Source organism: Gorilla gorilla, chromosome 7 (genome assembly GCF_029281585.2).
Source record: "Gorilla gorilla gorilla isolate KB3781 chromosome 7, NHGRI_mGorGor1-v2.1_pri, whole genome shotgun sequence".
Lineage (NCBI taxonomy): Eukaryota > Metazoa > Chordata > Mammalia > Primates > Hominidae > Gorilla > Gorilla gorilla.
The window spans coordinates 10,022,735-10,094,823 of NC_073231.2; the positions used below are offsets into that span (position 1 = coordinate 10,022,735).

Consider the following 72,089-nt stretch of genomic DNA (forward strand, 5'->3'; position numbering starts at 1 on the left):
CTTATTTATGAGGCACGGTTTCAGTCACTCACCAACTATTGAGATGATTTTGGGCTGGGTGTGCAGATAGATTTTTTAATTGCATGTTACTGTTGTAGGTGGCTGAGCATTACCTTTCCTGGACCCAAGATCAGGTAATCATGTTTTAAATGCTACTATATTCCTTCTAGAAAGAATGCTTCTTTATCACCATGGCTATCAGTAGGTCCAGGGCTGGAGGGCTGGGCTCATGCAGCAGCTGGGCCAGGGTGAAGTCTTCTTCCAAACAGATCTCTCTGCAAGGAACTTAGAAATTCCTCTGCCCAGGTCATCAGACCTGTCTTGCTGGCAACCCCTGTTAGATTTGACCTAGATGGGAACAGATTCTGAGTCTATGCTCAATCTGTTCAAATTTGGAGCTTCCTGCTCTGCCAACATCTGACCTTCACCTTTCTTTCCAGTCTCTTAGTGGCCCCAAGTAGGAATTGCTGTTCTCCCCTGATAGGATTGGAATCTAGGCTCAGCCTGCCCCAGATTTTTCCCTTGCATTCTGCTTCTCTCAACTGCCTGTCAGGAATTTGCTCTGTCACGTAGTCTAGATATGTAAGCTGCAGGTCAGCAAAATAGGAAACCCGTACACACCTCTGTGAGTTATTCACAGCCACCCAATCTGAGCCTTCTCAGCACAATATGGCACAGCGGTCCCCAAGCCATGGGGTCATCTACGGCCAGAAAGAAAACAACCCTATTTTGCAGGTTCTTTAAATTATCATAGATGCTGAATAACATTACATCAAGGGGATTTATCTGGGGGAAAATCTGTTGTTATTATTTGTAAGACAAAAAGAGGAACAGTGTTTTGTTTTTTTCCAACTTTGGATTAGCTGTTATGTCCTCTGAAACTAGAGGTCTCTAAGAAGTACTCTGGATTTAATTTTTTCTTCAAGTATTCATTTTCACTTGATTGGCCCATCAATGAACCATTGATTAGGGTCTATTTGTCCACAGGTCCATTTAATTCTGAGGACCGTGAAATAACAAAGAAAGAAACGCCTCCACACACAGCCATATGGCCCTGGGCAGATGTACACTAAGTTGTTGAGTGCCTTCTTGTAACCAATAATGATTTTTTTTTTCCTTTTTGAGTATAATACTTACCAAATGCCCTGTTGTGATGGTAAACACTGAATAAAGCTTTTTTCATGGGTGAACCTGGCTGCAGGGGAACATCCATGTTTTAGGGAATTTTGTACGGAGCTGGGTTTTCGCTGAAAGTAAGTCATGATGTTTTTGTTATACTGTGAAGTAAGGCACACCTGTTAGAGCAAGCTATATATGCTCTAAGCCTCTTTGTTGCTTTTGAGAAATATTTTTGTTTTTCCTTCTAAAATGAAAATCAGCCCAGAAAAGGAAGTCAAGGAGAAACAGGGCTTATTGAAAGAGAAAAGCATTTAATAATAGGAAGGAAAAAATCCTTTATAGGTCTTAGGAGATGCTTCCTTTATAGAAAGAAAAATCTGCTTTTCTGTTTCAAAAAGTTAAACTGTATGGGGTCTTCATTCTACATTGTAGAATTATCAAAAGAAAGCCCATCTGTAGTGAGAAATTGGAACCTGACCCCTTGTAAGGAATTTTCTTTTTTTGTATGGACTACCAAGATGGAAACTTCCAAAGTGAGTTCCTCTGCTCCTGCGGAGGTTGGAATTGACATTTCTTCTCACAATTACTGAGCTGCAGGTGAGATATCAGCCTCTCACTCCATAGGCCGAGAGCGGCAGCATGGTGTGGGCTCAGGCTGGCTTGGCATGGATTTCCTTTCAGGAAATTAAAATCTATCTCCCTTAACAGGGCAACAAAGAGGATGTGGTCACATTTTGCTGCTTCTTAACAGGGCACCACTGACATCCGCCACTCTCCAAAGGATTCTCTCTTAAAGTTTTTCAGATTTGAGAGATTCTCTTTAATGTGTGTCTGAATTTCAAATTTCTAGGGAGGAATTATCTCATAAAAATGAAAAAGCAACATGAGAGAATAGGTAAAGTGCCAGTGTCTAAAAGCGTAGTTTGATATCTGAAAAAAAAATCTCAAATTGTGATGATAAAAGCGGTTAGTCATCTTAATGAAAAAAAAGTGACAGGCGGGTGATTAAATTAATACACATTCATCGTTCACTTTTTCCACTCTTATACCACATCTGTTGTACACAAGTCATGGTGTAGATTTACGGTAGATATAAAAATGAATAAAGGAAACCTCCAGTGTTTTGCCAAATGAGGTAACTGCTAGTGGCATAGAAAAAATGATCTGATATTTGAATATAGTATGTGTGCTTTCTTTTGGTGAAAAGAGTAAAACTATATTTCATTAGACGCTGGAAAATGACATCTTTCATCAAAACTACTAGGAAAACTAGAAGAAACATAATATCAGTGTTCAGGTGAAAAAATAAAAATAATGATAATAACCAATATTTATTATACAAATTCTCTCTCTATATATATATATGTGTAAAGTATTCTACTAAGTGTTTTAGATAACTGTGTCATTCAAGGGCCACACAATTCCTATGAGGTTTCGCTACCAAAGAAGGGATTCCTGTTTCTAGAGGCTTAGAATCACATCATGGGGCAGGAAAGAAAAATTGGCTATATATATTCTTGGACTAGATGGTGATGAGAAGTGCCAAGATAGTTATTGGGATAAGAACTTGGAAGAAGTCCTACCACCCTTTCACAGAGATTATTTCAGTTCAAGTTTTCTCAGAGATCATTGAAAATACATGCTTAGAAAGTCTGAAATGGGGATGCAGGGTATTGATCATCAAATATATTCTCAGGCTGAAGATACACCGGTTCTCGGTTCACTGAATAATAGAAGAGAGAGGAAAGATGAGGAGACAATGCTGAGGCAGACAACCCTGGCTCCCAGAACCACATGGCTCACTCAAAGTCAAGGGCACAGCATTGATGCTGGGTGTGGCGATTCAGAATTGGGTTGGGGAACCTGCAAGATTTCATAGCAGGGATTATTTCATTGTGTGAACAGGAGAGAGAAAAAAAATCTCAAGGAATTTTAGACAGGGTAGAAGGGAAGGTGAAAGGTGGGCAAAAGAAGTATCTCGGAGGATAAAATATAATTTTCTAAATGTTGTAGTAAGTAAGAGGCTGCTGTGTGATTATGTCAGGGAACTTGAGCCTTCAGGGTTATTAGACACAACAAAAAAGATAAAATGCAGGAATAATCTATGAATCTGTGAAGTTATCAGAACATTGCCAACCGGCCCGTTGGTAATAAACACTATAATGAGTGTTTATCCTGAGAAGTGAGGACTCCATGTTCTTGTTTTCTTCTAAACCTCCTGCCTGCTTCTTCCCTTCCATGAAAACCATCCCAGTGTTTCAGTAAAAAGACTGTGAAGACTTCCGAAGTCAAAGTGACTATAGAAGTAATAAAAATATGAAAGAAATATATGGGTGCAAGTTTTAAAGTCTAAAAAAAATACCTTTCGCTGGAAAAACCCTAAGCTGAAATGCTTACACTATGAAGCATAGTTACAAAGTCAGTGGGATCAGGGTGCTATTGCTATAAGGATTTTAAAATTGCTGGGTGTGGTGGCTCACGCCTGTAATCCCAGCACTTTGGGAGGCCGAGGTGGGCGGATCACCTGAGTTCAGGAGTTGGAGACCAGCCTGGCCAACAAAGCAAAACCCTTTCTCTACTAAAAACAATATAAAAATCAGCCAGGCATGGTGGTGGGCGCCTGCAATCCCAGCTACTCAGGAGTCTGAGGCAGGAGAATCACTTGAACCCGGGATGAAGAGACTGCAGTGAGCTGAGACCGTGCCACTGCATTCCAGCCTGGGGGACAGGGCAAGACTCTGTCTCAGAAAAATAAAAATAAAAATAAATCTAAAATGCTCAACTCTATATAATTAGTATTTTGACTGGGATAATTAATTTTATTTTAAATTTATCTCCTTACATAGCTTTTATTTGCTATAGTCTACTTATTTTTCATTTGTTATCAATGTTTTTTATAATAAAATGCTTTTGCTTTAATAGTGTAAATGAAACAATAGGATTGTAATAGAGGACATAGTGTAATAAATCCAACAAGTGAACTGGAGCAGATTTTACAGGGACGCCAAAAAGGAGGAAGCTTCCTTCATAGGAGAGTGTAAAAGAAAAAGAGGAAATGTTCTTGGTAGGATAAATAGGTTATTTCAACCTGTTAGGAGGTCGAAGGTAGAATGGCTTTTTGAAATGAGGATAAAAGTTAAACAACGAATAGCGTAGAATGAAATATGCAGAGCATAGTAGGAGAATAACATGCTCCTAATTTTTAATTGCTTTATAACAGCATTTTGCTAAACAATATTTTTTATCTGTTGACAGTTTTCTTTTCTCTTGAACTTTAAAATTGTTTATTTAATGATTATGGGTATATGTATGCATGTGAGCATGTATGTGTGCATTTTTCTCTTTTTTAGTATTTTCCCGGACCAGGGTAGCTTCTGGCCTTCACAGCCCAAATGCCCTCCCCTTTTCGACTGAAGAAAGAAAAGGACGAATCCCTTCAAATACGATCTCTTTCATGAGCTCTTTGATAGACTCTTTTTCTCCTCCTCTGAGCCAAAATGAATCCAACAGAATTTCCGTGGCTCCCTCTCCTTACCCTGATCCCATGTTAATTGTTGCAACAAATGTTGCAACTCCAGTGTGAGCCAGGTGAGCTTCTGAGGCTTTCTAAGAATTGCCACTGCTCAATTATCTTCCTGCACATCTTCCCTTCACTTAATAGGGTATAGCTTATGCCTAATTGCAGAGACGTTTGACCTTACGTATATCTTTGAATTATGTCTATCTCCTACTTTTGCTAAAAATGGAGTTTGTGTTTTCTTCCTTTTCTCCTGTTATTGTTTGTATAATACACAGGAGGAATATAGTCATGACAATAGTATTTGTAATAGTATCTAATATTCTATGGTGCCTAATATTTCACACAAACCATTCTACATCATATCGTATGCCATTTAATCTTCATAACACCCTAAGAAGTAAGTGTAATAGTAAGATAAGGATACAGAGGTATGCAGAAAGTTAAGCAACTTGGCCATTTGCAATGAACAGGTAAATGGTGCCATAGGTTATGAAACTAGTTAGTCTGGCTCAAGTCTCTATGCTTTAAACTACCATGCCGTATACAGCCATGTTTATGGTGGAAGTGTGTTTTGAATATTTGGAGCATGGTGGTTACATGTGTTTAAAAACATAAGTGGCACCAGGGTGGAGGGAAGGTTAAAGAGGGAAAATGCAGTCAACAACAAGGTCAGGGAGGCTGTGATTCTCAAACTTCTGTGAGCACACGGGCCACCAGTGGATGCTGCTGAATGCAGGTTCTGATTCTGCAGGTCCAGGGAGGGGCCTGGGACTCTGCATTTCTCAGGGCTCTTCAGGTAGTGCTGATATACTCTGAAGAGTCAGGAAGTATGATGTTGGTCAGATGATTGCAGGCAGAGATTAGGAGTGCCTGAGCTAAGGTAGTACTTGAGGCAATGAAAGAAAAGAGACAAAAGTGAGAAAGCATAGCAGTAGATCATGGAAACTGTAGACAGATTGAATGTGGGTGGTGAGGAATGATGGAAAAGAGTTGACCTGGAGTTTTCTAGCCTGGGAAATGCCTTCAACCTCCAATAAATAAATAATGATAAGCTTCGGCAGATGATAACTCGGCGGTGTGGGAGATGTTGAGCCTGAGTTTTCAATCTAGAGTAAGAGGCTCTGTATCCCCACCTGAAACATGGCAGTGGTAAGACCATGCGGAAGAGTAGAGAATGGATATTGGTGAAGACCGAGAGTGGAGCTGGGAGACACGTCTGCATTTAATGTACGGTAACAGACTATTCAGAGGGATGGGAAGAAATGAGAAGAGGATTATTTTGTATTCCAAGGGAACTGGCATAGAGGAAGTAATTAAGGTGCCTCCTGATGTTCTCTTTCACAATTTGGATTGTAGAAGACAGGGATGTCATCGGGGGGTCCCCAGTGTCTGAGGAAAGGAGAGGGGAGGGATGACCCGTCATGGTTCAGAAGGCAGAGACAAGCCTGCAAGTGTGCAAAGAGGGAAAAGACTGCAGGAAATTCCACTTGAAATGGGCCATAAAAGTGCACCTTTTGTAATATTTCAATGTCTCTCTCAATATTTCCTCTAATCACAAGTTTCCAGTGTCAAGAACAAACCTCACTCCTTACTGACCAGTCTCAATATTTGTTTGTTTTCTATAAATTAAAATCCAGTGTGTTGTCTTTATCTGCAAGCCCTTCATTAGTTCTGGTCTCTAAAATCAACATACCATCATAGTTATCAAGACCATGGGGTCAACCAAGAAACTCATAGTAGCATGTCTCATCTAAAGATGAGTGCTGATAACTGGAAGGTCAGGTTTGAAAAACCCTTGTAATCTGTCTGAGAATTGATTTATCTGTAGCAAGCTCCCATAACTTTTGAAGTGGAAACATTGAAACTCTAAAACAAGATCAGTCTAAACCAGGGATTGACACTATTTCAGAATTAGGATGCCAAGATGCTGAGCACATTCTTTTCCTCTCCTGCTGGACGGGGAGCTAACACCACAAACAGTTTCCCCTTTTCCAAAATAAGCTTTCACCGTTCATCAGGATGCCATTGACTGGAACATGTTTCTCCCATAAATGCACATGATTGTGCTTTACTTCTACGTGAAGGCATCATTAATGCCCTAACGGAATATGAACTTTAGTGGAGGATAGGGCACTGGAGTAGGTAAATTTACTTTAGTGGGTAAATTTTGTTAAGTGGAAGGCAACAGAGTCACAAGGCATCTAAAAGTTGGGATTTGAAAAGGCACACGGAGAAAGATGACAAATTCCAGGCTTCCCTTTGCCAAATGTCTTTGTGGGCCACACTTTCTGGTATCTACTTTAAATATAAATATGAGATCTTTGTGCCTGCTCTGTATTTCCACTGAGGACTAAATATGATAGAAGTATATTTTAATGCCATTGTTACCTATGTGCTCTGCATTTACTTCCTCCCTCCTTCCCTCCCTTTCTTTCTCCCTCCCTCCTTTTCTTCTTTTTTTAAATTTCTTTTGCCTAAGAGAATGGAATCGAATGCTGCTAGGCGAATCACTGCATTTAATTATCTTGCTCTTGCTCTTTCTGCTTTGCTCTTAATATCTAATCATATCCTCCTGTTTATTCTCTTCCTCTTTCCTAAGAAAAGCACATGAATAAACTTTTAAGAGTGCATTTAGAGTGCAATCAGTCTATTTTGTGTAAATCAAAAATACACAGAGGCATTCCAACAGTTATGAAAAATATAGCTGAATTGCAAGTATTCCTATGATTAAGTACATTTTCTTTTGTTCTGGTTAGACTTACCAAATTGCTCCTATTAATATAATGTGCTCATGCATTATGTAACAGCTGAGAGCAAAGCATACACTTCGAGAGCCCTACATTTGAAGAAGCTGCATCACTTTCCATACAAGGTGGGGAGGGTCTTGGACCAAATCCCCACACACTACAATGAAAGGCACCTGCGATACCGTGGTGGTGTAAGTAGCCTAGTCTCCTCCCGCAGCTCATAGCAAAATATTTCATGAAAGTTAATTAAATTTTTCAATATATCTTGAAAGAAGAACAGAGTATTGTGATTTTAAAAATAAATCGGTAAATGGCAGTAATAAAAAGTTTGGAAGACCAAACTTAAGAAATCAAGAAAGGGAAAAATACATTAAGAAGAAAGCCATAATGAATCGCAGAATGTTAGAGAGTAAACAGTCCTCAGAGATCATCTGTTGCAAGCCTTCATTTTAGGAATGGGAGAACTGAGCGTCACTGATGTTATGTAAGGTTATAGAACATCATCCTAATTCAGATTCCCACTCTGTGGACGTAACTCTCTGGAAGAATTTTAGACATTAGTGAATATTTCATTCATTTTTAGCCTACGAGCGTACTCGTGGGTGCTTTGAAGCAGTAATTTCCCTACAGTAATCTTGAGTGCAGAGGCTATCAGACTGTGTAGAAATTAAGCTGGGCCGTAGGAATTACTCAAAATGGTCTAGGACCTGGGATACTAAAACTTGTAGCTCTAGAAATGCAATTTTGACCATTTACCCGGAGGTAGTTAGGCTCTGGGGAACAGTGAGATGCTAAGCTGACTTACAAACCATAAATATAAATTTGTTTATGTACTGAAAGTGGGAATTCATGTGTGAATGCACTCATGTGGAATTACATGTGGAATTACAAGCATGGGAATTACATTGGGAACAGTAAAGATAATGATAATTATAAACATCATTATTCCTCATGGTTAGGTCCATGTAGACATCCCACTATTGTCTAAGGCATTTCCATTAATATTATAGCCTGATAAGATATCCATATCTTCTTCAGGGATGTTGAGGTTCAAATAACCAGCTTCTGGAAACGACCCTCTTGGGAATACTGAAGGAATTTAACCAATCCTTGCTGTACACAAAATGATGCAGTAGACTACATTCTGATTTAAGACTCCTGAGACATGGGTTATAGTCTCAGCCGTGCTATTGTGGGCTTATGTAACCCTGGGAAAGTTAAGAGATTATTCTGAGCTTCAACTTTCTCATCTCTAAAATGCAGAAGTTGATCTTGGCAGCTTCCAAAGTTGTTTCCAATGCTCACAGTCTCAGCCTCAAGGGGTTTTCCTTTCCTAGACGCTGTAAGCCTTTCTAGTGTCTCCCCATATTTTATTAATACTTGTCACACTATTACCAGTCATTTAATCATATTTTTATGATATACCGCATTTTAAGTCCACTGTTTTAGCCAAGATTTTATAGAAAGTAGAACCTGAGACACAGATTGAAATGCTGACAGTCTATTTGAAAGACTGAAGGCAAGGGAAGTGGAGGTGAGGGAGAGGGGGGAATGGGGATGGAAAGCCGTCCAGAGAGAACACTTTGCTGCACCAGCCAGGAATGCATGCTCTGCTGTCAATAGAGACAGCAGGGGGCTGAGTAGTCTTGGTTGCATAACATATGGAACATGTTAAGGAAGATGTGTAAGGAGAAACTATGCCTTGGAGCCATCTCCAGAGGGTGTTTATGAGTCTGCCTGGCACTGGTTGAGCTTCCCCACTATGGACGCTGGTCCCCCTGCACTTCTGGATTGTGTAACTTCCTCCCAAGGCAGACACGGAGGGAGCCAGAAATTAGGTTCCCAGGCCTTCCAAGACCAGAAGTGAAGGGTGGCTTTGTGCACGTAGGGCTCGGTGTGAGTCACTGCTTGAGAAACCAGACAGGGCATGGGTGGTCATGGCCATGGTGAAGTCTGGGAGGAGGGTTGGAAGAGAAGGTGAAGACAGGTTCTGAGATGTCATACAGAGTTGGTGTCCCACAGAGTCCACTCACGGTACCTCTCTTTGATGTTCCGTTGTCATCTTTTTGTCTTGCATCCTATGATATGGGTCATCCTTCTTTTCTCCTGTGGGAATGAGTGCACCTTCACTTCTCTCCTGAGTGGGGAAGAAAGTCACAGTCAAGTAATGGGCTCTTCTCTCCCTGAACCTCATGTCTAGTTGTTATCTCCTGTAAGGCTTCAGCTCACAAATTAGTGACCAAGCCTCAGGCCCCACTAATGTGGTTGCCTTGAAGACATAAGGGACATTTATCTTCTCTCCCCTTTATTACCCATGTCAGGCTTCCCTTACCCTCACTTTGGCCTGTCTGGTTCATTGCCTGGTGAGAAGACCCAGACCATGATTGTTGAAGGTCTAAACAGTTGGGTTATCTCTTTTGCTGTCTTTTAATTGCTTTATTTTTCCCAAAAGAGTTACTGCCGGGCCATGGAAGTGCGAAGAGGCTTCCATGCCATCCTTTCCCCTGCCAGCCTCCTCGATGCTGGCCACTCAACCTCTTCATGGTCATTAGGGTCAACATTCCAGCCAGTGGAGCAACTGCCTTTTCACTCACGGATCCTTTGCCATGAGGAGCTAAAGGTGGCCAGGAGGTAGATGTAGCTTCCACTTTAGTGGGATTCACACTGTATTCTGTGGCATGTGTCTTCCCCTCTCCTGGGAACACTAATCAGCAGAATGCTAGATTAGGGCATCAAGAAGAGCCAATACTGAAAATGGGTCGTTAGGTGTGATAAGAAAAAGATGGCTTCCCCTCCACACATTGGCACAGGGAGCCACTTGGATCCAGTGCGAGATCAGTTGGGGCCAAAATTGTTTCCCTTCCTTCACCTGGCTTCTCTGAGCTCCTAGACTCACCTGTGGTAGATGGTGGTGTTTTAGGTCTTCAATTATCAGTATCAGCTCAGACCCTATTTGAAACCAAACCTTGAGAGGTCTGGATCATTCACTTTGCCCGTTGCAGAGATAGCCTGGAGAATACCTGTGTCTCTCTTTAGAGAAGGATCAGAAGAATGTTTATGGGTTTGCACAGTCCTTCCTCAAGGAGCAACTTTGCATGGCAGTGGTTTCTGTGTATTAGCTTTCTGTATAAATTAAGAGAGTCATGTGGCCCCTTAGTCAGCTGTTTGCTCATCTGTCTGATTCCTAGGAAAATCATGGTCTATGATTCACTGCCACAAATAGACACTCAGATTTCCACTCTAGTCTTGCTGCTATTGCCGCAGTTACACTGACTTTGCTTCTGAAGGTAGAGGGTTGTCCTGATCTCTGCTTTTCTGTAACCCTGTGATCTCCAGTGACCATGGGGTCTCACTCTGATGGCCATAGCTCTGCCAGTTCTGGCTGGCAGAGGACAATCAGTAAATTGTTAGGATGATGCTAGAGCTGTCCCTCATGGGTGCATCCTCAGGGATGCACACTATACATCCACTCTAGCTTTCCTGCCTCCAGCCTTCTGGCCCCTCCTTCACCAATATACTATGAAAATTCTGGCAGGTGTACTTCTATTATCGGCCACCATTAAATCACACTTTAGAATGCTCCCTGACATACTTAGGGCCAACTCCAGGGATTCCTGACATCCCATTAAATCCCAAATCATGGGTGAGTCTGCCCTCGTTGAACATCCTCTTCTGCTTAGTCTTCCACTTTGCTCACTTCTGTGTATCTCCCCCCAGTTTATATCCCAATCCATATTAACCACGTATATTTATCCTGTTGCCATGAAAGCAGTTTCTTCCTGAAATAAGGCTGTACTCCCCTGACTCAGGTTTTTGTCCTGGGGCTAAAGAGCTTTGTTGGGGATGAGGTTTGAGGTGAGCAAGAAAGCAATTATGATGCACCTGCTTGAGGTGAGAATCTCGCATGCACATGGTCTCCAAATCATGGGAGCCTTTCTTCTTTGTGCAGTGGGAAGGGCTGTTTCTGCCAGCCAGGAGGGCTCAGTGGCACTTGGGGGTTGAATTGCCAAAATTTCTCCACCTTAAATTTCATGCTTCCCCTCCCACATCCCCCAGTGCTGACTTGGTATGTAAGAGATGCTTAGGAGTGCATTCGCCTCTCTTGTGTCTCAACCACCTTTTCAATCAGGTCCTCATCTTGGTCCTCTGCACACTTTCATCTGGCACTCAGAGGCATGAAACCCTCATTTAAGATGCCACAGAGACCTCCAACTGTAGGTGAAATCTTAGCATCTAATACGAACCCTTTATTTAGGAGACGAGGGTATTATGAGATGTAGCACTTCTGACTGTCCAAAAAGTACACAGAGTTTCTCTTAAGAAATCATTCCTTTACTTATTGTTTAAAGAGTAAATGCACCAGCAATTTTCCCTAAGTAGCAAATAACTAGCAAGTTCTGTGGGAAATTAAAAAAAATAATAATAATAAAAGCAAGAAAATTTTGCTTGTCTTTATAGTCTGTAAAGTGTCTTCTACCTAAGTACCTCACTAAATATTAATTACTAAATAATAATGACATGAAGTATGGAGATTTTAGCAGTAGAGTAAAAGATGATGACCATCTAGACAACACAAACTGAAATCGCAAGGATAAAACCATACCTCATGTGCTGTCTCCAATCACCTTTCCCTGTGGTAATATGCTCAGTACTGAGACGGATGATTTTTAAGAAGACAACATCAGATAATGCTGTTCTCTTTCCACGGAGATATTCATACATTCCATCTAGATAAAAATTTATCTCAGCCAATGGAGTCGACCAATATGAATATTAATGAGAAAGAAAATGATACAAAAACACTACGGTTTTAGAAAATGAAAAAGCAATGTGTTTTCAGAAATTGGTTTTGAGGCCCTAAATTTGTATGTTGAGGATCTATGTGTGTGTGTAAAATAGGATAGGATAAAGATTTAGAGAGAAAGAAAGATAGATGAAAGATGGATAAATAGTTAGATACATAGATAGATAGATAGATGATAGATAGATAGATAGATAGATAGATTAGACATATGGCTACAACATTATTGTCATCAACTCACAAAATATTTGAATTGGAAGTAATCTTCCAATTATCTAGATGTCCTCTAGATAAATCTCTTAATTTTAATGAAGTTGAAGTGAGATTCAGAGAAGTAGCTTGATAATTAGGAACAGATATACAATGACTATTTACTTTTCTACACTTGAAGACAATTGCTTTAATTTTTTCCGAGTGTGAAAAATACTCACTAGTAAATGAATAATAATAAATAAACTAATCAATTGATATGTGAATAAAAAGTCTTAGTTTAATAAAAAGTAGGGGCTAAATATGCACGTGTTTTATAACTTCTTTATTTGGCTCCTTTTGTTCCACTATTTAGCTTGTAGAAACTGTCTACCTAAAAGTTGAAATACTCAATTCCCCCACATGTGTTCTGAGAGACTGAGCTCGTTTGACTGCTGATTCCTTGGTGTTCCAAGGTTTCCTGGAAAAAGATGAACAGGTAATTTAGTTGAAGACCAGGCATCTATTTTGGTTCTTCTTTTCAGATGCCCCATGTTGTATTCCAGCTCAGTGATGGTATCCTGTGGACTGAAAGTGAAAAGTCTGTTATTAAAGCTTACAAACTTTACACTCAAACAGTATAGTTTTATAGCCAAGATCAATGATCACAAAATATAAAGGACACAGCAATGTACTCTGGAGAATTGTATCACTTGAAACTGTAACTGTTTAGGAAAAAAAGTGCCAGGATAGCCACAAAGTGACGGGAAGGAGAATATATTACAGAGTCAGGCTGTCATAACTAGGACAGCTGTCTGTCTCTCTTGGCTCTGAGTCTAGTCCTTCAAGGCTAGAAGGGCCACACAGCAAATTTCTTCTTTTGATGACTAAGATAATGTCTATATTGTATGTTTTTTAAATGTCCCTATTTACATGGATTTTAACTTAGGGTTTTTCTGGGTTTTTGTTTGTTTCTTTGTTTGTTTGGCAAAGCCCCACCTCTCCATTGCAGCCAATCATTCCTTTTAAAACATATTCACACACACATGCATACGCAAGAATTAATAATAAACTAAATTATGCATTTCCTTGTGAAGCTTTGAAAAACAGTTGCCAAAGTGTTCCTGAAGTCAGAGTCATACTGGAAGATTCTATGAGAGAGCCCGTTAGAACCCAGGTCGTTGTTGGGAGAATTGACAGAAAGTGCTCTCAGGAAAAACAAAGACCTTGAAATTTTCAGTGCTATCAACCCTTCATTTGCCCCACACTTTTGATTTCCCCTTTACGAGTACCATCCATGCAGTTGAATACTTTTCAGTTAGCCATTCTGGCTCACCCGTAGCACATGGCAGCCATTCACAGAGGTATCACAGCACTCACAGTCCCTTGTATGCCCTGTATTTGTCCCAATGGAAGGTCCTTCCTCTGCAGCACAGGCTCTCCAGCGCTGGCCTCCTTAGCAGTGTCGCTCCCTGTTGCCTGTTTCCCTTTTCGAGAGGCTGTTCACAGCATGTGCTTTGGGCCATTGTCCATGAAAGAGAGAAACAATCTGAGTCCCAGAGATCTCATCGCAGGAGGAAAAGATCAACTCCGTGGCTGTCTTTGTGGTGCCCAGTAAGAAATGGTGCCTGTAAATGTGCCTGTGCTTTTCTGGGGCAGTTTCCTGAAAAGGTGCAGGTGCAATGGTGGGCAGAAGTCACTCACATTTTAAGTCTTGGTCTGAGGCATTTTGAAGGCTAAGGCCATCATTTTAGGTCAAAAGAGGTTTCACGAAATGCGTAAAAATAGGGAGTGAGGAAAGTGTGACGAGCTGGTTATCTACTCTGGAGTTCTCTTGTCAATGTCAGCAGGAGGAGCCAATGCAGTTACAGGAGGACTCATATAACCGGTCGCCCCGGCTCACAGGTAGGCTCCGTCGTGCCTGCTCTTCAATCGGCCAGAGGGACGTGGCTGCTTGTACACCCAGGAAGTCTAGGTCACTCCCTTGAGTCCTGCCATACATTGAAGGCCTCTGCCATCAAACCAACTGCACTAGATTACAGCGAGTGGGAGAATCTGGAAGGATTTGTCTTAGTCAACGTGGTGTGTTTACTGTGAGCAGGGTACATGCCATTTGTCCACAATGGCCACAGCTCTCAGAGGCATGGCATTGAGACAGCGAGGACTCAGTAGGAGGGAGGGCAGGAGCAGGGTTCATATCATCTGTCCACACATTAGGTTAATGAATAACATAATGAACGATAGAGTGGGGACGTCTTTATTCTCTGACCATGAAGCCTGCCATGTATCAGAGAGCATCATAGCCCCTGGGACCGGCACCGACCACTTCTCTGTTGACTGTGGTTTCTGTTTACAGTGGTCCCACATCCACTTTTCCTGTCAGCCTCAATAACACCATGTCTGTGTATCATTTATTTGTTGCAAGCTTCTTAAAATTATTAAAGGGACGTTACTTATTTAAGCAAACTATATAAATAAAATTGTGAGAAAGAGAAAATGATGGCAGTAGCTATTTTCAAAAAGGAATCTTGGTTAATATTGTATACAATTATATACAATTCCATGAAAATTGTGTCTTCTATATAGGTATATCAAATATGTATTTAAAGTTGTTCTATATATAATTTAAAAGATTTTATCTGGTCTTTACAAGCATCTTAGCATCATTGTTTTCATGCTCACCTTGAAATCCACCACAGAAGGCTCACCTCCAAGGAGGGCACTCTGTTCGTTTCCTCTGACAAGGTTTTCACTGTTCCTCATGGTTATAGTTAGTTCTTATGAGTTCATTATATGATAAGCTGTTTGAAACTGATGAATCAATATCCTAGTGCTCCTAGGAAGTATTTGTCTTCAAATGATGGTATATTTATTCTTTAGTTTAAGAAACAGCTTTGAGATACAAGATTCACACATAATAGACGGATAATTACCAAGGAATTTTTTCAGTAGGTTTGGAGAGTAGTTTATAGCTTTTTCGGTATTCATCATTTCGGAAATAATTTTTTTTTTTTTTTTGAGATGAAGTCTCGCTCTGTTGCCCAAGCTGGAGTGCAGTGGCATGATCTTGGCTCACTGCAACCTCTGCCTCCCAGGTTCAAGAGATTCTCCTTTCTCAGCCTCCCGAATAGCTGGGACTATAGACGTGCACCACCATGCCCGGCTAATTTTTGTACTTTTAGTAGAGATGGGGTTTCACTGTGTTGGCCAGGCTGTTCTCGAACTCCTGACCTCGAGATCTGCCCACCTCAGCCTCCCAAAGTGCTGTGCTGGGATTATAGGCATAAGCCGCCACACCCAGCCAATAACTTCATTTTTGATGATTAGGTTTAGTAATCATTTTAACAATTCAGTACTTCAGTTTGAGGTATATATTTATACATACACACATATAAAGCTATGCTACCTAATATGATTTTGTGTTTCACACTGAGGTACTGAATTTATTTAAAATGTTCTATATGTATATATGATACACATATATATAACATATGTGTATCATGTGTGTATATGTGTGTATATATGGATGTGCATACATGTGTATATATGTATACACATACACGTGTATGTGTATGTATATACATAAGTGTGTATGTATATACATACATGTATGTGTACGTATATACATACATGTATGTGTGTGTATATATGGGTCTGTATGTATATGTACATATATACATATATATGAACTTATTTAAAATGTTTTATATATAGGATACACATATATGAAACATTTTATCATATGTGTACACATATGATAACCCACATTAGGCTACCAGATTCAACGCAGGTAGCCTAATTCCAGGGTCTGCACTTTTAAACAGATCCTGTGCTACTCTGCCTCTTTTGTGCTTTGGGTGCCCCATGGAGAGAGCAAATGAAAGGCCTTTTCACTCTTTTTTGGACCTTGCTAGGACACGCAAAGTTCAATAATCTCAGATTCTGAAAGAACTTTATAAATCTATCCATGGGGATAAAGACTTACTGAAAGATAAGCTTTTATTTAAAAATCATAATTACTGATACTGTGTTTCTTATTAGTATTTTTTTTTTTTTGAGACAGAGTCTTGCTCTGTTTGTCAGGCTGGAGTGCAATGGCACGATCTCCACTGACTGCAACATTTGCCTCCTGGGTTCAAGCAATTCCTTTGCCTCAGCCTCCCGAGTCTCGGACTACAGGTGCCTGCCACCACACCAGGCTAATTTTTTGTATTTTAGTAGGCACGGTGTTTCACCATGTGGGCCAGGATGTTCTCGATCTTCTGACCTCGTGATCCACCCGCCTCAGTCTCCCAAAGTGTTGGGATTACAGGCATGAGCCACCATGCGTAGCCTATTGTGTTTTAAAAGGCACATAGAAGGTACAAGCAAATGAAACTTGTAAGCAGCAATTAAGTTTCATGGAAGTATTTTCCTCTCTAAAGTCATAAAATGAAACAATGTGTGGAGCAAGCAATTCTTTATGTGTTGAGCCAATCCTTTTCTTTGGATTTTGTTTAGAGGACTCATCAGGATCTTGTGGGCAATCACATCACCTAAGCAGCAGGAGACATCCAGTAGTCCAAGGGAGAGAAAGCCCCAGGTTAGCCAGGGATTTGGAAATAATCCTCAGGCACTTCCCTGGGGTTCTGTCTTTCTGGGTTATTTGAAATGTCCTATTGTTTTCTCATCAGCCATGTACAGTATCCAAAATACCCTGATTCATAGATTTCCTGCCTTATATTTGAATGCCAGCTATTTTTCAACACACTTTGAAAGAATATAATCTACTTTAACAAAATTCTGTTTGAAAGGTTTTAGCAGAGCTAAAATCTCTTACCCAATAGCCTCCAATCGTGCATTAGAAAAAAAAGAAAGAAAGTCCATACCACAAAATAGACCCAGGCTCTACTCTAGGCACTTTGTAGATTTTAACTAATTTAATCCTTATACAAGTCTTCTTGGGAGGGCACTATTACCCACATCTCACAGATGAGAAAACTGTAGGACTTAGAGAGTTTTACAAGCTTTGCCCAAGGTTGGCACAGTTGATAAGTGGCAGCCAGGTGCAACCCAGGTAGCCTAATTTCAGGGTCTGCACTTTTAAACAGATCCTGTGCTACTCTGCCTCTTTTGTGCCTTGGGTACCTCACAGAACAAATGGAAGGTCTTTTCTGTAAGAATGAATATTGCAGTATTCTAGGAAATTACAGCACCCCAAATGACAACATCACTAGCAAGCATAGCAAAGCAGGAAGTGACCACAGATAAGTATGGCTGAGATTCTGAAGGCATAAACCAAATGTAAGAGTTGATTCAGCCCTTGGCTATGGGGTTCAATAGCTCTAAATATCATGGTTTGACTCACCTGTTTTTGAGCCTGTGCCCCAAGGTGATGTTTGGCTGTGTCTCCACCCAATATTTCATCTTGAATTGCATTCCTCAGAATTCTGACCGGTCAAAGGAGAGACCAGGTGGAAGTAATTGAATCATGGAGGCGGTTTCCTGGCAAGTTGCTAGTGAGTGAGTTCTCTCGAGATCTGATGATTGTATATGAGGCTCTTCCCCCTTCACTGGGCACTTTCCTTTCCTGTTCCTTGCGAAGAAGGTGTCTTGCTTCCTTTTCTGCCGTGACTGCTTTTCCTGAGGCCTCCCCAGCCATGTTGAACTGTGAGTCCATTAAACCTCTTTCCTTCATAAATTACCTAGTTGCAGGCAGTTCTTCATAGCAGTATCAAAATGGACTGATATACAAGGTTACTTGGTGAGCTTAAAACCAGTGCAAATGATTAAGTCTTGCACCCTGGAAATTTTGATTCTGTAAACTCAGGATAGACTTCGGAATCTGCATTTAAACAAACAAAAAATTCTCTGGGTAAATAAAAGACTCCAGTTTGGAAACCACTGAACTGGCTAATTTAGTCTTTCTCAAATTCTGATCTTCAGAGAGCAGTTCACCTGGAGCTTGTTAGAAATTCAAATCGTCAGTCCCCTCCCTGGATTTACTGAATCAGGAACTCAGTTTGATAGACCCTGCAGGTGAGTTGTGCCAGGTGTGTTGAGCCGGTCCTCTTCTTTGAATTTTGTTTACAGAGGACTCGTCAGGACCTTGTGGGCAATCACATCACCTGAGCAGCAGGAGATATCCAGCAGTCCAAGGGAGAGAAAGCCCCAGGTTAGTCAAGAATTTGGAAATAATCGTCAGGCACTTCCTTGGGGATCTGTCTTTCTGGGTTATTTGAAATGTCCTATTGTTAAAGTTTGAGAACCATTGCCCTAACTTGAAAACAAGTCCTTGGGTCACAGTGCATTAGCCTAGACATCAACTCTCTAAAGAATAATATCAGTGCTCAATGTTCAATGTGACTTTGTATTACAGCTCCTTCTGAAATTCTTTTAAAATCATGCTTCAATATGTTTTCCCTTTGTACAAAAAGGAAACCATGTTGCATCTGACATTCTCCACAGTAACAGTTAAGACAAAGAAGTCTTTGATAGTGTGGAAAACCCAGTAGAGTCGTTTTTTAATCCTCCTTGAATTCAGTCATTTTTAGAAGTTATACTTTTAGTTAAAAAATAAGTTTCCCTATTTATGATTCAAATGAAACAATACTCGAAGAATAAGGCACCATTCCTTTTCTCTGAGCCAAGATAGTACAAAACCTTCACAGGTGCTAATTAATCTCCTTACCGTTTCTGGGAAGTAGAGGTCAAGAATACTGCCCTCTTTGGATGTGAGAGGAAATGGAGGGACATGAACAATTGTCATCTACTTTGTATTCACTTCCCAACAATTCGATACTCGTGTTCTTTCCATTTTTAGTCGACTCTATAGTAACACAAGCATTAATTTGTAATTAACCACTGGACACATCTAAAGTATGTTATTTTGGCTTACAGTTTATAGCAGCCTGTATCTAAGATTTAAACATTATTTTGTGCCATAATAAAATAACTAAAATACTTCCCTGAAAAGAGATTCACCAGTTGACAATAATCTTTAATCACTTGACACATATTTATAGAACATGCTCCAAAGCAAGTAAACCTTCTTTCGATCACCCAGCCAAAAATTCCAAATGCCAATATTCTAACTTTCAGATATATGAAGTTATTTTTCTAAATATCTCACTGTTGTTTTTCACAGTATTAATATAGAATAGTATTTACATGTGCTGCCCAGGGCACAATGGAGATTCAGAACATGGTAATAAATGTACCTGCCACTCTCTGTCCCCAGAAAGATACACAAATAACCAGACAGATCATAAATGATAGACAGGTAGGCATATTGATGATACAGATAGGTAATAGATGTTAGGTAGATAGCCATATAGATGATAGATAATAGGTAGATAGATGATATAGAGATAAATAGATTATAGGCAAGCTAAACATCACTCATTGTTTATCGGGCATACAGAATACTCACAGAAGTATTCTCTGTGTGTGTATGTGTGTGTATGTGTGTGTAAATATTTTATGTCAGTTGCTAATTAGATGTGTATTTTGGGACCGCAATGTTAAGTCAGCTGACACTGAGTTGGTTAAATTATTTTGGGGGTGTTTAAATCACTCTACCAGTAGGCCGAGATTCTCTGTACTCGTCCAACAGTGTCCTAGGATTGTGAAGAGTCCGCAGGGAGCCTTTCATGTGTTTCACTGATTCTGGCTCTTCATCAACAGTGCTATCACCAAGGGCCCTCTTCCCGTTGATTCATGCAACACACGCTTGTTCACCACCCACCATTGACTGGCCACTGTGCGAAATGCTGAGCATTAAAAGATCAAGAAAGATAATGTTCGAGGTGGTGAGAGCACAGACGTCAAATCCATAGACTGCATTTCCTTGCCACAGTTCATCTGTCACTCCTGACTTCATCCATATTATTGATGCAGTTTGGAAGTGAGGAGTCTGGACCCAAGAGCCAGACTTCTCCTGCACTTATGGGTCCTGAGACCCTGGGCTCTTACATAATCTCTCAGTATGTAAAATGAGGATAATACGACTATTTCCCTCAACAGACTGTTTTAACCTATTTCCCATTTAGGAAAAAAAATGTGCAGCTCACTGCCAGTGCTCATTTCTTAAGGCAAATGGGAAAGGGGTTAAGGGTTCTCTGAGTTAATGCATGCTGAGTTCTTAAAGAATATAGGAAGGTTTCATGAATGTAGCTCTTGTTATTACTTTGTGAAGATGTCCATGGCACAGGTGACACTGACTCGCAGAAATGACTGGCTGTGCTGAGCACCTGCTCTGCAGAAGGCTCTGGAAGTACACCTGGCCTGCTTGCTATCTATGTCCCTTTAGAGCATCACGCTGCCTTTGTTTTTCTACAACTGAGATCCTGGACATTTTCTCTTCTGTCTAGGATGAAAGTTATTTTTAGTCTGGTTTTTTTTTTTTTGTTTTGGACAAGTGGGAACACACTCATGCTGATTTAGTAAGAACATCTTGGGCAGCATTGGGGCAGTGGCTTTTCCCCGCCAAGGAGACAAAAGATGATGTATACCCTAATTCCTGTATCATCTGCACTTCTCCCAAAAGACAGAGAGGACTGCCTTAAATTCTATGGAATCTTTAAGTGATTTAAGAAATATGCTCTCTGGGCTGTACTGGAATACAAGAGCTCAGTTTTGCAGACTTAGTGCAGCTGTTCTAATTTATGCATTTGGAAAGAGAATGCCATTGCTCTCTGCAAAGCTGTGAGATTGGTGCAGTCCAGCATCTACTTTCATGCATCGCAGGAAGCTCTATTTCCATTCCTGACAAGCCCATCTCCGGCTCAAACTGTGAGGAAAGAGAAGCAGTTCCTGAGTGAGGCACTGACAGGGAGACAGCTACAACAGGTGGCCAGGAGGGATGGGAAGTAGCTCTTGTTGATGTCTTCAAATTCAGTGCATATGAATTTCAAAATGTAAACATTTTAAGGCAATTTGGGAGAAGGGAATTAAGTTTTATTTTGAAAGTAAGCAAGGAGCAAAGGGTTCTCGGCAAATCTATCCCCCTTCCTCACCCTTCTCCTGGTGAGGACCCCTGCACGCCGCTGCCTGCCTTGCGAGCAAAGTGTCGATCCACAGCAATTTCATGTGCTCTCCACTCACAGCCAGAGACTGTGGAAATGGAGCTGTCAGCCCTGAAAATAGAGATGCTTTGGTAGAAGTTAAATAACAAAGCCGTCGAAAGTGCATTGCTCTCCATAGGTCCCTGGCTGTAATATTATTCATACCATCTTCCTTTTGCACCAGGCTGGAAACTCATTTTTAAAAACAATTGTCAATATATGTAGAGCTGCTGGAGCTAAACCTGCAGGCAAGAGCCAGGATTGAGGCAACTTTACAAAGCTACTGCTTTTTGATTGCTCTCTGTTTAAAGTCCATGAAAATGAAAGACTTACAGACTTCCCCCTTTCCAAGCAAAGCACTTTAGTGGCTCATTATTTTCAATGGTTGGGGTCCATGGAGGATTTTATTCTGCCCTAGCAGGTAGATTTCCTTTATTGTTAGCTCATTCTGTCCCACTTGATGCGGGATGGGTGGATGGAGATTTTCTGCAGCATTCCTGATAGGAGGCTGTCTAGCAACTGCTTCAGAGTCTCTGGCCCAGCATTTGCTGAGGTTCTATTATGCCTGCATCATAGTCCTGGGTTCTTTTCAAATGTCATCTTGTTTTGTGGTCCCCCAGATGCAGATGGCCTGGTGTGTTCACTTAGCCAACCTGGAACTGAGGTTTTGAGCCTAAAGAACTTGCTCAAGGTCATAGAACTGGTGAAACAACCCTCAGTGTGCCCTAAGAGCCTTGGGACACCATGTGCACTAAAGAAAATGTCGTTTTCTTTTTGTCCAAAAAATCGTCATTATAAGACACTGTTTCCTTCAGTCAGCCTTGTATTTCCCTGGCCTTTTTATTTTTATTCTTTGCCATTTTCCTTGGTTTTCATCTTTTTCACTGTACACTCTGAATCAATGGTCTACAACTTTTATGACATTAAAGACCTTTTATCTTATCCTTCACTCGAAGAACTTTCTGTTGAGGAACATTTCCTGTTTTAGCAGATGGATTAATAAGGAGTTATTCATCTCTCCATTTTAAAGATTTAATAATGTATAATGATACACGTGTCTAGCCACACAGTTGAAATAATTGTGGTTAAAAAAAACTGGCATATCCTATGGGATTCAAGTTTCAATACTTCCAAGAGTTTTTGAAATATTGCAAATAAAAAAAACTGACATTAGTAAGTCTGAGATTTCTAAGGGGTTCCAAAGCATCGCCATACAAATTTTTTCCTGTATTTCATTTGCTGTCATTGGCTTCCTTTGTGATGGAGAATAAAATCATTGTCACTGGGGCCAGTCTTGCCTGCCCCTTCTCCCTTGCATTCCCTGACAGCCTCTCCTTTTTCCTGGTCCAGATTTGTCATGATGCCTGCTGCTTCCTTCTTACCATTTATCACATCCCCTCTCCCGCCATTCTCCTCCTCTATATGCACACTGCCCTCCAGCAAGATCAGCTGGTGCACCAGAATAATGTGAAATGGGAGATTAATTATTGAAAGGATACTTACCACAGGCTGTTCTGGGAGCATGTGATTCGCGTTAGCCACAGCACTTTTACTGCTCCTTTCCACTGCTGTAAATCCCCTTTCCCGTAGGCTGCCCACCTAGAAAAGAGCAATGGAAGGCCTGTTCCTTTATCAGTACCTCTTAGAAGCTCCCTCACATCCTGGGAGGCAGAATGAATGGCTGTCCCAGCATGCCTCTCTGCTGGCTGATTGTAACACTTTTCACATCTATCACCCATGAGGACAGAAATTGTTTTGTTTATCTCTTTGTTAGCAGAATCTGTTACAACATTGTTTGTTCAGTAACAGTCACTGAGTTGAATCCTTACTAAGGTATTACTCTTGTCATGCATTTTTTAATTTAAATGGGCAACTCTAAAAGGGAGAAGGACAGGAAGGGCAGAAGAGAGAGAGGGCCGTAGAGGGACAGAGAAAGTTAATTTAACTTAAGAAAGAACACGATGGTTTTAATAGTTTAATGATTAAATTTGTATTGGGGAATAGTTTAGGAAGGACATTCTGTGTGTGCTATATTTGCACAGGACCCAAATTACATTTTTAAAAGCATAAGTGGATGGAAGGTTATGAATTGTTGGCAATAAAAGAGGAAGTCTCTCCTATCATATAGAAGGAGAAAATAACATTGGCCTGTCTCAGAAATCTGAGGCCACTGCAACATCATTGAGGTGTGTTTAGGATCACCAACAGATTAATGCATTACAGGATTTACGCTTTAAGGGATTCAGTACAAACTGTTTTCAAAACAATTCAAATATTAGCTCCATTTCCATATGGGAATGTCAGATAATTCTATTTCAATCTTGGGAAAGTCAGATAATTCTATTTCATTCTCACAATTTGCAAATTAGAATGATGCCACATAGGCAAAGGGTTATGGATTCTTAAAACATCAGCCTTTTAAAATGCACCATTATAACATTAAAGGTGTTTATTTACACAATCTTTTTTTTAATTTCTTAAGTTGAGCAATAACTGTTGAGCACTTCTTGGCATGGCCAGGAATTCAAAAATATAGCAGGCATGAATCCTGCACTTGGGAAAATTTATATGCTAAGAAAAAGTATGTAGGTAAATAACGGTAATCAAGACAGGATGTTTAACATTTTAATTAGACAAGTTCAGAAGAAGTGATGGGAAGGAGAAGGGAGAGAGAATTTCCCTGGAATTGGAAGTGCTTCTGAGTTGCTTTTGAGTGGGTGATGGAGGATGAATATGTTTAAACTGTGAAGTCAGCAGAAGATACTCCAATGGGGTAAAGAATGAAAGCAAGGTACGGAGATGGCAGTACATGGAAGTGGTGCTTACAGTACATGAATCGTGGAGCATGGTAATGTGTGGCACAGGTGATCGTGGGCTGGGGCGTGAGAAGCAGGGGTAATTTTGCAATGGGGAGCAATAAGTTTGAAGTTCTACCGTGAAGATTTATGTGAAAACAAGAACAGAAAGACCACTTGTTAGGAACTGCAAAAGTCTGGTGAGGCATTAGTGTGTCCTAGAGCAATGAAAGACGCTGTAAAAAGACTAGTGGAAATGGGTGGATTACTGAATAAATGACATCACTGAATTTTGATAAAATTAGTGATCATAAAAGTGAGCAGGAAATGCTGGACATACACAAAACTTCCATAAAAGTTTTCTTTTTAAAAACTTATTTCTCATATGTGATGGAAGAATTGACTGGCAAAAAGCCAGTCTGAGTTCATAGGGCAGTAGATCCATTCAGGAGAACTGGGAGTATTCAGTGAAAATGGTGACTTATTATAAGAACTAAGCAAAGGCATAGCTTTTATTGGAAACCTTTGGGAACAGGCATCAGGATTATGCACAAATTTTGGTTTCAAGCAGGGCCGTAGCCTTTGGGTTTTTATTAGATTCTTCATTAAACTGTATTTCCAAGTGTATTTCACATTTTAAACAGCTTTGCATTTCCTGGTTTATTTTCCTCCTTTAGAAAGTTTATTGCCAGCAGAATTTATTTTTTAATTAGCAAATAGAAGGCTCTAGACAAGCTCTACAGAGGTTTTCCAGAAACAGCTTGAGTTTCCCAAATGCATCTTAGGTGAATTGTCATTAGAGTAATCCACTTTTTGTTTTTCTTTGACTACAATTCCAATCAGATTATGTCCGTTTTTGTTTGATGCATTAATAAAATAGTATAAAAGTCTACATATTTTGCTTTTCTGTTGAATGGTAACTGTTTGAGAAAAAACAGACAGAAGAAAGTCAAAGCACTCTGTCCCCCTAGGCAATGGCGAGCTCCGCTTATGACTCTGTTGAAAAGCAGGCACGAGAGGAAGCCGACTGGAAAAAGAAGACACTGAGATAAACATTGCTTCTTTCTTCCTTTTTTTTTTTTTTTTTTTTTTTTTTTTTGAGATGGAGTCTCATGCTGTCACCCAGGCTGGAGTGCAGTGGCGGGATCACTGCTCACTCTCGGCTCACTGCAACGTCCGCCTCCCGGGTTCAAGCGATTCTCCTGCCTCAGCCTCCTGAGTAGCTGGGACCAGAGGTACGCGCCACCATGCCCAGCTAATTTTTATATTTTCGGTAGAGACGGGCTTTCACCATGTTGGCCAGGGTGGTCTCAATCTCTTGACCTCGTGATCTGCCCGCCTTGGCCTCCCAAAGTGCTGGGATTACCAGCATGAGCCACCGTGCCCGGCCGCTGCTTTCTTATGTTCGTTTCTGGGTATTCGTAGTATAGAAATGTATCCAGTCTTGTTTACTTTTCTCAGTTTGACACCTTAGTTACTGAGAAGTATTGAACAAAAGCCTCCTTAAGGATGCAAAGAAAATACAGCATATATATAGTGAGAAAAAATGGTAAAAAAACTATTATGTTTAAATGTCACTACACTTCTTAAAATATTCATGAGAATAGTTTTGTACTTAAATTGAGTGCTGGTGGTTGAAAAGTGGAGTTAAAAAGAGAAGGAGGAGGAGGCCACTGGAGATTTTGAGAGATTTGTATACATCTTTCAAGAACATTAATGTTTCTGCCTGGAGTGGGGGCTCACGCCTGTAATCCCAACACTTCGGGAGGCTGAGGCAGGCTGATCATGAGGTCAGGAGATTGAGACCAGCCTGGTCAACCCTGTCTCTAGAGAAACCCTGTCTCTACTAAAAATACAAAAAATTAGCCAGGGTTGGTGGTGCATGCCTGTAATCCGAACTACTCAGGAGGCTGAAGTGGGAGAATCGTTTGAACCCGGGAGGCAGAGGTGGAGGTTGTAGTGAGCCAAGATTGCTCCACTGCACTCCAGCCTGGGTGACAGGGTGAGACTCCATCTCAAAAAAAAAAAAAAAAAAAAAAAAAATTCTTGGTATTGGTCTTTTATATTAAAAAGTAAAAGTAGTAGAGGTCTATTGTTAAAAAGGATAAGTAATAAATGTTATATAAAGTAAAAATTAAAGGTGTTGTTTCTGATTACTGTCTTGACCAAAAACCCTCCCCAAATTAGAAAGTCAAACATCCATTATGTGTCATTCTAGATCTTTTCATAATATATAAACATCCCACCTCTAACTCTTAAAGCTATATTTATCTTGCTATTACCAATCCTATTATTTCTATCAACACCACTTTATTTTTCTTACCTAATTTTGGTCATACCCTATGTATTGTCATTTTATTCATAAGTTCACATTACCGTGTTTGAAGTACATACTTCTATATATGTATATGCATACCAACCGTATTCTTTTCAGCAATTGCACAGTATACCGTGGTATTGCTGAACCATAATTGAGTCATTCCTTTTTTAATAGAATTTAATAAAAACAGACCAATAATTGAGCCATTTTTTCATTAATAGGAAATTGATTTCCCATTGCTGGTATAGCACATGAGAATTCCTGTACGTTAATATTCAATTCACATGAACGTGCACATTTACTCACAGGTGTGAGTATTACTGAGGGTAGATACTGATGAACAGGAAAGAGAGACAATATTCATGAAGAATGTGGGAGATATAGAAACAGGAACACAGGGACTTTGGGTATCAACACATGCAGATTGTAAACGATCTGAAATTCACTTAATTGAACCAAAATTACAGGCACAAAAGTAAGCAAGATGATTCTTACAAAGTGGAGGAAGACAGTATAAGACTAAAGAAATGGCTTTGTGGTCCTTGGTCAACAGCCCTGCCGTCTCAGAATAGCTTGAATGGAGACTGCAAGGAGGGGGTGTGGACAGAACTTACCACTGAGCAAGATGGGCAACTGATAGAAGTTGTCTTTGGTTTGAAGTAAATTCTCAACTTTAAAGTATTTTATTCCATTTTCCTCAGATTACAAATTATCAATTATATGGGAGATAAATATCTTGAAGGTGCAATGGAAGGTTTTAAAGATTCACAGGCTCCTTTTAAGCTTCTGAATTATTATGTGGACCTCAGCAAGTGAATCAAGGGTATAACTCTTTAGAGTTAATAATACCTAGAATTCATAAAAGTAAACTGTGGGTATCCGTATAGGTACTCATTTTAAATGAATTGGCCAAGTATTTATTAAGTACTTAATAATACATAAAACACTCACTTTTCTACAACGTTTGCCCTCAAACTTAAATCACTGGAAAGACATGAAATATTTGTATGCAACAAGATAACACTGAGTGCTTGAAGATTTCCTGTCATTGGTGGCACAGAAAATAGTAGCGAAGGCAGTTTGAATAAGAAGTGCTGTTAGGATGATCAGATTTGAGGAGACTTCAGATGGACATTGAGAGTTTAATAATTTGTCATCCCAAAAGTGTGGAAAAGATTTTCTAAGACTTGGAAGAAACCACGAGCAAAGACAAATGATTGTCAGATGATTATGCAATTTCTATTTTAGGAAGAACAAGAAAATAATCTGATATAAACTACCTTGTCAATTATTCCATAAGTAATACATCTAAACAGAATAAGAAATCACATTGGTGATTTCTTTTCCTGCCCGAACGCATATAGGCAAACATATAATCTTAATTTAAGATAATTTGACATTTAGAATCCACATTAGTTAGGATGAATTAGAGCAAACTTTGTTACACCTGCCAATTAATATAAATGACGATTAGATTTTAACCCAGTCAACTAAGGAAAATGTTAACACACAAGATAAAATGGTTTAAAACGATGATGCTTCCAACTTTGCTGAGGATTTTGAATAGTATTTCCTAGAATGTGTTTATGCACTCCAATTATACACATAGCAGAGTTCCTTTCACATCATAGATTCTAAAAGTAGTGCTGGTGTCAAATGAAATAAACATTTAGGCCGCTTAGCTATTCAGTTGATTTATAAGTTACCGGCTATAGGCTAGGATTTTTTGTTAACCTAGTATACTGTGTAGATCCTAGAACTGAGCAATGGGGCTTTTTTATTCAACAAGTCAACAAATACCTTTCTAGGAAGGACAGAGAGGGAATAACAACGGCTATAAGGGCACACGCAGAAGAAGGAATGTCTTTAAATAGCAGGATTTAGCTTCTGACTGAAAGCCTTGTAGGTGCAGAAACTCAGTCCCTTTCAATCTTTTTTGAAGTTCTGGATTTGATTGCATTCTATAAATCAGTTGCAAGCAAACAGCTCACAAGCTTTTCAAATCCACAAAAAAGTATAGCAGTAAAGAATGTGAAACGTAGGGTTTCCTTGCCATTTTAAATATTGCATGATAAACTAAATTATGTGTACAACAAGGATTAGTTGGTGAATATTAGACCAAACAAGCTTAGCTGAAATAACATTAAACAGAATGTCTTTAATTCTGATACCTTGGTGAGTCGAAGATGAGATAACACCTCTTTGCTAGATCCTGCTGAAACAGGCTGACAGGCTTTGAGGGTTTGAAGAATGCGTTCTTAACACGGTAATCCCACCTCAACATTAGGGGTTAGGATCTTGAACCTGTGTTCAATGTGGAACATAAATTGAAAGAATACGGGGCTAAGGAAGATTGAGGAATATCACAAGTGAATCTATAAAAACTCTAACATAAAATAACGTATGAAATAAAATAAGGTGATATTTTTTCGTCATATTAGTAAGATCAGGTACTATGAAATTATTTCCAGGGCATCATAAGATGCCAGCCTCTTCTGCAGCATAGAGGTCGGAAGCTCACTAGCTACAAACCCCTCTCACACTTACTGGCTGTGGCAAGATCACTCTAGTTTTGTTGATTTGTGAATAGGATTAATCCTAGGTATTAGTATTTACTCAGGTTTATTGAGAGATACAAATGAAAGACAACATGGAAGCATAGAGAAATCCTCAATGAAAGTTAAAATTATTGCTGTTTTATTTCCATTCTTGTAATACTTCTATTGCTAGACACATTGTAGGATCTATTTTTCTTCCCCACATATCAAAAGAGATGCTTTTAAATTTGTTTTTTTCCTGTGCTGGAATCACCATGCAAACTGAGCAGCTGTTTTCTTTAAATCTTTCTCTCCATCTCAATTTAAGGTGGCAATGGGCCAATGGTTCTCACCTAGGGCACTAATTTGGTTTCGTCTCATGGGTTGCTCACAGCACACTGAGACATCTGAGGCTGAGTTCAGGCACACTGGAAAATAGTTAAATGATTAGAAATTCCTAAGGGCCTAGGGTGAGGAAGTGGCAGACCACATAGTCTTTTCTCTGCTTCTGAGATATATTCCTACATATTTATACATATATACCATATACACACAGTCAATACCTTTTAGAATTTCTTAGTTATTTGGGCCATGGTCATTATAAACAAAGATTTTCTTAGATGCCTAGCTTGAAAAAGGTCTGAATAGTTTCAGCTGTTTGAATTGCTATAATTGAGGAGCTATGTTTGCAAATGCCTTCATAATCATGAGAATATAACTATCTCCCCCCTAGGATATGAACTGTATCAGAGTAGAGATAATCCCACTGCTGCATCCTTGGCCGCTAGATGCATTCCTGGCTACCCAGGCGTGGCACATTGTAAATATCAGTGGGCAAGATGAATAGAAGACTCAGTCTTAGCCCTTTCGATATTTCCTCTTTGCCAAAATCTATCACATCAGCCCTTTATTACACAAAGTGAAGCTCCTTCCTTCCTAAAAGTAATCAGTGCTGTGACTTCTAGTCTCTTAAAGGTAATAGAAGTTACTGCCTTTTGCCACAACACGGATGAATCTGAAGGACTCTATGTAAGTGAAATAAGCCAGAAACAGAAAAATACCGCATGGTCTTACCGACATGCATCTGAGAAGAGAAGCATACATAGAAAGAGAGAATGGAAAGGTGGTTACCAGGGACAGGGAAGAGGGGACAGGGGGAGAAGTAGAAAAGCAAGCTAACTAATCCTTACAAATAAACACAGAGATTTAGTGGAGGGCATAAAGATTATAGTTAATAATACTCTATTGTATACTGAAAGTTTGCTATGAGTAGAATATAGGTGTTTGTAATGCACATACACTGAATGTAGCTATGGAAGGAAATGAGTAAGTGTGCTTGATTGTGGTCATCATTTCACTATATAAGTTTAAAAAGCAACAATAATTTTAAAAAGTATTAGCTCTATGACTTGTTTTTCTTAGAACTTTTTTTTGTTTTATAAAATCTTTACTCTTGCTGTCTTACGTATGATTCTTTTGTTCTGCTCTTTACCCCTTATTTTACCTTTTACTAGCTTTTTCCAGTGGGATTCTGATATTTTTATATGTCACATCTGTAGAATCTACTGTCAAAGCATCTGAAATAGAAAGTAAAACAGTATTTACCAGAATTTCACGAGAGGTCATGAAGTGTGTACACTATCTATAAGGTAACTCTTAAATCACTGCTATTTTCATTTCTGCCTGGCAAACTTTTTATCTCCAAGATAACCTTCTGCATAAACATTGTATCTCCTGTGCCTTGCTTTACTTCAGAGTTTTGGAGGTATCCTCAATAAAAAGAAATCAATTTTTAATATATGTTAATGCATTATATAAGCAATAAAGAATAAAAGAGCTAGGTGATCATAATACTTCTATTTATTGTGTGTGTTCACAAAGCACAGCTGTGTACCAGAATTATTCTAGATGTAACGCATGTTCTCTTTTTAGTGTTTGTAGTCAGTTTAAAGCAAAATAATAAAATCTACTCATCATCTTTGCAGAATATCACTTACAGAGACCATCCCAACACATCACGATAGCCAACAAACTTTGATCATCCATAGAATTTTTTTTTTTTTTTTTGGCTCTCCATCTGTTGCCCAGGCTGGAGTGTAGTGATGCGATCTCGGCTCACTGTAACTTCCACCTCCCAATTCAGGCTATTCTACTGCCTCAGCCCTCCTGAATAGCTGGGATTACAGGTGTGTACCACTAGGCCTGGCTAATTTTTGTATTTTTAGTAGAGATGGGTTTTCACAATGTTGGCCAGGCTAGTCTTGAACTCCTGACCTCAGGTGATCCACCCACCTCAGCCTCTCAAAGTGCTGGGATTACAGGCGGCATGAGCCACCGCGCCTGGCCCAGAAACATAAATTATGTTGGTGTTTTGCAGTTTTAAATCTTTGTGAACCAGCAAAATAAAATGAAATGGAACAATGTATTTGTAAATGCTCTGACACCCCTAAGTAGTGCTGTGGTCATTTGGGGTATTTGATTCATGATTGCATGGATAGATACATCGATGGTAGACAGATGGCATTATTATCCTTTTTGCCTTATATTAGTTTTTGGAAAGTTAAAGTTGACAATGTTTTGTAGTGTTTTGTAATATCTCATACCAAAAGACCTGAATTAGTATCACTTGTGAGGATACATGTGTGAATAAACAGATGTAGACAGGCTTTCTAAAGCATGTTTAAGCTGTCCCTGCTTTATTAATAGCTCCTTAATATTATTTTGAGAAGAAAAGTTTCCCAATGGAACTCAGATTGAGGTAGAATCACCGTTCAGAAACATACGGCACCTTTATGATGTCCTCACTGAACCGCTTCTGCCTTACTGCTCCTACTGCAGGAATGAGTAAACTAGTTTTGAGATGGAAATGCAGGTCATTATCAGATTTTTAGCGTATCCTATAAAACTACTCATTTTTTACAGCAGCTGTCCCTCGGTGACATAAATCACTGGAGTGTTGACAATGGATCTCATTTGTCTTTGTAGCTTCTGTGTTCCTTGTTGAAGTAAATTAAACTGAGTTCACGTATTGAGGCCTTTAAATCTAGAGATGATCCATCCTGCTCTTCTAAGGATGTTTTGCCTTTACTTTCAAAAACTCCTTATTTTTGTGATTTCTCAAACCTAGGGAATACCCTACTATAAATCCTGATACCCAAGGTTCGTTTACCAACATTTTTCCAGGGGCAGAGGCAAGAATCGTGAAGGTAGTGTGGGATCTCTCCTGCGCCTGGTAGCCAGCATTACTCTCTGGGATTTCTTTCTTTGCCCTTCTCTCCAACTTGGAAATCACCACATCATCCTGGGTGTCTTGAATCAGTTCTTTATTGCTTTATCCATCAAGTTGACCTTCAAAGAGAAATTTTGATAAGAATCTTATTCCTTTTAAAGAGCATATTGATATTTTGTGTTTTTTAGCATAGTCTCTCGTTTGCTTTTAAATGGGGATTTGCCAATTTGATCATAAAAATTATTCTTCTGCATATAATTGCAGAAATTGTGTATATTTTTGGTTATTGCAACTTAAAAAATGTAAGATGTATGTGGGGAAAATAAGAGTAAGTTGCAAGGAAAGTGATTATCCTTAATGAACATGCCGACATAAAAGGACGTTTCAGTTGGAAGAAGTAAATGGTGAATGGACATTGGATAGAATTCTGTAAAACGTGGCAGATCTCAACAGTTTCATTCAATGAACTTGACTGAGGCCTATCATGCGGTTGGCACTAAGTACCTGAGGTACACAGGCATGTGTGCATACACACACTGACATACTACCCATGTGTGCACACATTCACATAGACAGGCTACACTATTTTACACAGCTACTCACTATCTTACACTATTTTAAGTCCATACACTATTACACAGGTCACTATTTTAAGTCCATAATTTTAAGTCCATAATTCAATAAGGGAAACATATTAAAGATAAAAATATATGCAGTAAAGAAGTCAAAAAAGAGCTATGAAAAAGCACTGCTTGTAGGAAGTAGAAAAAAATCACAAAATAGCATTTGATTTGGAACATAACAGAATTATTCCAGGTAGTGAACACTGGAGTTTTCTAGACTGTACACAGAGTCTTTAAATGGATTGGTGAGTTCAGAGAAGTATAAAATGTTTCTTGTAGTGTTTTGCAAACAAGGGAATGATGAGGGATGAGCGTGTAAAAATAGATTAGGACCAGATCATGCTGGGTCTTGCGGTCAATGCCACGGGACTTAGATTTTAGGCTGTAGGCAATGGAGAGGCAGCTTTAGTTAAAGGATGGCATGATCAATTTTATGTTTTGAATGAAACAATGATTCTTTTATTGGAAGAATGCAGAATTCAGAGGAATTAGGAGAAATTAAAAGCACATAATTAGATTAAAAATTTAAAACAGTACAAGAGAGACTCTCTAGATGAGACAAGGTTACTCCCACTGTAAAAATTATTACTCACACATATCTTATTATAAATATCTTCATGGATTAAAGGCAGGAGAACATAGCATGAATTAGATTAGAAATTGTATATTTGACATTTGGGTTAACCATCCTATTTCCTTGAATACTTCTGTGTTCTTAATAAGCGCTCAACAGATACTTGAAAGAAAATGTTTATATGACACCAAAGTTTTGGACACATAAAATAGAAATGATTTAGAGCTTTAATATATACTGTTATGACTGAAAGAAAAAAGATGACATAGTCTGACTCTGTCACTTACTATGTGATCTTAGATAACTCACATAACCCTCATGTACAAAAACTGCGATAGAATTGCCTTCTATAATATAGAAGCGACTTCTATAATATAGAAGCCTTCAGGATACCACTTTTTAATTTTTCCCCACTACCAGTGTCTTCAGATTGTATGAGACACATGATTCTAAGCTGCTTCCCAGTAGAAAGTAATTTAAAAAAAATGGTTCATTTAGATTTGACTTGATATTATAAGAAAGGAAGTCTGGGGCCTGTTCGACATTCCGGTTAGGAGAGCTGGGGAAAAGTTAGAGCTTGAAGAACCCTGGTATCTATGAAGCTAGTAGATTTCTCTGAAGTACCCTCAATAAATGCATTCTTCAAAAAATAAGACAAAAGTTACGCAGAAAGATAAAATATGATTTAGGTCTAATGGAGCATAGGAGCTAGAATCTTTCCAACTGCCCTGTAGTTCATCACTGCAGTTTTTGAATTGTCATTTGGAACTAGAAATCTACCTGTTTGCCAAGTTTTATCAAGTTCTTGGATAGCCAGCCTTCTGGGATGGTACCAGAGTCTAGTGTGTTTACTGTTATTTTCCAAAGGGAAAAGGGACTGGGATCCCCATTTTACTCCTTGTTGATCGTATGATGAGTTAATAAACAACTGTTTCCATTTCATAAAAACTCTGAAAAGAAGAAATGTCTTAAAGAAATGAAAAATGTCCTTTTCTTTTACCCATGATGGAGCCAACTACTTCTACAGACTATTTAAGAGCTTTGGCAGAACTAGATGAATTTCCATCCTTTTGAGAGGCTCCTGGAAGCCCACACAGACTAAGGAATTGGGCAAGATCCATGAAAGACAAAATAATCTCTTTGAGTAAGAAAGTGGTTTGTCTGGGAGGATCATTTATAATGTGCTTAAGTCAGGCTGAGGCTTAACTCCATTTATTTCTTCTATGTTGGATGTGGAGAACTGCAGGGACAAATCCATTGCTCGGGACTGGAAGAAATCCGATGTTTGCCTTTGTACCATTGACAGTTTTTCATACTAGTTAATTTTTGGCATTAGGAATAGTCTACCCTGCCTGTTCAAAAATCATCTGGTGTCAACAGTTCTGCAGGGATATGATTTATCCTGGATTTGCAGGGGAGCTGATTCCACAACCTTCTTTGCTAAATCATTTTGACGTTTAACAACCTTCCCTGCCAGGAAGTTCTTTCTTACATTGGAGGGGTCGGCAGCCTCTGGCAGGCATTCTCCATCTTTTGATTAAGAGGAGATTATTTTCATTTCCCAAAGCTTTAAGATAACTAGTGATGACAAAAGAGGGTTGCAAAACATGCTAGACATGAAGGGGTGTTCACTTTTCCCTGGTGGAAATCAGAAGAAACCTCTGGAGAAGTGTATCGATATCAATCTATTTGCAAGATAAGAGTGTACCCACAGAATTGCCCATGTGGGCAAGGGACTGGCACTCACTCACTGTGGCTCATGAGGGGGTGAGTATTGGATTAGAATGAAAAACCAGAGAGAGGATGATAAAGAGAAAAACATGACCCAAACCAGCGTCTCAACATTCACTTCTGATGGCTACTTTGATTCTTTTTTCTCTACTCTTGCTTTTGGTGTCAATATCCCAGCGCGTCTGCTTTTAGTATAAGGTGTCCGGCCATGAGTCCTTTCTGACAGTCATTAGGATCTTACGGTTTTCAGGATGTCTCCATGAAGCATTCACCCTTATTTCCAAATCACCTTGTTTTCTACTTTTCTTCTCTACCTACTTAACTATAGCAAAGCAAGTGAGACTGGAAATCCACCCATATTCCGCTCGGAATGCTCAGGGCCTTCACTCATGGGCCACAGTCCATGCCCTTCCTGCATATTCACATCACTTTCTCTCACGATTTTTCAGCTGTGGCAACTAGTAGGATTTAAATAGCTTCCAAATTAGTTATTTAAAAATCACGCATTTCTCAACTGTGGTGACATAAATGTAGTAGCTACGAAGCCATCAACAGACCTTTTACTACACTCAGCTCGTAGAGGCTGGAATGATGCATATTCCCAGGGTTACCCATGGAAGAGACAATCAGGTAATGTCTGCTCCCTGATCATAAGCCAATGAAACTTTCGACTGTTTTATCTCTGTCTTCATTTAATAAGCCCAGAAAAGACTATCAGGACCCAAATAGCGTGTTCTGGTTTCGGCCAGTCACTGAATTGTTGATTCACTTTGCTCTTTTCATTCCCAAGAATCGTATTTAGGTTTAGTTTTTTCATTGTTAGTATTCTCCAGAGATACAGAATAAATACAAGGTTTGATCTCTGTCCTCAAATGACTTTTATTTGAGAAAAACAGGCACTACACCAGCAATAGAACTGGAATGCAATATGTGAGAATAAATAAGTAATACCATGTGGGAAGTAAAGCGTTTGCTCTGAGAGGTAAGCCCCGTGAGACACGTCCAGTTGTTGCATACTTTGTGGAAAAGGTTTAATTAGGGTTCCTAAATTAGAATTGGTTAAAAAAAAAAAAAAAAAAAAAAGGAAGACAGGGCCTGAGACAGCCCAGCTATGACATCCACTGAATGAAACCAGTTGAGTAGGAAGAAGCCTCGATCTGGCTTTGCCCAGGATAGTGCAAATGAACCTTGATCAAAATTCCATAAAATCACAGAGCTGAGATGTTTCACTCAGCTTGTGCTCTTCACCTTTTCATGGCTTCCCTGTGGCCCAAGCTTGCTGTTGGCAACAGGCGAATGTACTTATAAAGATTTCTTCAGAGATTTCATTTGATTCTGAGCTAATTTTCACAAAGGCCAGCAGGAACCAGGTGGTTGGTAATTGAACGCCAAAATAAGTCTGAAAAATCTTCATAAATTAAAGTAGTGACTGCCCTTTTGATAGCATGCTTCAAAGAACATAGTTAAGTACCCTGGGTTGCAGAAACTTGGATGCTGATTCTTTAAGCTCATATGGAAACCTCTATTGTTTCATTTGTGAGTTGCTGTTTTTGAATCAGTCACATAAACTTTTGAAAAGTTATCTAGTTTCTTATAGTACTCTGAATTTAAATATTTGCCATCACAAATACATACATTTATTGAACTCATATTCTAGTAAAATATTTAACTTGTTGCCTGTAAATATTTAAAAAATCAAAGACGTTGCTTCAAGACACAATAGGGTCTTTAGGATTAATTTGTGACAATGTAATTTTCTTTATATTCTTCAATGGAGTGGGAAAATATACGTGGATTCCTAGAGACATTTTAAACATGCATCATAATCTTTATGCTTGTTTACATGTATTATATTTACTTTCTGACTTTAGTTTCATAGTTACAGAGGCTTCAGAATTCTAGATTAGAGAAAGTTCCTATATTTTTTCCTTAATGATAGTTTCCTTTCTTATATGTACACATTTTATCCCTTTGGAATTTAGGATGTATGGTTTGAAGTCCTCAACCATCTCCTGAATACATTTTTATTTCTTCAATGAATTGAAACGCAAACTTTCAGATAGTGAGTTCTTAAACACATTTATATCTCTTTATGAACTTTCTTTTTGTTCATTGATTGACATATTTATTCCTATAGAAGCACAAAGCTGCCATATTTTTACTGGATTTCTGGTAAGATTTTATAATTTTACGTGAGTATAATATAGGTTCTAAGTGATTGCCATTTACGTTGAAAATTATCTCAGCTAATTTTAAAGTTTCATTCCCTGAAAATTTTAAAATAACTTGTTAATCAAATTGCTAATTATTGAGGAAAACTGGATACCACTCCAATTATCCAGATTATGTATTGTCTTAATTAAATTTTATAAATTTTTCACATAGATCTGTATCTTTTAGACTTTTAGTTATGTGTATTTGTTTTCTGTTAGAATATCATCTTCATTTTGTCTTTTGAAGCTATTTAGTGTCATTGCATTGTAAAACTATTGATTTTATTATTTAATTGGATCTGGCAAATTCGTTATAAACCCTTTTAATCTAATGATGAGGAATATGTATTTTTATACAGATGGCCCATATTTAAATTCGGTCTGTCACTTATTACTACGGTAACTTGAGACATTTTAAACCCATCTACCATTTTCTTCCCTGTCAATTGAGGTGTCAGTCTTTCCCCAATTGGGCTATTGTGAGGATTAACTGATTTAACACCTATTAAAATGCATTACATGAACATTTTCTTTATAGTAAAGCAGCAACAGTTGTAATAGTGGTCATAAAGAAACTGGAATTAGTCACAATTTTAAAACTTAAGAAATATACTTCTTAGGCTTCACGGATGCATTAATTCCTAGGGATGTTGCAACAAAGTACTGCAAACTGAGTGGCAAACAGAAATTTATTGTCCTCATTCTGGAGGGTAGAAGCCTGAGATCAAGGTGTCAGCAGGGCCACACTCCCTCTGAGACCTGCATTGGAAGCTATCTTTGCCCTTTCCTGGTTGGATATGGCATGTTTAAACTTTGAATAGGTTTTAGTAACTCAAAACAGCCAGAAAATTAATTGGTAGTAGCAACTTAGAATTCTCTACACGTATTACTAAAAAATATATCTGTTCTTTTTAATACTATTATTAATGGCATATAAGGATGCATACTTCAGTAATATAGCATCGGTAACCCACAGTTAATTCATTGATTGAAAGTGAATATAAGAAATCTCTTAACAATGATAAATATACAACTGTTTAATAAAAATCAACCTTACAATTCTCGGATAAGATATTTTTGGCTATCAATTTGCATGTCAAAAACGGTAGAAGCTTTTGACATCGTGGCCAAAATTCATTACAACCTTAAATTAAATTGATAAAATACCCAGAATATTATCTAATTCTTAGTGCCTCATTTAATGAGGACACATGGAAAAGAGCTGAAGCTCAAAGAAAATTGACCAAGAAAGTAAATTCAGTAAGTAGGGTAAAAGAAACAGTACATTTTTAGTACAATACTTTGACTTCTGAGGTCCATGTATTTCTTTTGGGTGCCTTTCCTGCTATCCAGACCCAGAGAAGGCAGCCATCAGGGTTGTGGGAGTGCTAATGCACTGAATCTGAAGTCCGACTGTTTTCAGGGACAACGAGATAAGCCCTTGAAAGCACAATTGTCCTTATAATCAATATACCTCCTTCAATTCATTGTATCTTTCCTGATGATTTTCTCTCAACCTAACACTGGTTAGAATAGTTGAACCGATTGCCATGGCTTCAAATTAGATGATGCATGTTAATTCCTAAAGACATTTTTACAATCTTTTTTTTTTAATTAGTGAACAATTAGCAAAATGATTATACCCACCTGACTCTGATGGCTGACATTGCTTCAGCTCCCCAACAGATGGTGCTGTTGAAACTAAGTGTACAATTTGCTATACCTCTGTCATTGTTTCTGAAAAAGGTTTCTAGAGTAGAGTTTTCCATATCTTCTAAAGATTTATGTTTAAAAATGGGTATTGATAGTTTTTGCTCTTTAATTAAAAACAGTTTCCCTCCAACCCCTAATTTTAATGAAAGTGCAAAATGCTTAATTTAGGATGGAGTGTAGTTTTAGTGATCTTGATGCACTGGCCAGCTTTCAAACTAATTAAAATCCTCATGAATATTAAATATTGAAAATTCAATGGTTTCCAAAAATTCAACATTGTACACTAAACTCTGATAAAGTTAATATTGTTGTAACCTCAGACATCTATTTGGATTATACATTAGTTGACAGATCGGATAGTTTTTGCAAGCTCAGAATTAAGGAACTGTAATTTAGTCAGGGAAATTTGAAATCTGATTAAAAGTGTGTTTTCTATTTTCCTCTCCGTATATATAGTTTATAGCTTACTCATTTTTCAGTTTACCTTTTTTCCGCCAAATTTCTCCCTACAATGTCACTTGGGTTCTCATCCACCTGTATCTTAATACATCTTCTATTCTTTCATTCATTATCTTTTCAATATGCATTTGTTGTGCCCTTATCTTATTCCAAAGTTGTGCCAGACCTTGAATATATCCAAAAGAGTAAAATACAGCACAAAATAGAGCCTCAGTCTTCAAAGATTTTACAATCCAGTGGAGGTGATAAACACACTAAAAACATAGAGCAAAATTTCACAAATATTGTATACTCTCAAATTCGTAACACTGTAACTGGAAGATATTAATATATTACTCATCCAATAAATAAATGTTGAGTGAATGGATAATCCTACTTATTTCCCTGTGGTCCGACTGTGTGTGCCCACCCAAATCTCATGTTAAATTGTAATGTGAATTGTAATCCCCATGTGTTGGGGAAGGGACCTCATGGGAGGGGATTATATCATGGTGGGGGTCCCCCCATGCTGTTCTCATGATACTGGATGAGTTCTCATGGGATCTGATGGTTTTATAAAGGGCTTTCCCCCTTTGCTGGGCACTCAATCTGTCTCCTGCTGCCCTGTGAAGAGGTGCCTTCTGCCATGTTTGTAAGTTCCCTGAGGCTTCTCCAGCCATGCAGAACTATGAGTCAATTAAACCTCTTTTCCTTATGAATTACTCAGTCTCGGGCAGTTCTTTATAGCAGCGTGAGAATGGACTAACACACCCTAGAAAATTTTTCTATTTAAATGTATACAATGTGTCAAATGAAAAACACATCGTAGGCATTTTGATAATAGAGATGAAAGTATTATAGGCTGTTATGAGACAGTTGAGCTAAAATATTGTAAAAATGGCCACAGAATGTCACTGTTACTATGTGAACCTGTATAGGACTTTTATCAGGCTTAAAACGATTTCCTAACAGCAATTTATTCAGATGAGGGTTTGGATTTGCTGTTTCTTCTTTGGTATGCATGAGTGTGCTCATTTACTGTTTTGCTCAGAGACCACACTGTGTTCCAAGTGTTCTTTGTATTAATAAACACTAAACTGATGATTCTATTATTTTTGTAACTTGATTAGACAACACTTAATATTAACTATTCTTGACTCACATTAATACATAGAATTTGCAAATTAGTCAACTATGATTTGCAAATTGAAGTTAATTAGAAAGTCCTAATACAGCACCTCCTAAAAAGGCCAAAACACTTTGCATAGAAATAGCCAATTTAGAAGTCACAATTTTCCAATTGCCTTTTGGCAAACAATTATTTCTTTGAGATGTCCTCAGGATTGGGGTGAAGAGGCAAATATTCACAACCTTAGTGAGGACTTAGAAACTGAGTGTATGTCCTTTTCCTAAGCATTTGGGACTGAGCTACCATTCTATTAAGAAGCTCATATTTGTCCAGTGGAAAAATTTAATAATTTAAGAAACTACAATAGCTCATCACTGAAAGGAAAGATGATTTAGAAAAGAGTTTAAGAAATAATAAGACCATAATAATCTGTTGAGATCTTACTGTTATTGGTAGTCTTTTTTCTTCCTTTTCATGGAATTTGAGTACTAAAAAAAAGCAAAAGTAATTTATGACAATAATAATGCTTATAAGTGACTCAAATTTATTTAAAATATAGGATACATGATTATAAAAGATGACTAAAATAACTTAGCGAAATTAATTAGAAATGAGAAAATACTATAATACAATTTACCACATTAATTTTTTTAAAATGATACAACTCTCTTGGTAGATGCTAAAAAGAATGATACAATTCACCCACTGATTCTCAGAAATTAAGAGAGTTCCCCTGAAATTAAAAATAAATTTCTCCAAAATTAACTCTGAGAAATTCTCAAAAATTAAAAATAAAAGCCTGTTTAATATTCTGTAGGCCAGGTATGGTGGCTCACACCTGTAATTCCAGCACTTGGGAGGCCAAGGTGGGTGGATGATGAGGTCAGGAGTTTGAGACCAGCTTGGCCAACATGGTAAAACCCCGTCTCTATTAAAGATACAAAAAATGAGCGAAGTGTGGTATCAGGCGCCTGTAATCCCAGCTACTCAGGAGGTTGAGGCAGGATAATTAATCGCTTGAACTTGGGAGGTGGAGGTTGCAGTGAGCCAAGATCGTGCCATTGCACTCTAGCCTGGGCAATAGGGTGAGACTGTATCTCAAAAGAAAAAAAAAAATTATGTAGACCACCAGACTATCCAACAGCAAAGAGCATATGTGATGTAGAACTTTTATACTCAGTATTGTCATGAAATTTTCAATAACAAGTCACAGGTATGTCTAAGAGTAAAGACAAGAAGAGAATATTCAATGTAGAACAGTAAGTTCTAGGCAGAGCAATAAGGCACACAAATGTTTTTAAAAGCAGAAAGAATATAGGTTTATATTTCATAATTTGCACAGCATCTAATTATCTGGTTTGGAAATTTCATATAATTAGCAGAATATTAAGAGATAAGCTATTACAAAACTAAGAATAATTTGGCAAAATTTAAAGATACGTGATTAATTTACAAAAAGACCTAGCACTAACATCCTAAAAAATGCATTGGAAAGTAAATAACCAAAAGCCACAAAAATAGCTAGAAGTTGACTTCATGGAGCATCCACTAGAAATTTATGGGGAAAATTAAAATTCTGTTAAAAATGTGATAAAGAACGGCAATTGCATTCACAATAATTTTTCAATGACATTGCCATGAAAATTTCTGCAGTGTGTTTTTCTCAGGGAGTTGAAAAATGACCTTCATATCCATATGATCCTACAATTTATATTTTTCTACAATCTGCTTCTTAAAATACGTAAGAATATTTGAAAAACAGGTTCAAGGGAGCTAAAATTCCTCTACCAAATATTGATATATAAAATGCTGTGGGAAAAACACAGTGTATAGTAAATTACAGAAACAGATAAGTTAATGGAATGAAATGGAAGTTCTAAGAAAGAGACTGGTTGTAGGAGGACTTGGTCTCTGAATTGAATGGCAGCCCAAACGATTGAAGAAATGACAAGTGCCATGGTAGGTCCTACTGGGAAACTAGCTCATTAAAGCACATTTTAATCTTGAATCTCTACATCATATCTGCTCAGAATAAATCTCAACAAACTGGTGACTAATACATTAAAACTGAATTAAGAGGACAAAATTTAAAAAACATGTCTTTATAACCGTTTGGTAAAGGCAAATTTCTTAGCCTTAAAGAAATATTAAAACATAGGTGAATACATCATTGGAGTTAAATACAGCAAAATTAAGCATTTTTGTTCAACAATAGGCTTTGTGTACAAAGGTAAGATGGAGGTAATTGATTGGGAGAAGAGATTTACAATAATGGATGTCAACAATAAATTAATATCTAGAATCTATAAGGAGCACTGTCAACCAAAAGTTGCCAGAAAACTCCATAAAAAGTTGTGATGTCTAGGATGTCATTGGAGAGATATTCAACTGCAATAAAAAAGAGCTAAAAGAAAAATGAGACACCCACAAGATTAAAAAAATATATATATATGCCAGAAAATAACAAGTAGTGGTGTGGATTTTGAGGAAGAGAAGTTTCCTGTATTGCTAATTGTTATCGAATTAAGATGAGAGGATTAGAATGAGCCGTGGTCCAATAGGACTGGTGTCTATAAAAAGCGGAAATCTGGAAATATATAATGCATAGAGGGAAGGTGATGTGAAGACACAGGGAGAAGCTGGACATGTGACCGGACGGACACATCTACAAGCCAAAAAATGCCAAGGGTTGCTGGCTAACACCAGAGGCTATCATGAGCCACAGGAAGATTCCCTCCCAAAGTCAGAGGGACCCTGGCCCGGCCAACACCTTCATCTTGTATGTCTAGCATTCAGGACTATGGGGCAACAAGTTTCTGTTATTTAAACCACTCAGTTTTTCATATTTTGTTATGGCAGCCCGAGGAAAATGATATGTATTTTTATTTAAACACGCGTGAATATTTCAGAGAGTAGTCTGCTGCGTGTCATTATGTATGTACCTTAACAATGCAGAAATTCCACCTATGAGGACCACACCAGAACATCTCTGTTTTTAAAAAGAAATTTAAGTTCTGGGGTACGTGGGCAGGATGTGCAGGTTTGTAACATAGGTAAAAGCGTGCCATGGTGGTTGGCTGCACCTATCAACCCATCGCCTAGATATGAATCCCAGCATGCAGTAGCTATTTATCCTAATGTTCTCCCTTCTCCCACCCCCCAACAAGCCCCAGTGTGTGTTGTTCCCCTCCCTGTGTCCATGTGTTATCATTGTTCAGCTCCCACTTATAAGTGAGAACATGCAGTGTTTGGTTTTCTGTAACTGTGGATAATGGCTTCCAGCTTCTTCCATGTCCCTGCAAAGGACATCTTATTCCTTTTATGACTGCATAGTATTCCAACAGAAATTTTGTGTAGTTTTGTTAAACAACCTAGACATAATTTCCTTCAGAATCAGAAAGTTGATAAGTAGAACATTGCAGTCAGTCACCATTTTAAATCAGTCATGACAATGAGTGACGTTCTCCCCTAAAGCCTCAGATTGTAGTCAATGAAGCCTGATTTAACTAGGCCACCTCCTAACACAGGAAGTATTCGTTTCTCTAAATCAACATTTAGAGATTATATAGCAATATTTCTGAAATGCACCCAAAAGGTTATTCTGGAAGAGAAAAAAATTCTCAATCTACTTGACATTCTGTCACAGGTTTTCCCAGGCTAAGGTCATCTCAAAAGGATCTCTAGAATCCTTACATATTAAATATGCAAACTCCTTTGCAGATTTTAGTTTAATCTGCATTTACCATACAAGCAAACAGAGAGGTCTCTTGTTAATGCGAACCAGCTTGCTGGAGAAGAGAAAACTGTGCTGCTTTCTCTGTTAATAAAGCTTGTGATTTTGCTGCGGTATCATTTTTCACCTAAACTAGTAAGAATCTTAATCTGATGGATAGTAGCCTTGAAGGTTGGGTAAGTATTTTTATTAAGCTTTTACCAAATACATCTAAGACTCTTACCCTATACTTTAAGTAACCATCTAATCACTCATACCAGAGCACTGTTGAGAGTAGAAGTAGATGGTTAACTGAATCCAACATGAAAACAATAGAGAAAAAACTAGAACTTTGTCCCACTAGGGCACATTTGCCTTCCAGTTTTAACTTAACATTGGCTATACAGATAAAATCATCAATTCACAATGCTGAAGGCCAGGTAGGAGGGCAAGAAAAAAAAAGAGGGGTTTTAATCTTCAAAAAGGTTTTTCATCTTTTGTTTTTTGTAAGTAATTAAACTTTTAGCTCGTGATAGAAATCAGACATTAAGAAGGATTTAGAGGCTTACAGTAAGCATTCTGAAGACATCTCTTTCATAGCTGTGTGAGTGTGAGCACAGCCTGCACGGAATAAATGTTTTGATTATGGAAGGAAAAGTTCAACGTGCTGTGTTGCTGCTGGGCAGAACTGAGTCCTATCCTTGCTCACCAATATATTTCGAAAATTTTCTACTAAAACCGAATCCTTCCACTAGGTATCCACTTACGCACTGAATATCAAATTAATGCAGTTTTAAAGGTTTTTTTATGACAAAGATTTTAATTAATGTTCAAAATTACTCTGAAATGTCCCTAACTCTAAATTTTTCAAGGGCCTTGTGGCTAGCATCAATTTTGTTTTAATGTTTCCACTGCCCTTACCAGTCTCTACCTTTTGTGAACCATGATTCCATCCACAAAAGGAAGGAGGAGAAACTCATCTCCCACATCCAAATTCATCCTCCTGATGACTTTGTAAATACATGATGGTTGCTATTTGTCCCAAAATGGTACCAGAAGTTCTGTACATTTGATTTTATTCATTGGATTTTGTACTTTGTTACTATGGAGAGTTGGGAGAATGTTGATTACGGATTATCATTATTAACCAATTAGTTTTGAGCATCAGTGGTAGGTATGAGGTGGTCACATACTTGAGATCAGAGAGATCTTTGTGCTGATTGAACCTCTCTGGAGGTAAGACTTGAAGCGCCTTTGGTGGTATCTGTGCTGCGTGCATGCAGAGGATTTTTTGGTTAGTAAATTGTCTTTAAGTTACCATGCCTTCCTTCTCTCCTGGAATTGAGAGCTATGAGGTCTTGTGTTTAGCAAAACTGTGGGGCCCTGCAGAAAATTAGAATAGATATCCTCAGAAGTTTGAGTGGGTAACTCACTCTCACACATGCAACATGGAGGTGATTGGATACTCTGAGTCTTCAGTGTGAAAAATGAGTCCTCCTCTAAATGTATGGAGAGAAAGTGGTGAGTTTCTTTTTCTATGTCGGTGTGAGTCAGATATTTGTGTGTCTGCATCATTTCTGGCAGTTCTTGTGACAGTTGTATGCTATCATTTTGGCATAAATTATTCTAAAATCTCTCGGCCACTCATACTTTGAAACAGCCAGTGTACCTACCGCCAGGACCCAGATGCCCTAAGCAGGTGCAGGATATGGGGAGATGGCTCAATAAGCCTGTAAAGGAAGTAGACTGGGCAGACAGCAAAATCTCTTTCATTTAGAAGCCATTTAGAGCAGTAGCATTAACCAGTGCCAGATACAGTCTCCATACTTGCCTTTAAGTGTCTTCATATTATAATGCAAGGGAGCAATATCCACAATGAGAACAAAGTGTCCATTTTTTAATAAATTGGATGACAGATAAGGGGCTAGTACTATTAGATTTAAAGAGATTTCCATCCGAGTGGGAAATAATTTGACCTTTAAATTGTGAATTTTCAATTATGTAAGAGACATATTCACCCACAAAATCTAGCCCCAATCCATCTTCCCTGGAGGAATCTTATGTAATTCAAATATTAGGTATCAAAACATAATTTTAATATGCTAAAGAAGATCTTTAAAGTAATTCTAGTGGGTCCTTTGAATGATGCAAAAATAGTCTTTAAATTTTTTATAAGATTTATTTTTAATCATTTAAAATATAATTTTATATGAATAAATATAAACAAGATACAGTTAAGCAAAACTATGGAAATAAAATCAATACTAATTTCGATAACTAATAATGACAACTTAATACCTATGAGGTATATCATTTCAGACTTACACCAGAATGCACCCATATTCATATTTTTAAGAAAATTTCTGTACTGAAGGGACTTTACAGGAATTACTGTACTTAACTTTTATGGTAACCAGACTTTCTTCCTCATCATTTTCATCATTATATTGTTAACTTGTGCAGAGGATTTTTAAAAAAAATTTTCTATCCTTACACTTTAAGAAAATAGATTGTTTTACAAGTTATACATGTCTTTGCACGTAAATGTCAGTCACATTGGAAGTTTTAATGGAGTTTCAGGAAGTTTTAGGACATTCATACTTGAAAGCAATTTCTCCAGGTCAACTATGCTTGTGGAATTATTCCTACTTGAGGCTCATGGAGTGTCGTTGGTGGCTGAAGACCCAAACCTCACATTGAAAATCATGATCACACTTGTTTCTGACGTTAGTTGCTTATTGTAATTCTTGCTTCAGTGCTAGAAGATCTTTGTGGCTGGATACTTCCTTTGCTGATTGAAATTGAAGGATGGTCCACCTTTGGGTGGTACCCACATGCCGTTCTTTCTCAGCCACTCTTGAGTCGTAACTGAGAAGCTCTGTTCCTGTGCAGTCACTATAGCTTTGTCAAATCGTAGTCCAAGAGGTGTCTTCACTTGGATTGCGTTTGCGCTTGCAGTTAATTTCTGAAAATTTTACATAACTCTTTGATATTGATATTATCAATATTGATACATATCACAAAATGTGAAGTAATATATCACAATAGGTTGGTGTAGCTCTTGCTTAATTCTTGTTGACAGATTTGATGGACTACACATTAAAATTATAGCTACTTAAAAAGATATCATAACTTTTAAAATTATTTCGAATATGTAGCTGAACCAAAAGTATATATCACTCAAAGTTAATCATTCCAGAGACTGATAAGAACATAGCTTAATATCTAAAACTACATGAAAGATGTGCTATTAAAATGCAGTAAAAGATTAATTCTCATTTTTATTTCTGTTTTGACTTAACATTTACAGCTAGTCATTTAGCCTTTAAAAGATGTTTAGGTCAGGAAATTGTATTACTGTTCAAATTTAATGATGTGTTTTTGATAATTGGTATATTTAAAACTTACACATTTTCAAGGGAAATTAACTAGGTTTGATTGCACATATTTTAAAAATTCTAGTGGAATGCAATAGGTACACTGTACAAAATCTATTTTAAAATGCTACTAAGTAATAAAATGTTGGACAAACAGATCCAATTACATTATGAGAAAAACTAAATGTAAAAATTCTTCTAACAAATTGTAGCTTTTTAAGTAAAATATTATTTGAAATAAATGAAACATTTGTAAAAAATATTTTCACTTGGTTTAGGAGTTTTTATGGCTGAAGCTTTGTGAGAATGAGATTTGAAGTGTGCAGACATCACATTTAATGAGCTCCATGAGACATCCAAATTATTGGTTCTCATAGAAGCTTATTGAAATCAATGCATTCCTCAAAATTTACATGTCTGTATTTACAGAATCTACAGATTAAATATGACAGAATCATTTTCTTTCTATAATGAATGAATTTGTAAGTAAATCGACCCAAGAAGATAAGTGCTATTGCCATCCTTCTGAAAATATTGAAAATGTTTGTGAACATGTTAAGCACTAAGGCACATTCATTTTGTTAATTGCTAGGTTGTGGTGTGTCTGTGTGCATGCATGTGTTGGACATATATACATGCTAAGCAAAATTAGCATAAGGGCTAAAATAAAAATCAGCTCATCCTCTTTCTGTTAAAATTGGTGTACCGGGCCATCTGGTGGCTCATGCTTGTGATCCCTGTGCTTTGGGAGACTGAGGCAAGAAGATGGCTTAAGGCCAAGAGTTCCAAACCAGCCTGGGTAACATAGCAAGACCCCCATCTCTACCAATTTTTTTTAATTAGCCATATGTGGTGGTGCACACCTATATTTCTAGCTACTTAGGAGGCCGAGGCAGGAGAATTGCTTGAGTCCAGGAGTTCAAGACTGAAGTGAGCTATGTTCACAGCACTGCATTCCACACAGCAAGACCCTGTCACACAAAAAAGTGATGTATGGAATGGATAACACTTTCATTATTCTATTCTCAAGAATATTTGAATAGACAGAAAACAGAAAAATAAGTACAAATATAAGCACATGTATTCTTTATTTCCGTCATTAATTTAGCCAATATATATGTTAGGGTTGCTTACATGTCATATATTAGAAATTGTAGACAAAATAATAAGTAAAATTATTTGACCTTTATAAACATATGACTAGTAGGGGAGGTTATAGAGCATATCCATGAAATTAATCATGGTAGGTGCTAAGATAATAGTCTGTGAAAAGTGGTGTGGGACAAAGGTGGGAGCCAGCATTCCTACGGAGCTGACTTCACAGGGCATCAGGTGTTCATCAGGTGAACACTCCACACAAATACGTTTCAGTCAAGAAATAGCAAGAGCAAGGCATCCTGGGCAGGAGACACATGTAGGCAAGAGAGCTGTATAAACTTCCTGGTGTTTTCAAATGATGATTCAGATGTACGCATTCGGTATTTCATTTAGTCAGTTAAGGTCATACAACCAAAAAAATGTTCATTTTTGTGCTTTCGTGACAATGAGCCTGGGAGCATCAGTTGCTGCAGTTGGTTTGGATGCATGAGCTTCCAGGTTTGTGGCTCTTGGAGCTCTCCTGGATTTTCTCCCATGAGCACAAGATTGCTGCTGAGCATTTATCTTTCTGCAGGCTTTGCCTTATCCAAAGTATTCTTGAAGATAAATTCAATCCACATCAGAGGATGAAGGCTGTTAAAAATTCTAAGCATCTTAATTTAATTGAGGAGTAATTATGTATGTGGGTTATCACAGCATGGGTGTTATGGAAGCCATTATAAGGAAGACCTAACAGAAAGAGCAGAGAGAGAGACTGATTTACTTGCTTGCCTCAATACGATTCTCAGATGTAGAAGAAGGATTTGAAAAAGTCAATGTTTACCTTTTACCAGTTAGTCTTGATTTTCACAGGGAAAAAATATATTTGGGGTTATTTCTTTAAATGAACTTTTAAATTTTAGAACAGTTTTAGATTTCCAGAAAAGTTACAGGTAATACAGAGAGTTCCCAGGTACTCCCCACCTAGTTTTTCTTAACAGTTACATTTTACATTGGTGTGGTACATTTGTTCCAATGAGTAGTCCAATAATAATACATTGATTTCAACTAAAGTCCATACTTAATTGAGATTCCCTTAGTCCTTGCTTAACTCATACCTTCTGTTCTGGGATTTCACCCAAAGCATCACACTGCAGTTAGTTGCCTTATCTCCTTAGGGTCCTCTTGCTTGTGGGATTTTCTCAGGCTTTCACTATTTTGATGACCTCAACTATTTGAGAATCGCGGATCTGGTATGTTGTAGAAATCCATCAAATTAAGATTTGTTTGGTGTTTTCTTCCTCATAGACTGTGGTTATGGTCATTTGGAAGGAAAATCACAGAGTTAAATTGCCAATTTTGTCTCTTTAAATCAAAGGTACATATTATGTATATTACTTATCAATGTTGACATTGACCTTGGCCACCTAGCCACGACACTGTCAGTTACTTCTACTATAAAGTTTCTCTTCCCCTGTTTCTATACCATTCCTTTTTGAAGAAAATTACCATGTGCAGCCCAAACATTCATTAGTGGAGAGGTGTGCTCCATCTCATTGAGGGAAGAAGAGCTACAAAAGTTATTTGGAATCTTACTTCATTTGGAGTTTTTCTATTTTCACCTATTAATTAATTGGTTCATTTATTTTTACCTGTATGGACTCTTGGATATGTTTTACACTTTAAGTTATAATCCTACAATTTTATATATTTCGTTGTTAAATTCTGTCTCCCTGACTACTAGAAGTCTCTGCCATCGATCTTGTGTCGCTTTGACTTACCACAGGCACTATGTGTGTGTTTGCTGAGCAATTTCTTCCTTTCTGGCACTGCAAGACACTCTAGATTCATCTTGTGAATTCCCTTCAGTCCTAGAACCAGCCAGTTATCCAAGGAACCCTGGGTCTAGTGGAGTCCGATATTTGAAAGCAAGACCTGGTCATTAAGTGCACTCATTTTTAATAGAGTATCATTGATCATAGGCCCCTCAGCTTCTAGAAAAGGAATGACATATACCTACAACCTTTTTATAAAAACTTATTTATAAATATTTCCATATATAATCATCTGTATCTATACAGGTAAGTTTGTACTGATGACTTGGTACTGATGAGTTTGTACTGATGATGTCTTGAACTGTGATACACGATCACATGGATCATTTTAGCCTCTCCTTTATCTGTAAACTTTCATACTGAAAGTGAGAAAGCAGATTCCTATTTTCCATATGCATTTAATTAGTAATTCAATACCAGTATATAGTATAGAAATATTGGAATTGTTAACGGTAGCCACGTAGGAAATCACTTCGCCAACCATAATGGGGGTGCTTATGTACAGTTCTTTTTGCTTTTAGTCTTACCAGTCTCCACTCACTGCCAAAGTTAATGTAGGTCGGCACCTTTTTCCTCACTGCCTTTGTCACGTCGTTTCATACATTTGTAATAGAGACATATTCTCTTGTTACATTCTGCCTTCCTTTCTAGGATCCTCTTACCTTCTAATATTTTTAAAATTTGCATATGTTAAGATCAACTGTGTGCTGTAAGGACATATGGGTTTTAATAAATGCATAATGCCCTCTATCCATCATTGCACTTATCATGCAGAAGAGTTTCACTGCCTTAAAGAATCCCCATATGTGGACCGATTGGTATCCCTCCTCACCTCTTCCAGTCCCATGAAAACTCTACCTTTTCCAGAGTGTCAGATAATGGGAATCACATATTATTTCAGCCTTTTCAGTTTGACTTATTTTAATTGGTAATGTAATTGAAGATGCTATATATGTGTTTTCACAGCTTGATAGCTCACCTTTTATTACTGAATATTGCCTTTTATAAATGTACAAGAGTTTGTCCATAGACCAATTGAAGGATATATTGGTTGTTTCTAGTTCTTAAAGATTCTGATTAAAACTGCTAGAAACATCTGCATGCATGCAAGTTTTGTGTGTGCATAGGTTTTCAAATCTATTGAATAAGTCCCTAGGAGCTTGATTGCTGGGTTGAATGGCAAGGTTATGTTTAGCTTTTTAAAAAATCGTCAGACTGCCTTCCACTTTGGTTGTACCATATTGCATTCCCACTAGAAATGAATGAGAGTTACTGTTGCTCTAAATCCTGGCTATTAAGGGGTGTTGTCAATATTTTTTATTTTAGACATTCTAATAGATGTGCAGAAATGTGTCATTATCTTAAATTTGCAATTCCCTGATAAAAGATGATATTGACTATTGTCTCATGATTATGTGCCAGCTATATATCATCTTTAATGAGATGATTGTTCAGATCTTTTGCCCATTTTTTAAATGAGTTATTTTCTTATTAAATTTTAAGCATTGTGTATTTTAGATACAAGTCCAGTATTATATATTCATTTTTAAAATCTTTTCTCCCAGTCTATGGCTTGATTTTCATTTTTGAAGCACTGTAATTTGCAGATCAGAAGTTTAAATTTTAATTAACTGCAAATTATTAATTTTTTTCTTACATATATCATGCTTCCAAACCCAAGGCCATCTAGATTTTCTGCTATGTTTTCTTACACATACTTTATACTTCTTTGCTTTACATTCAGGCCCATGATCCACTTTGAGTTAATCTGTGTAAAAGCTTTATAATCTTTGTCTATTTTTTGGCATATGGAAGTACACTTGTTCCAGTATCATTTGTTGAAAAGTATCCTTTGCCTTTTGTTCTTTGTCAAAGAGAAGTAAACCTAACTGATTATATTCCTGTGGGTTTCTTTATGAACTATTTTGTTATATTGATATACATATAATCTTTCTCCAAGATTGCTGAAAGAGATTGTGGAGAATTGGTGTCATATTTCTTCCTTAAATGGGTGGTAGATTTCACCAGTTAAATCATACAGGTACGATTCTATTTTGCAGAATGTAAATAATTATTGTTTCAATTTCTCCATAGATAAAGGCTGATCTCAGATCTGTTTCTTCTTGAGTTTTGGTAGTTTGTGTGTTTCAAGGAATTGGTGTTTCACCTATATGATCATGTTTGAGGGTATAGAATTGTTCACAATATTCCCTTATTACCCTTTTATTATCCATGACGTTAGTAGTAATGTCCCTCTTTCATTTCTAATATTACTTATTTGTGTCTGTCTCCTTTTTCCTGGTTATCTTGAATACAGATTTATCAATTTTATTGATCTTTGTTAAAAAATAGCTTTTTTAATTTTTTTGTATCTTTTTGTTTTCAGTTTTCTTGATTTTTCTCCCAATATTTACTATTTCTTTTCTTATAATTGCTTCAACTTAAATTTATCTCTTTATCTAGTTTTCTAAGATGTAACATTGATTGTAGATTTTTTCTTTTTCTAATTCACACATTCAATGCTATAAATTTCTAAGTGGTGTTTGTGCTTGATCCTATAAATTTTGGTAAGCTGTATTTTCATTTCATTTATTTAAAAATATTTTTAAGCCATAATTTAAGCTGTACCAGTTACTTTCTAGGCTGAGATAGGAGGATTGCTTGAGCTCTGGAGTTTAAGTCCAGCCTGGACTTGAGACTTCTTGAATTCACGTGTTAGTTAGAAATGTGTTATTTAATCTCCAAATATTTTGGATTTTCCAGCTATCTTTCTGTTGATTACTAGTCTGATTCTATTGTGTTCTAAGAAAACACTTTGCATGATTTCTGTCAATTTAAATTTTTTAGAATGTGTTTTATGACTCAGAACATAGAATATATTAGTGAAAGCTCCCTGAGAGCTTGAGAACAATATGAATTCTGCTGTTTTTGGGTGGAGCATTCTCTAAATGTCAATTAGATCAAGTCATTGAATAGTCCTGCTCAAGTCAATTTTATGCTTACTGAGTTTTTGAGCTGTTTGATCTATCAATTAATGAAGGCATGGTGTTGAAGCCTCCAACTATAACAGTGGATTTGTCTGTTTTTTTCTTTCAGTTCTTTTAGTTTCACCTCTTGTATTTTGATGCTTTTATTTTAGGTACATATTTAGGGTTGTTGTGTCTTCTTACAGAATTGACCTCTTGATCACTATGTTATGCCTCTCTCCATCCCTGATAATTTAACTTGTTCCAAACGCCTCTTGAAGATACTTTAGCTATTCCAGTTTTAAATTAGTGTTTGTATGGTCTTTCTCTATCCTTCTATTTCTAACATATCTTTGTTTTTATATTTAAAATGGATATCTTTAGGCAAAACATAGCAGGGTCTTGTGTTTTCATCGACTTTGAACATCTTTGTTCATTGGTTAATTAAGGACATTTCTATTGAAAGTGACCATTGATATAGTTGTATTGATATCTACCATGATTGTAACTACTTTTTATTAATTACATATTTTTTTGTTGTTATCCTTAGTCCTCTCTTTATCTGATTTCTTTGGTTTTAACTGAAACTTATATCATTCTATTTTATATTCTTGTATTATATATACTTGTTTCTTTCTCAGCAATAGCCTTAAAGTGTGCAATATGTTTATTTTTACTAATCTATATCCACTTTCAAATGATACCGTACCTCTTGGTAGGTAGTACAGGTGCTGTCCAGAGTAGTCCCAATTTTTTTTTCTGTACCTTGTGGTGGTGGTGTTATTCATTTCACTTATTCGTCTGCTATAATCACCCAATGCATTGCTACTATTACTACTTTAAACAAATGGTTATCTTTTGATGAAGTAATAATTTTTTTAAGAGATTATAATTACCTTCATATTCTTTCTGCAGTAATCTTTTATAAAGATAGGAATTTCTGGAGGATATCATTTTTTTGTCCCTTAAAAATTTCTTAAAATTTTCTCACAGGGCAGGGCTGCTGGGGATCAATTCTCTCTTTTTGTTTGAAAAACTATTTTTTTCTTTACTTTTGAATGAAACTATCACTAAATAAAGACTTCTAAGTTGATGGGTTTTGTTTTTTGTTTTTACTTTCAATACATAAAATATTTCATTGCTCTCTTTTGTTTAAAAATTTCTAACACAAAACCCAACCTACTGATGAGGCCATTAAAGACAGTTTTTTCTTAATTATGTTGGTTATTTCAATGATTTTTGTTTGTTTGTTTCTAAGAGGCTATATTTCTGTTACATTTCTCATCTACTCTTGCACATTTCTTTTTCATTAGAGCCCTTAACATATTAATCACTGTTATTTTAAATTTCCTGCTGGATAATAGAAAAATCTGTCATCTCTACATATGGTTCTGAAATTTGCTTTGTCTCTTCAGACTGTTTTTTTCCCCTTGTTTTTTAGCATGCTGTGCAATTTTCTTCCTGCAAAATGAATATAATGTACCAGACAGTAGAAACTGGTAAACATATAAGTCAAGTGAGGTTTTGCTTATTCGACTAATAGTTTGGCTGTTTAATATTTGCTGTAGCTATAAATGCCAGTGGCTTCAGCTTCCTCCAGTGTCATTTCTAGTTCCCATGCTGTCTTTGGGCTTTGGTTAGAACTCTTCCTCAGAGTCTTTTGAAAGAACTCTCATCTTGTGGCTCTTTCAGCCATAAGCCAGATATTATCCTTCAGCCATGCTGGTAAGCCATGACCAGCGTGGGAAGTGTGGGGAACAGGAGCATTCTATGATCCTGTGATTAAATCTTAGGCTGGAGGTGGGCCAGTGTCTCTTGGCTGCAATGTTCAAACATGTTTCTTAGTTTCTTTTAGGAAAGCTAGAGGGGAATGAAGGGGGAAGAAATGCCCTTTCCCCATTTGGGGTAAGTCTCTGGTGAAGTCTTCTCCCCTGATTAGTGGGCCTTTACCATAGAGAATGTGCTAAGTGTACGTCACAAAGATTATTCTTCCATTTGCTCTGCCAGAGCCAAGAGAGGCTCCATCTTGGATCTTCATCACGAGAACTTGATGAGCTTCCCAGAAGTAAGGACTACAAATGTTTGCCCCCCACCCCAAGACTGCTGTCCCCAGGAGATTCCCATTCTCATGCAACTCCAGTAGTTCATCCCATTTACTATTTAGTGTTCCGACCACTGTATGGACCCCAGGGTTTCTCCTCCAGGTCACACGTCTAAGCCATGGCTCTCTGGAGCTACCCATCCCTCCAGATTTCAGGGTAGTGGTTTTTTCTGCAAACTGCCTTTTCCAATGGGTCCAAGAGTGTATCTCCAAGTTGGTCTTTCTGTAAAGATAGGAATGATGACTTCTAAGCCTTTGCATGTCAGAGCTAAACCTGAAAGTCCTTACTTTGATTTATTTTTAAGGAAATTCCAAGAATATTATGTTCTGTACCATGATAACCACCCTAAAATTTAGAAAGACTGTAAATACAGAGAGTCACAGCTCAGCTGCTTCATGATCCAGATATCTTTATTGTTCATGATTGTGTCTTATTGTCCTATTACTGCTAAAAGAAGAAATATCAGACCAAAATTGTTGAGTCGATTGTTTTTCTTTTTTGATTCTCCCTCATGTGTTTTGTGGATCCATTGCTAGGTTAGCATGCACTTATTTTTATGTCTGTCTAATATACTGACCCAAGACTCTGTGTTAGTCTGTTCTCATGTTACTAATAAAAACATACACAAGACTGGGTAATTTAAAGAAAAAGAGGTTTAATGGCCTCACAGTTCCATATGGCTTGGGATGCCTCACAATCATGGCAGGAGGCAAAAGTCACATCTTACATTGCAGTAGGTGAGAGAGAGCGTGATAAGTTAAACTCCCCTTTAGGAAACCATCAGATCACGTGAAACTTATTCACTATTATGAGAACAACATGGGAAAATCCAAACCCCTTGATTCAATTACCTTTCATCTGGTCCCCCCCCATGACATATGGAGATTATTACAATTCAAGGTGAGATTTGGGTGGGGACACAGAGGCAACCATATCACTCTCTAATATACTAAGTCTGGTAGCTTCACCATTTTATGTTCCCCTGCCTGTTCTCTGAAGGCATATAAATTCCAGAGGGTTGCTTTTCAGTGTATGGCCCTGGTCCAGGAACATTCACATAACTTGGGAATAGAGCGACCAAGTTCAGCAAATAAAAAGACAACAGGATAATTTTAAATTTTAGATATACATGGAAGAAAGTTGTATAGTTTTCACTGAGTATCTGAAATTCAAATTCACCAGGGTGTCCTGTGTTTTTTCTGTCAGCTCCAACTGGGTACATTTCAGAGATGCAGAGTCTGAGACCCCACCTCAGGCCTATTGAATGAGACTCTGCATTTTAATGAGAACGTCTAGTAATTTGTATGCATAGTAAGGTTCAAGAAGTACTCTTCTAGTGGTCCAGTTTATGTTAGGGCAGGAAATTCAAGTGAAGCCTTACAGTGCATGTCTGCAGAAATGGAAGCTCTTGAAGAGAAGCTGACCATGGTCACTGGTCACTACTCATTTCTGCAACCCTCCAATTACACCAGCTACTGGGTTTCCAAATATCATGTTTCATCAAAACAATTTCCAAGCTAATTGTAGCACTTGGCATGAATCATTGTTATAAAATAACAATAATTCAAAAATGTAGTCATTAGTATACTATTTGTTTGATAAAGTGTTCTTTTTATGCACACACACAAAAATGTTTAGCCAAAGCCACTAGGGAATTCCTTAAACATCAAGAAATTTGGAAACATATCTTGGGTTGTTGCTCCATCACCATCACCCTAAACTTACGTCCTGTCAGGCTTTCGTTTCCCTAATGATCACATTGTTTACTCTTATTGCCTTTTATTATATCAGCTATCTCACCTAACATATCTTCACTAAAAGTTTACCTGTAAATTAATTAAGCTCCATTTTGTGGAGTAATGGGGAAAATCCAATTATAATTCATGTTGTGACTCCTTATAGAGTCATTTCTCGGTCTCTGTGGAGGATTGGTTCCAGGATCTCCCACAGATACCAGGCTCCACAAATGCCCAAGTCCCTGACATTAAATGGTGTAACATTTGTATATAACCTATGCACAATTTCCAGTATAATTTAAATTATTGCTAGATTACTTATAATACATAATATAAGAGCTATGCAAGCAGTTGCTATGCTGTATCACTCAGGGAATAATGACAAGAAAAGTGTCTGTACATGTTCAGTGCAGACTTAGTCATTCTTGTTTTTCCCAAATATGTTTTGTCCATTCTTGTTTGAATCTACAGAGGCAGAACCCATGGGTGTGAAGGGCTGACTGTAGGGGTACAGATGTGTGTGTGTGTGTGTGTGTGTTTGTGTGTGTGTGTGTGTATAACCTGAAACGTAATTCTAAATAACAGAATCCTTAAGAAAAGGTTTTATTATTTTTTTTGTTTTTAATCCTGGGGATGCTTGTGTTTTTACAACTCTGTGGTGATTTTTCCTATAAGCATCAGCTCAAAATTCTCCAGAGAGGTAGCTGTGGGGATGGCTCCCAGCCTCACCACTACTGCCCAGGGTGACCTTTGGCTCCTCACTTGCACTCTCCAAGCCTCTGTGTTTGCATCTTTAAAATGGGAACACCATCTCACTTAATTTCCCAATGTTATCACTTGATTCAGAGGTGGAAGCTTGTACATTCAAGCATTACTCTACTTGGTTTTCAGAGCTATGATGACGACCTCTATTTAAAGTACACTGTTATTGATCTTAGCCATTTCTGTCTTCATGTGGATGTTTATGAAGACTTGCATTCTTCTGAGAAGAGGAGTATATATTATTTGAATGTTTTCATTAAAAATAGAATTTTACTTTAATATAGAGTCAAGGGCAAGAGTTGGTACTTATTGAGGAATCAAAAATGAAAGCAACCAAGATGGCAGGACAATGGTAGATGTATGGAAAAGACAGATTTAGAAAAGAAATTGTGCAAGGCCCAAGCTAAGCCCTGAAGTTCAACTCTTTCATCTAATATAGGAAATGGAGCTGACACAAAATAGTCACACCTATTTCTAATATCAAGAAAGAGTGTATATGCATTATATTTAGCAACATCGATATATTTAAGCATTACTTGACTCTAATTCACTCCAGGTTTATTCAGATGTTTCTGAAATTGTCTTGGAAGTTATGTAGTCATTACATGAATGGCTAAACAATTTCAGGCAGGTTTTCTTTATCTTACATAATTTTCTCAAACTTTTTGAAAAGCTTTGTAATTTTTAAGCTATTATGCTATTTATTTTTAGAATTATATCATTTTAACTTCTTTTAAGGAAAACCACTGGAATAATCTGGCTCTAGTGGGTATTCATTTTCTTTTCATTTTTTAACAGGATGGTAAACACAGGAACTGTTAGGCAACTGGTGAATATTTCTCAGATGATACAGTGTTTTTTAATCAATTACATTTTAAAAGTTTCTAAAATTATTAAAAGAGGTTTTAAGTTCACAGAAATATTAAATGGAAAGTATAGAGAGTTCCCATACATATCCCCTTCCTCTTCACGTGGCTTCCCCAATTATTATGAACTTGTATCAGTGTGTTATGTTTTTTGCAACTGATGAACCAATATTGATATGTTATTATGAACTGACATAGTTTACATTAGCATACATTTTGTTGTACAGTTCTATGAGTTTTGAAAAATGTGTAATGTCATGTTTCCACTCTTACAATATAAATAATACACAGTAGTTTTAATGAAGAATAATAATTCTACTGAAACTAGAATTCTTTTTTGCAGTTGATTCATCAGTGGCAAAAACTGTACCACACTGATGCAAGTTGTTACAACGGGTAAGTCCTTGTACCCCAGCCATGGACCCCTTCTTTCCTTCCTTACTCCCTGCTAACTCCTAGCAACCACTGATCTTTATACTGTTTCTATCAATTTGCCTTTTCTAGACTGCCACAAAGTTGGAATGATATAGTGTATGACCTTTTCAAGCTGGCTTCTTTACTTAGAAATATCCATTGAAAATTTCTCCCTGTCTTTGTGGCTTGATAACTCATTTTTTTGTTATTATTGTTATACTTTAAGTTTTAGGGTACATGTGCACAATGTGCAGGTTAGTTACATATGTATATATGTGCCATGTTGGTGTGCTGAACGCATTAACTTGTCATTTAGCATTAGGTATATCTCCTAATGCTATCCCTCCCCCCACCCCACAACAGTCCCCAGAGTGTGATGTTCCCCTTCCTGTGTCCATGTGTTCTCATTGTTCATTTCCCACCTATGAGTGAGAACATGTGGTGTTTGGTTTTTTGTCCTTGTGATAGTTTACTGAGAATGATGATTTGCAATTTCATCCATGTCCCTACAAAGGACATGAACTCATCTTTTTTATGGCTGCATAGTATTCCATGGTTTATATGTGCCACATTTTCTTAATCCAGTCTATCATTGTTGGACATTTGGGTTGGTTCCAAGTCTTTGCTATTGTGAATAGTGCTGCAATAAACATACGTGTGCATGTGTCTTTATAGCCGTATGATTTATAGTCCTTTGGGTATATACCCAGTAATGGGATGGCTGGGTCAAATGGCATTTCTAGTTCTAGATCCCTGAGGAATCGCCACACTGACTTCCACAATGGTTGAACTAGTTTACAGTCCCACCAACAGTGTAAAAGTGTTCCTATTTCTCCACATCCTCTCCAGCACCTGTTGTTTCCTGACTTTTTAATGATTGCCATTCTAACAGATATGAGGTGGTATCTCATTGTGATTTTGATTTGCATTTCTCTGATGGCCAGTGATGGTGACCATTTTTTCATGTGTTTTTTCGCCACATAAACGTCTTCTTTTGAGAAGTGTCTGTTCATGTCCTTCGCCCACTTGTTGATGGGGTTGTTTGTTTTTTTCTTGTAAATTTGTTTGAGTTCATTGTAGATTCTGGATATTAGCCCTTTGTCAGATGAGTAGGTTGCAAAAATTTTCTCCCTTTTTGTAGGTTGCCTGTTCACTCTGATGGTAGTTTCTTTTGCTGTGCAAAAGCTCTTTAGTTTAGTTAGATCCCATTTGTCAATTTTGGCTTTTGTTGCCATTGCTCTTGGTGTTTTAGACATGAAGTCCTTGCCCATGCCTATGTCCTGAATGGTAATGCCTAGGTTTTCTTCTAGGGTTTTTATGATTTTAGGTCTAACGTTTAAGTCTTAAATCCATCTAGAATTAATTTTTGTATAAGGTGTAAGGACGGGATCCAGTTTCAGCTTTCTACATATGGCTAGCCAGTTTTCCCAGCACCGTTTATTAAATAAGGAATCCTTTCCCCATTGCTTGTTTTTCTCAGGTTTGTCAAATTTCAGACAGTTATAGATATGCGGCGTTATTTCTGAGGGCTCTGTTCTGTTCCATTGATCTATATCTCTGTTTTGGTACCAGTACCATGCTGTTTTGGTTACTGTAGCCTTGTAGTATAGTTTGAAGTCAGGTAGTGTGATGCCACCAGCTTTGTTCTTTTGGCTTAGGATTGACTTGGCGATGCAGGCTCTTTTGTGATTCCATATGAACTTTCAAGTAGTTTTTTCCAATTCTGTGAAGAAAGTCATTGGTAGCTTGATGGGGATGGCATTGAATGTATAAATTACCTTGGGCAGTATGGCCATTTTCATGATATTGATTCTTCCTACCCATGAGCATGGAATGTTCTTCCATTTGTTTGTGTCCTCTTTTATTTCATTGAGTAGTGGTTTGTAGTTCTCCTTGAAGAGGTCCTTCACCTCCCTTGTAAGTTGGATTCCTAGGTATTTTATTCTCTTTGAAGCAATTGTGAATGGGAGTTCACTCATGATTTGGCTCTCTGTTTGTCTGTTATTGGTGTATAATAATGCTTGTGATTTTTGTACACTGATTTTGTATCCTGAGACTTTGCTGAAGTTGCTCATCAGCTTAAGGAGATTTTTGGCTGAGATGATGGGGTTTTCTAGGTATACAATCATGTCGTCTGCAAACAGGGACAATTTGACTTCCTCTTTTCCTAATTGAATACCCTTTATTTCCTTCTTCTCAGTGAATAATATTCCACTGTATGCATGTGCCACAATTTGTTTATTCATCCACTGGAAGTAATGATATGGAGATAGCAAACAGGCATATGAAAGATGCTCAATCACATATATCAATATTGAATTTCAGATTAAAACACAATTGTGACATAAAGACATAGGTACTAGAATGTCTATAATCTAGAATATCTCAAATGACAACATAAATTCTAGCAAGAATATGGATCCACAGGCACACTCAATCATTTGCAAAATGGTACTCTACTCTGGGAGACCATTTGGCTGTTTCTTACAAAACTAAACATCCTCTTTCCATACTTTAATACTTACTCAAATGAGTTGAAAACATGTCCACATAAAAACCTCCACATAGAAGTTTATGGAAGCTTTCTTACCCAAATTTGGAATCATCCAAAATGTTTTTCTGTTTCATGTGTGAGTTTTGGTAGATTGTGTCTTTGAAAACTTGGCTTATCTCATTCAAGTTATTCAGTTTGGGGGCATAGAGTCGCCCATAATATTTAATGTCCATGGGATCAGCAGTAACAACCCTCTTTGATGTATGGATTCTGCGTTCTGAAGGTTTTCAGATTCCTGCTTTGGCCAGATTTAAGTCTTCTCCAGAAACTCACCTTCACATCAATATTCACCTGTTTTTTGTTCATATAGCCTCTGATGTACTTTATATGTTACTGTGTTACATGTGGTTATACATATTTTTATTATAATGGGAATGGGGCTTATTCACTCATGAGTAAAAAAAGTTCCTAGAACAAAACTAATTTATCTATCATGAAGTTATCAAGGAGTCAAGCCTTTATAAGCTTATGCATTAGAAATAGTTTGAAGTAGTTCCTGATTATTTGGGCGTAATTTTTTCCTTACGCTACACATCATCATAAAAATCTTTATTTTTGTGTATTACTTTGATACTGGAACCATGCTGTAACCTTGAAACCAATACTCACTACCAGCCACCTGGGTTGGTTGGCTGAAAACACCAGAAGAGATAAAAGACACGAAATGGAGAAACTACATATACCAAGATAAGGTAATTTACTTTTGCTGGAAACCAGGCCTGTATCTGGCTGTTACATATAGAAGGCAAAGTCAGAACTTCCCCTGTGGTGCACTGGGCCCTGCTGTGGTGAGTTGATATTAGCGAGCCTGTGTTATGAGGTCCCCCAGTGCTGCTGCGGATGGGTTTATAAACAGAGTTGGGTGCAGTGATTGAGGCAGCAACCTGCACTTGGGAGAAAGTGGACTACATTGATTTCTTCCACCCTTTCAAGGGCAGTGATTTATTTCGACTGAGGTAGCAGCAAGCTCTGGACATTAGGTTGCCCTTCCTGACTGTAGGGCCTCAGTCACCAGGATCACCCAAGGGCTCACAGTGTTTCATCCACCAACATGGGTCATATATCACACCAAGTCAGATTAATGGATCAATGTTCAAGTGAAGTGGGTGCTTCTGTGGGACCAGAACCACGGAATCCACCAGTCTCCCTCATCATGCACCAGCCAGAGGAAGAAATTTAAGAAAGAAGTGGGATTGCACACCAATTCACATAAATAATTAAACATGATTTTAAGTAAATAGGGCACCAATAAGCTACAAAGGATAACTAGATGAAAAGGTGGAGGAGGTCAGACCTGCAGAAGAGGAGAGAAGCAGTGACTAATAAGGGAAGAACTTAAGGACACCGGCCCATCAAAGTGAAGGAGCCAGCGATTCTGGGAGAATGGTCACCTGTTCCGAGTGTTGCTCAGAAGTGAAATGCAGTGAGCTTTAGGAATAAAAAACTGACCCGAGAATGTGATTATTCATCTGCAATGATGTTCTTCACGGCACTGAACATAAAAGCAAAATAATGTATGTTTCCAACAGTTTGGTATTGATTGTGTAAGCTATACTCTACCTGCATGACACTGATTTTTAAAAATGATATTATAACCACATATTTAATAATAGGAAGAGAAGGTCCCTGTAAAATTTTAGGTGAACAAAATGAAATTACCTAATGGAATGTAATCGAGATTGTGATGGATTTTTATTTCTGTCGTTTTGCTTTTCTCTTTTAAAGTGTCCACAGGGATCATGTGCAACTTATGCAACAGAAAAAAATGCAATAAAAATTATTACAAAAAAGTGACTTCTGGTCCTAGCTACATAGTGAACCTCCTGACTCTGGGGAAAACCGCCCCGTGGTGTGATCCTGTTCACAGGCTGGCAGCAGTGGGCCAGGAAAGAAGAGATGATGAAAAGGAAGGCAGTGAGTACCCAGTGCTACTTTGGGAGTCTGTCCATGGAAGACAGGAAGCAGGAGGTCACGGGCCAGAGACAGATGCAAAGTTAAGGAAGGATTTGATTGTTTAAATGGAAGTGTCATGAATGATTTATAAAACAATAGAAAGTCTGCAGATGAGAGACAAAGATAGAATATACCAATTAACATAAATAGGGCTGAACAATACCATATTATTCAGGGTTCTACAGAGAAACAGAACCAAATAGAATCTATTGATCTACTGATACATCTATGTATTTGTGTATCTACCTGTCTATCTGGAGAGTCATTTATTGAGGGAATTGGCTCATGCAAGTATGGAGGCTGATAAGGTCTGCAATCTGCACTCTGCAAGCTGGAGGCCCAGGAAAGCCAGTGGTGGAAGTCTCAGTGCAAGTCTGAGGCCTGACCAGGAGCACAGATGTCCCAAAGCAGGAGAGGGCAGATGTTCCAGCTCAAGAAGAGGGAATGCATTTGCCCTTTCTCTACCTTTGTTTTTGGAGACAGAATCTCACTTTGTCACCCAGGCTGGAGTGCAGTGGTTGAATCTCTGCTCACTGCAACCTCTGACTCCCAGGTTCAAGCAATTCTCCTGCCTCAGTTTCCTGAGTAGCTGGGACCACAGGTGTGCACCACTATGTCCGGCTAATTTTTGTATTTTTAGTAGAGTCTCGGTTTCACCATGTTGGCCAGGCTGGTCTTGAACTCCTGACCTCACGTGATCTGCCCACCTTGGCCTCCCAAAGTGCTGGGATTACAGGCATAAGCCTCCATGCCTGGCCCTTTCTCTAGCTTTCGGTTCTACTCAGGCCCTCAAGGGACTGCATGATCCTCACTCATACTGGTGAGGATGGATCTTCTTTTTTCAAATTCTATGGATTCAAATGCTAATCTCTTCTGGACACATTTAGAAATTATGTTTTACTAGCTATCTGGGCATCTCTTAGCCTAGTCAGGCTTGACATACAATTAACTATCACATAAATTATTCCTGATGAAAATAAGGGTAGTTGGATTTCAAAGCACAGCTGCAAATTCGTCTTACAGGAAGAATTAGCCCCTCTATTGCAACAGGAGATGAGACAGGTAGATGGAGGAAGAATACACGTTATTGAGAAGGTGGGTTGTTCTTTCTGATGGATTCTATCCTTTAAGTAAAAGGTTGGGTTCATCTTCGGAGGGTGAGTGGACGTCAGGTGGTCAGGGGTATGGGGAGAGAAGTGATCTTTTGGAGTAGGACTTTTGAGACATAGGAGAGTGTGTTGACCTGAGGAATAGAGCAGGATTGCACTGTGCTGGCGCTGAAAGGCCTTGGGCTAGTGATTAAGGCTTTATAATGAAAATCTACCTTATGGATTAGTCATTATGTCAGTGATGGGCTGCTAGGATTCAGGCTCCCAAAAATGAGATAATTGGGTTCTGTTTTTACCTTTTAAAATCATCAGTAGGTTTCCCAGGGGGAGTTGCTATTTAAATGGGATCAGTAAGTGGGAGTTGCTGTTCAATGGATAGAAATTTTCGATTACATAGAATGATTTAGTTCTAGAAATATACTATATGACACTGTGCCTATGGTTGATAACGCTGTATTGTGGACTTAAAAACGTTTAAGAGAGTAGATTTCACATAATGTGTTCTTGCCATAATTTAAAAAAATTAAATGACATAAAGCTTACTGACTGTTTGGATAAGTGCCAGGCACCTCAATAAGACATGAAATAATATAGTAAAGATTTTTATCCCTGAGCTAGTGTTCAAATGCAAATACACACGCACACACACAAACACACGTATACCATTACCATATTTATATATTAATAAAATAATATACTTGTATGCTTATGTTTTATAAAGCATTGATTTCAGTGTTTTCAAAATTACCATCTGATTATGCTTAGTATCTATTACATTGTTTCAAATCCCTGTTTCCCCAGTTATAACATTATTTGATTCTTATTTTCGTGTCTTTCACTTTATCTCTGATTTCTATTTCTAGAAGTTTATACACTGTTTCAAAGAATTTTAATTATTCATCAATGTAGCTGATAATTTTCTGATTTTCATATTTATTTGTTGCTACTTTGTTTTCTTCATTTTATTTTAGATGGTTTTAACTTCTTGTAATGGATCCTTTTCAATGAAGCCTTATTTTTTGACTTTTTAAATTTGACAATTGAAATTAAGTGTATAACATTATCTTGGAGTTATTCTTGATAAGTCTAGATACTCCCTATCAATAAACATGTTAATTTGTATTGCTCATTTTTTAATTGACCTAATATTTGTTCATAGGAGTGTTATTAGACAAGGTGATATACACTTAGATTCTGATTAGGATCCATTATACTGATAGCAGAAGCAAATCCATATAGGTCTGTAGCAACCTCAATTCTTGCTTCCTTAAAAGAAAGAATTTGACCAAGAAGCATAAGGCAGAGTGAGAGATAGGCAAGTTTTAGAGCAGGAGTGGAAGTTCATTAAAAAGTTTTAGAGCAGGAATGAAAGTAAAGTACATTTGGAAGAGGGGCAAATGGGTGACTTGAGGGATTCAAGTGCATTGTTTGGCCTTTAACTTGGAGGTTTTATATGTTGGCGTGGTTCTAGGGTGGTTGCGTTCCTTCTCCTCTGATTCTTCCCTTGAGGCTGTCTATATGTGCAGTGGTCTGCCAGGACCTGGGAGGGGCTGCGTGTGTAGTGTTTACTGAAGTTTTGCACAGGCTCACATGAGGCTTTGTTCCCTTACCAGTCCAGTGTTCATAGAGGAAGATCATCTGCCAGTTAAACTCTGCCATTTTGCCTTAGTTCTGCATGCTTGAGCCCACTCACCTAACTCCTGAAATCTTATCGGGAAGCTGCTGATCATCAGTTTCAGGTGTTGTCTATCTGGTGGGAGACAGACTTTCCCTAGTGCCAGATGTGATCAATTATTATTTAAGCGAGACAGTTTAGTAACCACCTGACCATCTGATGTTTCTCTGACATTCCTGGTGGTTGTGGCGGCTCTCCTACCCTGCTTATATCTGACTAGCTACCTACTGTAACAGTACCAAGAAGAGACAAGCCTGCACTAGAACAACATAGCTCTCAAGGCCTCAGTAATGGTCATTTCCACTGAGGTTGTTGGGTACGTCTTTGGGTGCCTTTGGAAGCCTTGTGGTTAGACAGAGCCAGAAGCTGGATGACCTGGAGGTGCAGAGTGATTTTATAGCTCCATTTTCAATTTTTATATTTTGTGTATTTTTATATTTCCATTATATTTTCTAGTGGAAATTGCCCAATGTATTATGTATCAGGAAAATCTGCAATGAATTAATGCTCTTAGAAGTCTGTAATGCCGGTGTTTAATTTAAATGTTAAATCAGACATTTATTTAACGTTATTATTTTTTCCGGTGTGTTCCTGTAGGTGGATGTTTCCACTTTCTATTTCTAAATTAAGATTTACTTAAAACCCATTCAGATCCATCGGTTATATGGGACCTACTCCTCCCCAGTCCCACTCTTTCAACAATTTTGTAATCAAGCTGTTTTGTTCTCTATTATTACCTTGAATTTGACACAGTGTGAGACCAGAATGAAAAGAAATCAATTAGCATCAGCGAATAACATTTATTTTGCATGTTTTTCTAGTGTAATTGCCTTTGGAAGCTATAGTTATAAAAGTTGGTTTTCTCTATATCTTATGCATCAAATGCTGACCTATAATGTAATTTTATAATCTTTTTCTATTAACAGATTTCAATGCTACCGTTCAATGCTTCTTTTTTATTTTTTTCTAGTCTCTTATGCCATCTATTAGAATTGCATTCAGGGGGCCTGTAAGTGGTGAGAATGCCAGCTTTTATATGTAGCATTCCATTTGTGGGTGTGTGAGTGAAATGTGGGCAGTTCAAGTTTGAAAGAGAACTATTTCCCTTTTAAAAGTTTAGACTCCATTAAACAATATGGAAACAAAATGACAAATATTTTCTAAAATGATCATTGTTATTTTTAAAACATTCTGTTTATTTCCAAATTTCAAAGCTAAAAAAACATGAGTGGGGGTAATATGGACTGCAGGATGATAGTTCAATAACCTATTTTTACGATAGACTATTTAATTGTGCAAGACATGCTTATTCCTTGCTTCATAACAAAAATATCTCATGGTAATTAATTTAATATGCTATTGAAATAAAAGCAGATGTTAAAAAGCAAAACAAAATAGTTTTTACATGTACTGATAAGGGTCTGATTAAAGCCAATGTAAATAAGGTGTTTTACTGTTAACAAATAATAAGATGCATTTTATTCTGACATCGACTCTGTCAGACCACGGTTTTCACCTCGTCACAGGCTGATTCTGTTACCTGTTTGTATTTCTGCTGATGTGGCAAATCCAAGCTACTGAGTACCCATTATGATTGGGAAAGGTGTTGATGACTTACAGAGTTCCCTGTACTACGTATAATGGAGTCCTTCACAAATTATACCTTGCCTGAACCGAATTAGATAGTTAAAATTCTCTAAAAAGACCTTCTAGACAGTAAGACCACATTGTTACATGTCACAGGAATGAAATGTGCTGATTCAAATAAAAGTGCTGGCCACAGCAAGCAGGTGCCAGGATGTGCTGCCCCCAGTGGCATCATCCCAGAGGGGCAATATACCTCTGCAGAGTGAGGCATCCCAGAGAGGCAATATACCCTGCAGAATGTGCTCAGGACAACTTGGATACACTACACCTGTGAAAGCAAGGGAGGAAGGGCAGGCTCTGCAAGAGGGAGAAAAATATTCCCAGGATGCACCACTCCGATTAACATCCAATGCAACTCAAAGTATCCCCATGATTTAGCTCAAGTTTCCTGAAAGTAGGTGGTTTAGAATTTGTATTATCTCAAGGAAACCTTAAAAGAGCATCATATCTAAAAAGATAAAATGAATTATTAGGTTAATAAAGTGCTTAAAACAATGCTTCCAAAACACCCTGACTACATGACCTATGTCCAAAACAAAGAGGCCATGAGTCCATTTTCAAGTTAAAGAGAGAGAGCTGCACTCCTCACTGTGAAAGGTGTGGACGAAGATGCAGGAGAGAAGTGTCATCATAAGGATGTGGTGAAAATGCCTTGGAAAGTACTCTCTGCTGCTTCTCATCAGTACACGAGGCATGCATCATCTTAGAATGCCCTAAATGCATAGTGTTATTTTTTTTAAGTCAACATTTCTGAGTGCTTATTTTGTGCTAGGAGTTGCAGTTAGTATTTTACTGGTAAAATCTCAATCCAGACAAGAATTTTGCAGAGTACGTACTATAATTCAGTTTTCACAGATGAGAAATGAGTCCCAGAATAGTTAACAAGCAACTGGACAAATGTAAACAGCTTGTAAATGGAGGAACTAGGAATGTACAAAAGTGGCGTGCATCATCAAGCCATGAGTTCACTACTAGATCCCGAAGGCGGGACCATCTCATGACATCAGGAACCAGATATTGCCCTTTCGTATCTTAGAAGGCTTGCTAACAAGATGGTTCAGCTTTCATGAATTCTGCATCCGAGATTTCTGTATCATTGGGAAAAAGCAGACTTGGCATTTCTGTAAAGAGAAGGTTGATTTGAAGAGGATGATCAGTAATCCCTGGGAGCTCACACATTTTCCTGTATGGACAAATCCTGGATTGGCTTGTTTTATTTGGTGGCCTGGTAACCTATGGTAATAGGAATAGGTCAAAGCATTAAGTATTTACTAGGGCTGTATTAGTACAGCAGACTTACCTCAGAAGCAATACACTGCATGGTTGAAACAATAAATATTTAAACCCTGGGTTCTACAAAACATATATGATATATTAATAAACATATGTAATGTTTACTTTTAGAATCTAAATTTCTTACCACTTGAATACCAGCACAGTTTTTTAATAAATTTCCTTCTCTGTTATCTGAGAAAATTAGGACCTGCAAGGGCAGGATCACAAGGGGCCAGTTTTTACTTCAGTACATTTCAGAGGTAAATGCACACACACCCACCACACATACACATTTTCAGAAAAACAAATCTAACAAAACTAGATGTCTAATGAAAAAAGATACTGCAAAAATTAGTTATATTCACCAAACAGTGAGTCTGATGCCAAAGAAGAAATGCATGTGTTACAGTTTTTAGGTGCAGAAACCATGACCCACCCTAGCTAGATTAAGCAGAAGAGGAGTATATTAAAGGATATTAGAAATCTGCGGGAGGGTGAGAGAATCAGGCTTGGAGGCCACACAGACAGGAGCAAAAGCAATGGAGAGGTAGTGCGGTACCCCGACCATGTGCCTCTGCTGCTCAACAGTAATGGCAGCATTCAACTTCAAGCTCTGAAATCTATTGCTGGCGGCTCTGCTGCTATTGTTTTGAAAAGCTGCGATTCCTCACTAATTTGTTCGCTCACCAGAGGAGATCCTGTGTGGCACCTCCTCTCTCATGCTACTCTATTCCAAGTAAAAATCTCACGTGAGAGCAATTACATTCGGCGCCACCTCACATCACTGTGTCTGAGCTCCAAATGAGTTTCTCACTTCCTCTTTGGCAAAGCAGGATGTATAAAGTGGGATATTTCCCAGAGAAATCCTACCGGAGTTCTGCCACTGTAACACATCACTTTAGAAAGGCAATATATGCACGATGCCTTCCAAAAGGTGCTCCAAGGACAGTCCTGATGGTCAGTCGGCCAACACCTTTCAGCAGCTATTTTTCAAAGATGTTTTGTCAGCCATGAAATTAGAGCCATTGGGAATAGGGAGAAATACTTCTCTTACTTTCCACAATTAGTGATACAGAATTGATATCTCTACCTTCAACACCCAAATTAATAGCTTCATAAAATAGCATATTTTTTTTTTTTCTGCTTAAAATACAAGTATCTAGGCTTCTGTAAATGGCTGTGAAATGAAATGGTCATGCAAATTCTGCACAGGTAAAATAATTTAAAAATGGTTTTTAAGGAGTTACTGTTTAGAAACATGAGAAGTGACCCAAAGCAGAGGAAGTTGCATATAGATACAGATATATAGATATAGACACATGAATGAATGAATGAGGAGAAATCTCTGGAATATAAAAGGACCACCCTGGCTGAGAGAAGTGAAGGAGGACTGAGACACAAATGCTCAATGTAAGCACTGCTCCAGTAATCACTGACAGCTGGAATATTATGCTTATAAACAGGAGACCTCACAGGCTTTGAAACCCCTATAGGAAATAGGAACAAAATCTTGAAAGATCTACAGTCCATAATATTGATACATTTTCTGCTTTTTAAGTAAACTCTACTTCCAATTCATGCACACCTTGTACAGCAGGCTTGAAGAGTTAGAGGACAGACTCTAAGGCTCTTGGAGACACAGAGGTGAACTTCCTCTGCCCACGTTCTTAATTAACTGCCAAATTATATAAGGCTGAAATTTTTCAGAATGCCTTGCTATATTCATTTTCATATTGTTATGAAGAGATACCCAAGACTGGTAATTTATAAGGAAAAAGAGGCTTAATGGACTCACAATTCCACATGGCTAGGGAGGCCTCACAATCATGGCAAGGTGAAGGAGGAGCAAAGGCATGTCTTACATGGTCGCAGGCAAGAAAACTTGTGCTGCGGAACAGCCTGTATAAAGCCATCAGATCTCAGGAGACTTGTTTATTATCACAAGAACAGCATGGGAAAAACCTGCCCCCATGATTCTGTTGATTCAATTGCCTCCCACTGTGTCCCTCCCATGACACGTGGACACGTGGAGATTATGGGTGCTACAATTCAAAATGAAATTTTGGTGGGGACACAGCTAAAACATATGACTCGCTGAAAAAAATCAAAAACAACTGTGGAACTGCATATAAAGAGGAAAACTACTAGCAGCTGTGTGTCATAGGGAAGAAAACATTGCAGTATCATTCCAGACAGGTAAACAACCCACTAGAATAACAATAACAAAAATGTCAGAAGAAAACATCAGATTATTATTGACAGAGTAATATATTATTGACGATGTGCACTGCTTGATTTCAACCACAA

At 37.9% G+C, this 72,089-nt stretch overlaps 1 long non-coding RNA gene across 1 annotated transcript; it reads right to left on the minus strand.

The window, feature by feature from the left end:
* Positions 1–12,657: 12,657 nt before the first annotated feature.
* Positions 12,658–23,061, minus strand: LOC129524130 (uncharacterized). The gene is made up of 4 exons (XR_008667807.2): positions 22,924–23,061; positions 19,047–19,184; positions 17,724–18,200; positions 12,658–12,964 (listed from the first exon to the last, which is right to left on the minus strand). It is a non-coding gene; the product is annotated as an uncharacterized lncRNA (long non-coding RNA).
* Between the last annotated feature and the right edge of the window lie 49,028 nt (positions 23,062–72,089).